At 43.7% G+C, this 72,089-nt stretch overlaps 1 pseudogene; it reads right to left on the bottom strand.

Annotated features, from left to right (window-relative positions):
• Positions 1-52,784: 52,784 nt before the first annotated feature.
• Positions 52,785-58,738, bottom strand: LOC149743829 (malignant T-cell-amplified sequence 1-like; annotated as a pseudogene).
• Positions 58,739-72,089: the final 13,351 nt, after the last annotated feature.

Below are 72,089 nucleotides of genomic sequence, written 5' to 3' on the forward strand. Positions count from 1 at the left end.
GGTCCTGGTGGGTTTACCAGCACGCCCTGGTACCCCTCCGCCCGCAAGAGTGAGCGTGTTTATAGTACACGGTGTTCGTGCCCGACGTCGTCCTCCACGTGCTGGTGGTCGTACTTTCTCAATTTTTCCGAGTCATCCGAAGGTGCGGAACGACACGGATGTACTCGGACGGCGCTTGGCTTTCCCCGGCCTCTCCGCTGGATCCCGAACTTATTCACCAACTTTTTACGTCTCTCGCCGGAGTGCAGCCGGTCCGGATGGAGAAACGAGGAGGCACTGGGAGGGCCACAGCGGGCCTCCTCTTCCTCCTTCCCACGGGACCATGACGCCCGACCCACAGGCCGTCTGGCGGTGCGTGCTCGCTGACTTGGGGACCCGGCTCCGTCCAGGTGCCGTCGCGGCAGTGGAGCTGCTCCCCGGCGACCACCTTCGTTTCTCCAGGTTCCACGCGAAGCGGTCACGGGCCTCCGTAGATGGGATTCCCTTCAGGTCAGGCTGCATATACAATGTTCCCGTCACCTGTTCTCCTCGGCGCACCGCTTGTTTGTTGACAGCACACGCAGGTCCCCTCACCGCGGGGTACGACACGGAGTGTCGCGGGCGAGCGAGGAGGACGCTCCAGGCGGCGTCCGTCCCACTTGTGTCTCGGTGGTCGGAGCCCCTAACAAACGTTTGGGAAACGGGGTGCGGCCTGGGCCGTCCGCTGATTGCCCGGAGGAGCCCCGAGCCCGTGCGCAATCCTGGTTGGAAGCGGTTGTCTGAGGCTGCCCCACGGAATAAGCTCTCTCTCTGGATCCTAGGAACGGTCTCTGGACCCGCGGTGGCCCACACCGGACCGAGCAACGCGACGGAGGGCGGCCTGGGTCGACCCCAGGAGTTAGGGCGGCGGCTGTACGCCTGCGCCCTTGCACGACCCGGGTTCGTCCCGCTGAGATTCGCACCAGTGGAGCTTCACCTGGGGGCTCCTGTAGCAAGGTCGACCAGATGGCTTGGCAGCGATATTGGGGAGGAGAAACATATGCATTGGATTAATGTGTTTTTTTTCTTTCAGTGTAAGACTCACAGTAGACTCACCACAATGTGGGCATTCATGAAATAAGAAATCCTGAGATTTTGGTAATGAAAATTACCATTGTTTTTGTTACTCAACTCTAGTGTAATTATTACCACTGTTTGCAGTTAATTTTGAAAACACTGACTAAAGATTCTTTATCCCAAGTGTATTTGAAGATGTTGAAAGAGGGTTTCCAGAATACAGAATTTTCTATATACGCCTGGGAGTCAGGGAACTCATCCCTCTAATCATGAAGTCCTGCCCCACTCCCTGCAGGAAGCAATCTGGAAAGCCAGACACAAATCTGTGCAGCAACAGACCCCAAGGGTCAGTGCTTGCTCAGTGACTGAAAACTTCCTCATTAGTCATTCTTTGCATTCAGAGCCGAATGTAGGAAAGCCAAATATGTTGCCCTAGGCAGTCATGCGGGCTTCCCCTCTTCTTGTCCGCCGCCTCCAGCTTCCTCACATCACAGCTTTCTTTTTTGCCACCAGAAAGCACTTCTGCGTGTGCTTGGGTCAGTGTAACGTGAGAGGCGGTGTCTGTGCCTCTCAGTCTGTAGTGCCGGCTCTGAACAAATAGTGTTTGTCTCGCTTGGGAGGTCTTTCCTCATGTCTACGGAGCTTAGTAGAGTGAGAATGAGAACCAACCAATAAACAAACAGCTCAGGATTATATGTGTTTTTGACGTTCTCTTATAAAAATCACATTTACTCATGATGATTTTTAAAGTGAGATAGATACACATATCATAAAATTCACCCTTTCATAAGTGTACAATTCAGTGATTTCGAGTTGACATAGAAAGTTGTACAACCATCATCAGTACTAACTGAGAACATTCCATCACCTCAGAAAGAAATCCAGACCTCATTATACAGTCACTTCCCCTCCCCACTCTTCCCCATTAGCCTTCAGCAACAGCCTGTGTGCTTTTTGTCTATGGATTTGCCTGTTCTGTATATTTCAAGTAATTGCAATTGCACAATTCTGGACATCTCTGTCTGGTTTCTCACACTTAGTGTCATGTTGTGGCGTCTCATCCATGTATTAGCCTGTGGTTCATTCATCTGTTTCACTTAAGAATTTGCCATTCTAGGGCTTCCCTGGTGGAGCAGTTGTTAAGAACCCGCCTGCCAATGCAGAGGACCCATGTTCGAGCCCTGGTTCGGGAAGATCCCACATGGTGCTGAGCGCCCGTGCACCACAATTACTGAGCCTGTACTCTAGAACCCACGAACCACAATTACTGAAGCCTGCAAGCCTAGAGTTCATGCTCTGGAACAAGAAAAGCCAACGCAATGAGAAGCCCAAGCACCACAATGAAGAGTAGCCCCTGCTCGCCACAACTAGAGAAAGCTCGCCCACAGCCACGAAGAGGCAACGCAGCCAAAAATAAATAAATAAATAAGAAATAAGAATTTGCCATTCTAGATAATTAAGATATACACACGTGCACAGACACTTTCTATCATTTTTTAAATGTGAAACATACAGAATATATAAATTCCATCATAACCATTTTATGCACACAGCTCCATGGTACTACGTCATATTTTCCTGCAGATTCTCAACTTGCTCCACCATCCTACAGCTTCCCCCAAGCCCCACGGACACGAGCACAGTCCTGTTGTATTTTCTCACAACCCCACAAATCACCCACCCCGACCAGGACTCCACAAATGGGTGCCTCGTGCTGGCAGCCAAAGAAGAGAAAACTTGTGCAGGGAGTGGGGTAGTGGTGGAAAATGGACAGAGAGACGGAAGGAGACAGAGGTGGCAAAAGCGTGATCCCCCAGAACCCACAGTCTCCCAATCAAGTACAGCCCACTTATCCTCAGAGTGGTGTGACGTACGATGATGGCATCCAGGGGGGCATACTGCCAGTGAGGCTCCACTCCCCAGTGTGCTCTGAGCCCTGGGCTCCCCAGGCTCCTGTGAGTCGGCTGATTCTGTCACAACCTTCAGCCCTCTGTGGATCACACGCTCAGACGGGGACTTTTGATTTCCCAGGAGACTGTGCACACTCAGGGTGTGCGGCCAGCTGCAAAAGGTCAGGACCAGCCAATAGCAAAGTCCTGTCCCCTGTATTTCAGTGCAGCCCTGACACCACCCGCCCTTCTCCTACTCACTCTTTCATTCCTCTATGAAAACATTCCACCACCATATTGCAAGCTGGGGTTACGGGGACAGCAGTGACAGGGGACAGCAAGAGTTGAGCATCTTACAGTGAGATGCCAGGAACTCATCCAGGCTCCACCTCAGCCAGCATAACTGTCAGATTTACTTAGAGTTAGGAACAGAGGCTCCAAAGGCACTATTGACTTGAAGTAGGCCATGCAGAAAGCTTAGAACTGAGGTCTGGTGGCCGGCAAATCTACCAAGGAGAAACAATGAACCCCAGGTAATCATAATCAGGTTGGTTACAGGCAAAGAGGGAGGAATGTGTCCTGGTGGGGGAGGGGTGAAAACTTCCTCTGTTTCCGCTTCCCCACTTCCCACTGCCCAGGGGCCCAGACACCGGGCCACGTCCTCCTCAACACCATGTGCTCCCATAATGTCTTCTCCTGGCTCAGGCACCACAGAAGGGCTCCTGACTTTAAGGTTCTCAATACTGAGAGGTACAGCCATGAAATGTCTTCAAAGTGTAAACAAATTGAAATGAAAGATAACAGACCTCCAGACTACTGAAGTGGCAGATGAGGTGAGGGTGAGATAAGGTCCCTTAGGCTCCTGGTCCTGGAATGAGGAAGGAGGAGGAGGAGGAAACTGACCTTCAGTGAACTTGACTTACACATGGCCTGTGTTTAATCCTTTCACTGTTCAGTCATTTAGCCATCACCACACATTTACGAGCTCCTCTCTGAGTCTCGTCCAGTGTCCTCAGAGTTCACAGGCTGGAGAGGTAATCAAAGCATGATCACAGCCTTGGGGTGCTGCACATGGGGCCAAAGGCAGCAAGAATGGGTGGCCATCAGCATGTCTTCATGGATGAGGCAACATCTGAGCTGGGTCTCCAAGGATGAGTTCTCCTCTCGCCAAAGTGGCACTGAGCAGGAAACACACAAGATGAATGAATAAGGGAATGAAGGAATAAATGGGCATGCCCTTAACACCACACAAGAATGGCAGCGCACCAAGATGGTGGCTTGGGAACACAGGTTGCACTGGGGGAAGAGTTGGGAGAGGCTGCAGCGTGATGCCTACCTCACTCCCTATATGGGCTTTGCTGCCACAGTGGCCTGTGCTCTACATGCTCAGGGTGACATGTCTGTCCTCTGGTCTGGGATCCCGTTGCTCTTTACCAGCAACGACCACATGTGGTGACACATGTGTATTTGTCTGCCACATGAAGGGCCTTTGCGAGGAGGGAAAGTTTGGGGTGCATCCCAGGATTGAAAAGAAAGAGAGGATGGTGGGGAGTCCTGCAGCAGTGGGATCATGGTGCAAGCTGCTGGGGTGGGGTGAGGCAACAGCCATTCCTGGAGCTTGGGGGACGCTTTAGTGGCTTTCTTAGCAAAGGGACTTCCAAGAAAAAAAAATATAACTTAGTTTCGGCTGCACTGACTTTGAGAAGCTTGGCAGACCTTTGGGCAGAGACCTCTGGAAGGAGCTGGACATAGAAGATGAAAGTGTGGGAGAGTGTCATGATCAGAACTCATGACCCAGACGAGATGGGAGGAGGTGGAGTGGAAGGACACTGAGGACACAGAGGAAGTTCATGAACTGGGGTCGTCAAGGTGGAGACGCCTCAAGTTAATTCCACAGCCTGCTAGCTCCTCACAGAGTGCTGGGCCCAGGGAGGCCACTCAATAGACATGCACTGAGTTGACCCAAAGTGACCAAAGTTTTCACGTTGAGTCACTGGAATAGAATATGCTGAATTCAACAGATTGGTGGTGAGGCTTTTATGTTAATGAGCTAAGAAAGTGAAACGAAGAATACAAATAGAAGCAAAATGCAGACTCAAGAGAAATCTAAGAATCCACACTAGTAACTAAGACTCTCAACATGCAGCCCACTGTGGCCTCAGGGCCTTTGCACTTGCTGATCTCTCAGCCTGGAACACTCTGCCCTCTCAATTGTTGCTCACTGAACACACTCAGAAATTTGCTCAACCTTCCTTCCTGACTATTTCTCTCCAAGATACATATCACCATTGGACGTTGTGTCCATTTTATTTTTTTCTATCTCCCCCACAAGTCTGTCGCCTGCATGAGAATGGGGACTCCCTCCTTTTTCATCACCCACTGCTACACCTCAGTGTCTGGAACAGGCCTGGAACTCAGTGGGAGACAGCTCGGTATCAGCGAGCTTATGCCAGATGGAGAATTAAGGGTTTAGAGGACACTCGGCTGCAGGTCTTGGTCTCTTGTTCTGCATGTATCTCACTATTATAATAAAGAGTCAACATCAGGCCCAGGGAAAGCAGCTGCTCGGACTTGGGGAAAATCCTATTTATAACCCGCACCTCCTGCGCTGAGTTCATACGGGTGGACGTCAGGTCCCAGGCTCTCACAGGCATCTCCCTTCCTCCGACCATCTCCTCGCATTTCCCTGAGAAACCCTGGCTCAGGACATCCACCAGTCCCTCCACTTGGTGGGGCCGGTGCTGAGCCATCAATATTTCCAGCTGACAAAGCGTTTTGTCTGTGCTGTGGAACATAGAAAACTCTCTCCTCCACCTTTGTCCCATCTGAGTCTCACCTTCCACTCGGGCACACCCGCACCCGGAGGGATTCTGAGTTTTTGTTCAGCAGGTGAGAACCCGCACATGGCAGGCGCTGAGGCTCCTCCAGCCATCACGGTGCACCCGAACCTCCATGACGAGTCCACAGGCTGTGTGAGCAGATGGGGTCCCCCCTGCGGACTTCCCCCGGGCTGGGCCTGTACCTTCTTCCTCCCCAAACCAGAACCAGAACCAGGAGACTGGTCGTGGCTCTGAGTGTGGAAGGGTAGGAGGGTACAAGAGGGTCCAGTACACTGTGATTCCGGTGAGGGTTACCAGCGGTGTAAGAGGGACAGCGGGGCGGCTTGGCCTGCTTGGTGGCCGGGATCTAAGACTGCTTACAAGCTGCAGCTGCACCTGCCAAAGATGTTGATGGTGACAAAGTGCTCCTGCCTGTGTAGATGCCAGAGCCACTCACACAGATCTCTCGGAACCAGTTCCAATAAACACCCGCGCTGATTGGCAACAGGGGAAGGGCTGACTGTGATCCAGGAAACTCCCCCTAACCTCCGGGGCACATTCTGACCGGGTCTCTGAAGATGCTTAAAAGTTCTGCTTTGGCTAAGAAGACACTGGAGGATTTGAATACTGGCTTCTAAGGTACATTTTTGGTAACGTAGAAAACTGTATTATTTCAAAATTTAAAGCCTACGTTATGATTTTAGAACCAGATTACTTAGATGACTACTAAAATGTATAGTGCAGGCATAGATGAAAATAAAGACTATGTTGTTATAAACGGTTTTAACATCAATTTGTATTTTCCTATATTTTATATTATAGTATAAAACTGGTGTTTCTCTCTCTCTCTCTCTCTTTCTCTCTTTCTCCCTCTCCTTCTCCCCAGGTTTAAGATGTGTTTCACCATGTGGTAGGTGCCATTTCTCCTGCACCATGTACATTTCATTGTGTAGGAGAAGTGACAACATTTGTTCACAAGAGTGTTAATGTGGAGCTGAGGCGCGCGCGGACTGGGGAACTGCAATGTGGTGAAAGAAGGAAGGCACTTGGCCAGGGTGGATTTGCCCTGGCCTCTGGGCTCCTGCTTTGCCCACACACTTGGGGTGCCCTGGTTCACTCTTGACCCAGTAACAGGGGTCAAAAGGAGCAGTGCAGGCAGCCCCAGCCAACACCTTCCATATACTTCTCTCCATTTACATCATGGGCATGGCTTTCTCTCAAAGATCTTCAAAGTTCTGGGCTCTTCTGATTTATTTCGTCTTCATGAGTCTTCTTGCCAGTGATGTCACTAATTAATTAGCCTATACATTACCAAGTTTAACATATATTATTGGAATATAAATATTATTATAGTATTGCTATACTTTATATTATTTATATATTATGTTTATATAGTTGTAATAAAGTAAATTAATAAATATAGATCAGTTAATATAATAATATGAATATATATTTCATCTGAGAGTCAAGCCTTTGCCTACTGAGTGCTCAGCTTTGCCCACTGAGACACACTGCCTGTAAAAATGAAGACTTGAGGGCAAAGTGAAATGTGTGGGGGAGGAGGGCAGAGAAGACCCAACCTGCAATCACAGTGAAGCCTCCACAACCGAATCCCTCAAGTGAAGCACGAAGTGAGTTCTCAACACCAGCATGAACCACACAGTTTTAGTGAGGGGAGTGCATGCCAAACTGCTCTCCCACCCCGTGCTCCCCGTTTGGAGTGGGGGTGAGGAAGCTTCCTCCAGGCATTTCTTCTCTTTCCCTACTCTCAGTTTCCTCCCCTCCAGATGGTCGGATGTGCAGGACAGCTAAGGGCACTTCTGACTTTCCCCGAGTGTGGGTGCTGGCACTGACTGGAGGTTGTTAATCGTTTCTCACTTAAGTACAGGCAGTGAGTTGGTTTAAGTCATAGCCTGCAAAAAAATCAATTAGCAGGACTAAATGAGTATATAATTTGGGTGCGCATATTCCCATACACTCAATCTTCTATATGTTTACAATGAGAGGTTTCTAATTTTTACTCAGATTTTCAAACATTGGAGATTGGGAAATTTAGTAGTTGCCATTTGGTTTCAAGACGGCAGACTGAAAAAGGACTAAATGTAAACAAACATGCAAAATAACATAATTTGGTCAAAGCTGTCCAAGTGCTTTATAAATGTTAGTGTATAATCTTCCAGACCAATGAGAAACGCCAGAAGAAATTCAAATAGAGACCTCATTTTGTTAAGCGAAGTGGTGATGGTAAGAGGTGAGGTGAGGAAGCTGGCCCAGCGTGAGTGGTGGGACCAGGCAGTTCAGATGTTATGGAGGCAGCTGTGGCGGCCGCACTGCCGCATCCACCCCGGGCTGGTCTTTCAGCGCCCAGACGGGCAAATGATGTAGGTAAACTCAGGGTAGGGTGATCAGCTGATCACTGGCCACTTCTTTAGCATCACACATGAGCAGAACACTGAGAGCTGGAAGGTGTACGAATTAGAGCCTGTGTCACTCAGACTGGAGGTCCGGGTGGATCATGGTGGCTGGAGGAGCCCCAGCGTCTGCCGCATGTGGGTTTTCACCTGCTGGTCCTCCACTGCACTCAGGCTGGCCAAGTTTGCCGTCTGCCTTATCCTGCTTCCTCCTTGCCTGCCACAAAGGCTGACATTTAATACACAGTCCTGCTTGTCCAGATCCATCCTAACCTCTGCCTTCAGAGAAACTAACTTGTGATGGGTGGGAGTGGGAGAGACAATGTGAGAGGGATTTGGGATGCAACAAGAACGCCCACTTGGGCCAGGAGGAGAACCCATAGTGCCCAGCCTGGGTGGCAGTCCAGGTGCTGGAAGCTCACAATGATGGGACAGCTCCAGCTACTGTTCTCAATGATACCCCGAGCACAGGGCCCCCGCAAGTCTCAAGGTTTTCACGATGAAAATTAACTCATATATATGAGTGAGTTGCACTAAGACTTTTCAGTGAGGGAGCCAGAGGATTAATAGAAAGACCACACTGGGGTTTACTGATACAGAGTCAGACACCTTCTAAACAGGCTCTTGAAATAAGAGGAGATGACCTCCATGAAGCTACTTCAGTTCTGCCACGTTTCAAGGATCAGGGGTCAGTAACACATGATGAAAATATAATTTCTATGCTCAGTTACTGAACTCTTGAAAATATAAATTCTGAGTTTTCTCCATGCTATAGAGGAGGTGTTTTCAAAAGGCGTCTCCTCAGCATGCCCCCCAAAGTTCAATGCAGCACTATTGACAATAGCCAGGTCATGGAAGCAAACTAAATGCCCATCGACAGATGAATGAATAAAGAAGGTGTGGTACATATATACAATGGAATATTACTCAGCCATAAAAAGGAACGAAATTGGGTCATTTGTAGATATGTGGATGGATCTAGAAACTGTCATACAGAATGAAGTAAGCCAGAAAGAGAAAAACAAATATTGTACATTAATGCATATATGTGCAATCTAGAAAAATGGTACAGATGAACCAGTTTGGAAGGCAGAAATAGAGACATAGATGTAAGAAAATATGTATGGACACCAAGGGGGAAAGCGGGATTGGGGAGAGGGTGGTGGGATGAACTGGGAGATTGGGATTGACATATATATATACTTATATGTATAAAATACGTAACAAAGAAGAACCTGCTGTATATATAAAAAAAAAGTGTCTCCTCAGATATGGGCTTCATGTGAACATGTGCAAAGCAGAGATTGTTCCTGTGCCAACAAATTCTTGAGAGCACAGGGAGAGTGGCCAAAATCAGTGACATAATAAAACAGTTCTATAAAGTAAGAGTAAAAGAAATCAACTCTATGTAGCAGTGTCCCACCCTCTCAGTTTATGTGGTTGTATTCAAGAAAAAAATAAAATCTGCTTCTACAATAGTTATTGAAAGTCAAACCTTGGATTTTAACAGGCTGTAAAAAAATTTTTGGAGCCGGATTTTGTTTTCTAAAATGTTATTTTGCTTTCATGTTTGCCTGGAAGAACTTCACCAGTGGCTATGTCTGGGAGGGTATGAATTTACCAGCACGTTCTGGAGTGAGGATCCTCTTCCTTCTCAGAGCACTTGAACTGGCCATTATGATGCGTGAACCCAGAGGGGCCAAAACAAGCCTCAGAGAAACGTTTTGTTTAAAATAACAGCAAGAGCAAGCCTTCCTAGAAATACTGTTCTGTGTAGTAGAATTTTCCCCAGGTCACAGAGGCTGAGCCACATGGGGCGCATCTCAAAGTATGATGCATCCAGGGCTGGGGTGTGGGAGCTGCCTTCAGGCCTGGGCCCAACCTCTCAGGAACCCGGTGACCAAAGTCAATGTATTGTAAAACCTACAATGAAAACGCACAAGCCCCCAAATGTGCACAACATAACGTTTTCAATGCCAGCCTCAGTTTCCTGTGAATTATTTGTGAACAGATTTAAAAGCTGTGTTGGGGATGGCAGCAAAGAAAAAAGAGGATATTGGCCATAAAATTTTTTCTAAAAGACATGTAATCAAACTAAATAAAAAATCTCTCCAATATTTGGGAGAACATTTACTAATTTACAGGCATTGTCCTAAAGTTAGAAAATCCCTTACAGTTTGGGGATTGTTTGGGAAGACGAAGCAACAAGGGTCTGAAGCTTTAAAAGCCAGTTCGGGGCCCATGTCAGCTGAGGTTGTCCTGCCCGTGAGCGTCTGTAACAGGACTGAGCGGGGAAGGGGTCAGTTTCAGGGGCACGTTTACTGGCTGACTTTGTTCTCTCCCCTCATCCCTGCTGAGCCACAGCCCCTGTCACCCCTTCATGGTGTCAGTTAGAAGATGCCTCTTTCTTGTGGGAGGGGAGGCTCCTTATTCTCAGACACAGAGCAGCAGCCACTGGTCCTACGTCTGCAAAAGCCCCATGTTAGGAACTCACTTGTAATACTGTGTTTTATCATTAATGTGCTGGATATTTTGATTTAATTCATCTGAAAACTGGTTATCACCGCAAAAATTTTATTTTTAGCCGCGCTGCATGGCTTTTGGGATCCCAACCAGGGGTAGAACCCAGTCACCACAGTGAAAGCCCGGAATCCTAACCCTTAGGCCACCAGGGAACGCCCATCACCACCAAGTTTAATAACAGAATTAGGTGCACCAGATACAGCCTAAAGTTTAACCTAAATTTTTCAGTCAAGTTTTTACCTGAAAGTTGTAAGGAATTTGAAACAAGACTAGACTGTGTAAAGGCACCACAAAAAATGCTTTGTGACTGGGCTTTATTAACTTTAAATAAAATTTATACACAAAAAATTAGACACAATTATTTACATAGTGATCAGCATAATAAGTGAGGGATAGTAATAAAATATGAACCTGGATATGCTTACAACAGAGTTACCTGATTCTGGAAAGCTTTTTGGCACTGTTATTATACAGCAATGGAAAAACCAAAAGAAAAAATAAAAAGGAAATGGTGGTAATTCAAAGTCTTACTGTTACGTGAGAACAGCAAGTTGCAAAGAAACAGGAAGTATTTATTTAACAGAACTGAGAATGAATCTACGTTATTTGTGTGTAAATGTAGATTTGAAAAAAGATATTTAAAGGTTGGGGAAATTATACAAATAAACATCACACACCTTGACAGGGATGAAAGGGAAATGTGTTTGGTTATTTTGGGGGGTTTTTTGGGCCCTGCAACATGGCTATACTCTGGGGTCTTACTCCCCCAGCGCCCTTGGCAGTGAAAGCACGAGTCCTAACCACGGGACCACAAGGGAATTATTTCCCTAAAGTAGGGTAAATTTGAACTAGAATGTGCACTGCTTGTATTAAAACACAACAACAGTAACTGTGCATGTGGTGTTATAAAACTAGCTTGTCGTAAATCCTAGCCAATGCATTTCGGAATCAAGCAACAGGTAGGTTTATTCTGTGGATGAGAATGGATCTTTATGTAAGGATTAAAAAGAGAACACACACGAAGCACAATTAATGAAACCCTGGCGGAACACTGTTTTCTTCTCTAGTCACTAGAACATTTCTTGAGCACTTGCTGGGCTTAAGTCAGCCTGGAAATCAGTTAGTTGCCCAAGGCAAGTCAGAATTTATGTCAGACTCATAGAAAAGACGGATGAGTTTATTAGTTCGGCTACTACGGTCTGTCAGTGGAAGAAAAGGTACATTTTAGTCTCAAAACTCTTTTGGGCCTGTTCTGTCAGGGATAGCTACATGAAAAACAAACAACCCAAAGCAAAATTAAAAAGCACCGTTTTAGCATACGTGGTGGCTTCTGCCAATTTAGAGATTTCTCTTTTTCTGCCATGTGTCCAATGCCATATAAAATAAAGGAGGCCGAGTGGGCAGCAGGCAAAGCCCCCGCGGTGCTGAGCAGCCGGGCATCCGTGCTGGCAGCAGCAGCTCAGGGCGCCCTGGGCTTCGGTCCTGACCAAGAGTGAGAGAGCCAAGGAGCATTTCTGCTCTGGGTGCCTAAAGGCATTTTATTCCTGGATAATCTGGATATACAGAAAGCAAGGGATGGCCTTATATTGTATTCTAAATCACCGACAATTTTAAATAATTTGCAAATTTCTTATTTTTTGCAACCAGAGATTTGGCATTCTGGGGACAGAGTATAAATATAACTACATAACTCAGTGTAAATAGAGTATAATTAGAAAGACATGTGAGTCTAACTTACCTTGATATCCTAGATACTCTCGCTCTCAGTAGACAAGGTTCAGACTATATACACTGGGCATTTCTACAGATTGAACAGCAAGTGGCAAGTTTAGTCCATTAAAAAAAACAAAAATCAAAAAAACAAATCCTTCAGTTTCCTACTGTTTTATGTGTTTTGTTTTTAAGCAACTGGCCACACTTGCCACGGAAGCATAAATATTTTTATGCATTAGTGCATTAAGTACAAGCACATTAGCTTGGAGGGATAGTTTTTGAAGAGCACAAAGCCATCTAAAATCATGTCTATGAAATATTTACAATTTACCACAGAAACAGGCTCTGCCATCTAAAAATATACTTGGGACCAGCCCTGAAATTTTTCTCCTGTGATCCTGTTCAGACAGACAGACTTGATAAGTTCGGTTTTCTTATGTAGAAAAAGAAACTAAAAGAGAAACAAACAAAAGACTTAAACTAGCAGCTCACAAGTGGGAAACAAACTACTATTTATTAAAATATTTGGTAACACTCATAGTGCAGGCTCGAATGCTCTCAATTCGATGTACTTCACACAATGTTTTTACACCTTTTCAACGACCGGTCTCCCCCAATCCTCGAAAGCTTACTTTTATTCGGTAGAGTTAACAATTAATATGTGTTGAAATTACTGTAGCTGTGTGTCCTGGTACAATTCACAAGAATAACTAAAGACAAGAAATGTTGATAAAATATTCTGGAGAGGCTGCACCCAGAGCATTTAATCTTATATGAAGAAAAGGCTGTGCACAAACACATTTTATACGTGCTTTCAGGGAGGCCACAGGCTCCCTGGGCTCCCTAATCCCCTCAGATTAAGAGCTCCTTGGCTGGGAGGTAACAGAAGACTAAGGCATCCCTACTTACCTCCCCATTCAGGCCTCTGGTCCTATCACAGCCACACTGGTGGGAAGGAAGTTGGACGTTCGGGCACACACTGTCCCAGCTGCACGGCGATCAGACACGTTGTAAGGAGTGTCATCATAGGGAAGAACGAATTTCATTCCACAGTGGATGTTTTGTTACTTTAACCTCTGTGTTCTATTGCCTTCGCTTTGAGTTAAGAATGTTGCCTCTAGCCTGAAATAGGCAGCATAGCTCATTCTCAAGGCTCTAACCCTTAAGGGGATAACACTTTTCATCCATCTAGAGATAAAAGTTGCAGAACAGACAACATTTCTTTGTTGGAGGTTTACAGGAACACCGTGACACCTTCGTGGACAAAGGATTTTCCTGCGCCAAGAAGTTTGCAACAACCAAACTCGACCCCCTCACCTGGACTTTCAAAATGCTTCACTGAAAGCCTTTGGGGACTATGGACTTTTGTTGGGCACAAGCCACCCATCTCCTTGTGTGGCCCTGCAATACACATTTCTCTGCTCCAACCTCTGACATTCCACTTTGCTTGGCCTCACTGGGCATCGAGCACAGGAACTTGTGTCCAGTAACAGGAGCAGACATGTCACACCGCACCTCTGCTTCATACGTTCTGCTGGGCTTTGTGCGATGGCTCAGAAGGAGATTTAGACAAAACACAAAGAACAGCACCAGCTCACTTCACCAATCCACATGGCAATAAACGCCAATATTTACTGATCTTTTGGTATTCCAAACAGTGCTGCCATGCATAACCTTGGCCTATTATTTTTCACTGCTAGAAAATTTATAGAATAAGTTTCCAAGGGATGTGTAACCTGGACTTTCTCTAACTGAAAAAACAGTTGATAAGATGTTACTATGTAAAGATGGTGTGTAGCTGAATCCTTCTGAGGAAACTAGCAATGAGACTTCTGCTTTCTTTAAACTGTAACCTATCAGACCTCTTCTCCACCTGTGTTTAAAAATATTCTCCAATCTGTTCTACCTTCAGAAAACCTCCATAATCCACTCTTCTTCTGAGCACTGCCCTTTATTCTCACCCAATCACAGCCTGACCTGGTACATACCTCCTGTCTCTACCTTACCCTCTGCCCATCATTGCTTACCTCACTCCATTAGAGCTGGACTCCACATGCCAGATAACCTCCGGTGTATAGAGAAATGGATCATGGATGATTCTGAACCATGGAGCCTGGGAGCCGAGGAGAGATGAGGCATCCACAGGGGTTGTAGCTGAGGAGAAGAGGGAGAGGAATGAGATTTCATGCATGGTAATTATTCACGGGAAGATACTACAGAGCCCAGTTTCGGGGTCAGGGGAAGTCAGGTTGCAGGTAAGTCCTTGGGAGCTGGTGCCCAGTAATGACGGCTGAACTGGGAGGCAGGGGCTCCAAAAGGAAGAGAGAAGGGGGAGGTTGCTGGGAGTGGCGGGCAGAGCACACACCGGACCACGATGCATCAGAGAAGCAGGAAGGCATAATAAGCATCCCAAAGGAAGGACAGAATGTCATGGCAATGAGCATGTGACTGTAGTGACATGTGTCACAGAAGGGTGGAAAAGAATGGAAAAGAGGTAACAGGAAGGGAGATTAGATGTCATTGATAAACTCAGACAGGTGTTTCACCACAGGCCAAGGGCAGAAGACAGAGCATAGGATACACTGAAGGATGCATAAAAATCAATAAATACAAAACATACCTGTTCAAATCGAGAATTTGTTGAAATGCTCTTTCACAGAATTTAGAAGCAAAATTGCAGGTGAGAGGACATTGATGCTGAGGTGATGGATGAAAAGAAAGATTCCCCCGCCTTAAAAGGGATCCCGCCAGGAACATGATGTGCAGAGGCAAGCAAGGAGCTCACATGACACTGGTGAAATGATGGGACAGGGGACACATGTGTCAGGTGGAGACACTGGGCCTTCTCTGGAGGAGGCGGTTCTTGCAGACGCCACATGCCCGTGAGCTGAGAACGTCAAGTGGGAGATAGCTGACGCAGTAAGAGTTACTTCAGCTGAATTGCGTTTGTAAGTGGTGCAGATAAAGCACAATACGAATGATCCTGGCAACAGGGCAAGGAGTGTGCAGCTCTGCGCGGCTGCCTACCACCAGACACAGCCTGCTGGCTTACAATGAGCCCCTTTACCCCTGAACTCTTCTTACTTTTCCGCCTTTTCTTTCTTTGTTTTAAAGCTACACGTTCCTTAAACTGTCCAAGCAATTTCCTGATGACTGTCTTATACAGAAGTAGGAATTCTAAGGTCTGGTTCCCTTGTAGCCTTTGCAGGTGACCTTCAGAAAGATGAACTTTTTCTTTGAGACAATGGTCCTGCAAATTTATAAATGAATTCATTTTCGCTCGTGCTGAGCAAGACTGCTGATCTTGGCCTTCAGTCTCCTGTGTTAGAAATTGGCTCACTGATGTCACGAAAGCCCCTGCTGATTTCACACCCTGTGATCTTGCTGGTGCCTCGCTTACTGCATCCAGCCCAATAAGATTTCTGGACTCTTTATCTTCCACCTGTGTGGGCCCAGGACATCTAATGTGCACTAGGAACATAGAGGACCGTTCACAGCAGCAGCAAATCTCAGACCACAGACTCCCAGCCTGAGCCAGGCCCTGACTCGGCCCATCCTTCCCCTGCCCATCCACCCCATCATGTATGCCCCTCACTCAGGACAATGGAGCCACAGTGTTTGCTCACCATCCGGTTTGGACCCATCTCCAACTTTCTGACCTTGCTCTTCCCTCTGCCTAGGATGCCCTTGCCCTAGACCTTCAAAGGGCTGGTGGCTTTTGCTCACCTGGATGGAGGCTCAGATGTTATCTCCTCAGAAAAGCCTCAGGGCCCCCGTCGTCTAACACTGGACACTCCCCAGCCCGTTGCACATTAAAGTTTTCTTCTCCCCTCACATCTTAAATGCCATGTGAAATGAAGGAGGCTGAATCAGCAGCAGAGAGCGCCCCGCTCTGGTGAGACTGGCCTGCTGTCCCCGCAGCAGAGGCCCAGGTGCTCTGGGCGTCAGTCATTGCCACATTTGTTGTCTTGATAGAGCTCTTCAAAATTGTTTTTCTTAGAATTTCATTTACAGGAGTCTGTGTACTACACCCAGCAACGTGAGAGCAGGGTCCCTTGTGTCTCGTTCATAATGTGTCCCCAGTGTGTACAATTCTCAGGAAATGTGCTGAAGAATGAATACAAGGGACCTTAAGGTCCCATTCGTCCAGGCCTCTCAGTGACGGAGGAGTTAAGTGAGCTGCTATACTCTCTCAGCTGGTCACCTCAGGCCAATCCAGAAATGCTCACTGCACATTTCAGAACAGAAACAACTGCTAATGACTACACAAAAACATGAGTGCTGAGATCCAGGAAAAAATATTGTCTACAATATCAACTGTGGGAAAGTGTATTACAAATAGACAGCAGAAACGTGTAGATGGTGAAGTATCTTGAGAACTGTTGAATGCAAACTTTGGTAAAAAGCGACAAGAAATAAAGCATCCCCAGTTCAGTGGATCAGTGCTTGAACATATGTAAGATGATTGCAGACATGGTACGTTCTTTAACACCATACACAAAAATAAACTAAAAATGGATTAAAGACCTAAATGTAAGAGCGTGTGTTTTCAAAACAATGGAACCTTGTGCTCAATAAGAATGGGCCAGTTTTCCTTCAATACAGTCATTATTGATCAGTTAGTGACTTTCTGTCTTTATGAAGTTGTAAATATACTTAGAAACACTAGGGTTAATCAGGAACTAACTTTGAAAGGTAACTAAAAAGTAGAACACAAATGATGTTAACTGTTATATTAGTGTTCAAATATGTATGCACATGTCAAGAATCAACGGTCACTAGAATAAACACACGATTTGTGATTAAACTCTGATTCTTCGATTAATTCTATTGCTGTTAAATTTTATTTAATATTTTCCTCATAACTGAAAAGAGAATTAATTTAATCTTAACAAGAGTGCTATTCCTGAAGAACTGTGTGTACCTGGACAGGAACATTCCAAGAATTAAGAGGTAGGCATAAGTTCATCACTTACTTTAGACTTTGTAGCTAAGGGTTTGCTTTGTTTTCTTTTGTTTTTCCACCAAAAACCGGTCGATATCTCCATGACTATGTATGAAGGTGGAAGACGATTGCAGACATGGTACGAGTCCCACTTTCAGAATGTGTTCAAACACCAGGGGCGTGTACAATCATTCACAGAGAGACAACACCCAGCCCCCCACATCCATGTATATGTCTACCCTCCAGAGGTTTCTGACAAGTGTTCATATATTGTACAATTATGTTTGCAACTAGTCTACAATGATAATTTGCACTTGATAAATTAAAATTCATGTTTAATACATTGTCAATTATAGGACTCCGAAAGATTATATATTTTCAGAATGATTGCATTATTACCAATGTTTTACAGAATTCTGAACCCTTGGAAAGCTATTCTGCAAGACGCAAGGAGAGGAAAGCTAGATTTCCTTTCCTAAGAGCAAGTTTTGCTCTTAAATACATTGTAAAATAACTACTTTTAAATTTGTTTGAATTTTAAATTATGTTTTTGAAAATCAGTGTCTTTTATAAGAATAGAACATTTTCTTTACAAGCCTCTTAAAATTCCATTTACCAACTATTTTATTTGAGATTTAATGTGTTTCCATTTTAAATGATATTAGGCAAAATAATAACTATTTTGATTATTTTATTGGGGTCCTAATTTTATTCTAATTTAATTTTAGATAATTCAAAACAATTCACAATAACTCGTTATTACCAGATAAATCAGCATTTCCCGGAATGTATTATAGGCTGTATACACTATTGATAAATTTCAATTAAAATGTACTTATAAATACAAACTGTCTTTATCTATGTGTTCTCATTATGCAGGAATGCATTTTAAGAAAGAAACGGTGCACCAGATGCAAGAGTATACCAGGAAGTTGCATGAAAATGCTTTGTATTTAATGACAAAAAATAGTATGATTCTAATTTGTTATTTTGCTTTTATAAAATTTTCATAAGCATATGTAAATTATATAGTAATTGTTTCATCAATGTGACCATTTTTGTAGCTTTCTTTCCTCTGAGTGTAAATGGATCTTATTAAATCCTGACAGTTTTCTATCAATAAATTATTATTATTTTTTGATTTTCATGTTCAATAAACTTTGGCAAACGCTGCTACAGTTAAAAGAGATTCTCTAAACCAAAGGTCAAACTAGCTTCATGGTTTACTCTGCCCCAATCGTAGGGTTGGAAATGCTTGGCAGTTTCTGCAGTTGATGCTAATTCAGATGGGACCTGTATTCCAGTTATGATAATTTGTGGTGATTTCTTGGATGAAAGAAGTCACCACATGAATTCCCTTCTCAGCCTAATGATAACTGCACATTTCATGGCTAGGTTTATTATGAGATATCTGAGAGTAATGTCATCAGTTTTACAGCTACCCAAGGTTTATTTCAAGGGGCAAAATTCACCAAAAGTTTACGTGCTTATTAAGTATAACCCTCAGCATATAGTGGTAAGAAAATACTACTTTTCTAGAGGAGGAGCTGGCAGATTTTCTAAAGGGCCAAAGAGTGAATATCTTAAACTTTGCCCTATGACTTCTGCTTTATCCATCAAGTCTGCCATTGTAGCAGGAAAGCAGCCACAGATAAAAGGTAAACAAAGGAGCTGTGCTCCGATGAAACATTATTTATAGACACTAAAATGCGAATGTCATATAATTCGTGTATGTTGCAAAACATTTAAATATTTTTTCAACATTTTAAAATATGAAAATAATTTTTAGCTTGCAGGTTCTACAGCACAGGTTGGGGGCAGAATTTGACCCATGGGTTGTAGGATGCTATAGCCTGATCTATAGAGCCACAGTGGAAGGGACGCTTCTTAGAGATGAGCATTCTAAAACAAACAGATTGCACAAGAGATGTGCATAACCTATGCTCTACTAAGTCCTAAAACATGTTCTGCAGTTTCACTTGGAGTCCTGCAAGTAAGGCTCCAGTTTCTCTGACAGCTAATGACCCAGGGGAGTCGAACAGCCATGTTCTGCTCCCAGCACCTAAAGGGTTTGGGGCTATGAGCTGACCTGGCTGCTCACAGACAATGCCTACAGATGAATCTGGTAATGTTAACTCAACCGACATCTTATATTGGCAGAGAACAGAAGGCCTTCTGCAAAATATTTTTAAAGAATAATTTTTGCCCAGGATGGGAAATCTGGGCTCTTTCACACCAGAGATGAAGGATTAAAGAAGGGGCCTGCTTGGGCACGTGTAGTTGGCTCCTGCCTTGTTGTCCAGTGCCAGCCCAGGGCGCCGGACAGACAGCACAGGGGCCCAGTGCGTCCCGCTCCAGTTCTCTGGCCCCAACCTGGAAGCCAGCAGAGTGAGAAGTGTAATCACACCTGGCCCCCAACCAGCCCAGAGCCCAGGGCGGCGCCTCTGGCTGCTCCAGCAGGCAAAGAGCTAGCTGGGAGCAGAGAAAGGGGGTGGGGCCAGATGGCAGGAAACCATACATCTTGTAAACAACGGGGGTCTGTAGGCAGACAAAGAAAAGCAGGAACTTCTGGGCGGACAGAAAACGATACATTTCCGGATGACAAGTGTCCTGGAGGCAAGGGAAGGTGGGAAAACGGGAATCTCAGGCCTCTAAATGTAACCTTTTGCTCATTATGCCCTCATTACAATAAAATTAGCCTTGGAGATGAGAAGTTCCCATCATGCACTGGGGCGGGGACACTTCCCACTAAGGCTAAATAAGGAGGAGACTCCCTCTTCCCCTCAGAATTGTGGAGCTGGGCTGAAAATCAGGAAGTGCGACCCCCAAGCCCCACCCTCCCCAATGAATACTCTGTCCCTTCATTTTCACGTCCCGTGTAAGCAGCCTGTCCAAGCGGCTCAGCGCCGCTGCTCACCCCGTCGGCCCACTGTGCCCCAGAAGTCCTCGCTGTGCCTTTTCCTTCTCCCTGTTGTCTCTGAATTCTTCCTGCGACAAGATGAGAACCTCCTTTCTGGTGAGGAGGCGGCTGTGGATCCACCGGCTCTTCCTGCAGCTTGGCCGGCGGGTCTCGGATGAGACCCTCGGTGCCCGTGACCTTAATGCTCCGCTCCCCGGGCTTCTGGGCGGGGCAAGCGCTTCAGGTACAAGGAGCTCCGCTTCAGGGGCCCAGCTCGGAGCTGGAGGGGCGGTGGGAAAGGAGGGCCCGCCAACCTGTCCTGAGCCGCTCAGAGGCCTCCGCCCACAGAGAAGGCGGCAGAGGTGGGGAGACGGCGGGCGGCACCGCGCTCCTCGCAGAAGGCCTTCCGGCCCCCGGCTCGTCCCCCACGGGACCAGAACATCCCCGGCTTCCTGCACTCGGGCCGCTGCTGAGCTGGGCGCCTCTTTCCCCCGCTGGCCACGCGCTCCCACGTGGGCCACCGCCTCCGCGCCTCGGGAACTCAGAGCCCTGAGATGGGCCAGAGGAGACAGGGGCTCAGAGGCCGCTGTCTCAGCAGCTCGTCCTTCCCCGAGAGGGGCCTCTTCAGGGGCAGGTGTCCGTCCAGGAGCTGATGGGACTCGGCACCAGGAGTGAGGTGCTGTCCTCCCACGTCCTGCAGAGTGAATCCAAGTCCCCATAAAACAGAGTTCCCTCACTGAGTTTACAGATGATCTCTCTATCCAAAACTTTTTTCCTTTTCTTTGTCACCTCTGACCTCAATCCTGTGCTAACTGAACACTCATCAAGCAGAGTCAGGTGACTACACTTCTGTTGTGAACATCATCAGTGTACCAGTTGCTGTTGTCGATGTCATCGTTCACTCCAAATTCAGGTTGTTTCTCCAGGGCAAGGTGAGCTCAAAGACCCCTGAGCCGGGGAACACCTGGCCTGAGTATCATAAACCAGAGACAGCCTGACTTCTGAAGTTATGATGAACAAATATCACATATAGTATGGGATTAACAGTTACACAATTCTGTTCATAAAAAAGGTAACTAACCAGGATTTACTGCATAGCACAGGAAACTATATGCAATATCTTTTAGTAACCTATAATGGAAAATAATATATATATATATGTATATACATATATAACTGAATCACTTTGGTATACACCAGAAAGTAACACAATATTGTATCAATAAGTCAATTATACTTCGATTTGTTAAAAAAAGGAAAAAAAAGAGTCACAGACATGTCAAATGATGATGATTAATGGCAGCCTCTTTTTTCTTCCCTTTAAAAAAGCCGCTAACTCAAAGGCCAAATTGGAGTGTATCTGCGGCTTGTCTCCCGCTCTCTTGCTTTGAGATCTGTAAATAAACCCTTATTTTGATTAAAACACCTGCTGTCACAGTTGGGCTTTCTGCACCTCAGTCACATGAGCCCTTGCTCCATAAGAAGAGGACCTCAGGTTGGCAGTTCCAGAGCTTGGAGTGTCATCGATGGAGATAGTCTCTGAAGGGTGCAGGTCAGGGGACCTCCCAACTCATAGTCATATCCCCAGGGTCTCCATGATGCTTGAGCTGCTGTCCCCACCCCCAGCAGGGGCGACGCAGTGGGCTTCGGAGCGCCTGGGAGGAGCAGAGAGCTGTCAAGGCCCTCCTTGCTGGGCCCAGAGCATGTCACTGTGCCCTGCCCTTGTAGCAGCCTCTGTGCACTAAATGAAAGTGGGCTTTAGTATCTGTAACTCATATTTTAGCTGTTCATTATATTCTGAAATGTTATAAAGAAACTCTTTAATTCTGTTGTCAATATAAATATTCTCTAAATCAATCTATACTAGGAATAGAAAATAATTTTATTTGAACCAAACTGAGGTCAATAGCTGAGGAGAGATACATTCTAGAAGGACCTGAAATGTGTTCAGCCAGACTACAAGATTGGGGAGGCTTATAAAGGCAAAAACCTCAAAATGACATAAGTTGATTGTCAAGAATTATATATATATATGTATTTTGATGTGATTGCAAATGGATTTGTTTCTTTCATTTCGCTTTCTGACCTTTCATTGTTAGTGTATAGAAATGCAACAGATCTCCATGTTTCAATTTTGTATCCTGCAACTTTACAGAAATCATTGATGTGCTCTAGTAGTTTTCTTGTAGCATCTTTAGGATTTTCTAGGAATAAACCTACCTAAGGAGACAAAAGTCCTGTACTCCAAAAACTATAAGACAGTGATGAAAGAAATCGAAGGTGACACAAACAGATGGAAAGATATACCGTGTTCTTGGATTGGAAGAATCAACATTGTTAAAATGACTATACTACTCAAGGCAATCTACAGCTTCAATACACTCCCTATCAAGTTATTGGTGACATCTTTCACAGAACTAGAACAAAATATCTTAAAATTTATATGGAAATAGTAAAGACCCTGAATAGTGAAAGCAGTCTTGAGAAAGATAAACAGAGCTCGAGGAATCAGGCTCCTTGACTTCACTCTATACTACAAAGCTACAGTGATCAAAACAGTATGGTGCTGGCACAAAAACAGAAATATAGTTCAATGGAACTGGATAGAAAGCCCAGAAATAAACCCACCCACTTATGGTCAATTAATCTATGACAAAGGAGGCAAGACTATATGATGAAGGAAAACAGTGTCTTCAATAAACTGGTGCTTGGAGAACTGAATAGATACATGTAAAAAATTATGAAATTAGAACGTTCTTTAACACCATACACAAAAATAAACTAAAAATGGATTAAAGACCTAAATGTAAGACTGGATGCTATTAAAACTCTTAGAGGAAAATATAGACAGAACACTCTTTGACATAAATCAAAACAATATCTTTTACTACCCATCTCCTAGTGTAATGGAAATAAAAACAAAAATAAACAAAAGGGAACTAATTAAACAGAAAAGCTTTTGCACAACAAATAAAACCATAAACAAAATGAAAAGAAAACCCACAGAATGGGAGAAAATATTTGCAAATGATGCAACTGACTAGGATTTAGCCTCCAAAATTTATAAACAGCTCATGCGACTCAATATCAAAAAAACAAACCATCCAATGAAAAGATGGGCAGAACACCTAAATAGACATTTCTCTAAAGAAGACATACAGATGGCAAAGAGACACATGAAAAGATGTTCAACATGGCTAATTATTAGCGAAATGTAAATCAAAACTGCAATGAGACATCACGTCATACCAGTCAGAATGGCCAGCATCAAAATATGTTCAAACAATAAATACTGGAGACTGTGTGAAGAAAAGGGAATCCTCCTACACTGTTGGTGGGAATGTAAATTGGTACAGCCAAAAAATGATACAAATAAGCTTATTTACAAAACAGAAACAGACTCACAAACTTAGAAAATGAACTTATGGTTACCAGAGGGAAGGGTTGGGGGGTATAGATTGGGAAGTTGGGTTAGACACATACACACTACTATATTTAAAAAGATCACCTACCAGGACCCACTGTATAGCACAGGGAACTCTGCCCAATATTCTGTAATAAGCTAAATGGGGAAAGAAATTCGAAAAAAACTAGATACATGAATATGTATAACAGAATCACTTTGCTATCCATCTGAAACTAATACAACATTTTTAATCCACTATAAGCCAATATAAAATAAATATTTAAGAAAACAATTATAATTAGAGCTGGCAAGAGGTAAGGGTGCCTATTAAGAAAGGATTGGTTGGTGTTTGAAATTGTTGCATGGTTACAAGGGGAGACCTGGAGACCTTAAAGTTGCACGTGGCAGCTGCCAGCAGATACTGTTTTGAGAATGGCTCTTGCTGTCCTTGAGTCTGATACTGTAACCTGGAAGAACAATCTGACTTCATATTAGATCTGTTTGTTTTTTTTGTTTGTTTGTTTGTTTACATTAGCCTATCTAACCTATTGTTTTTGCTTCAAGTTAAAAATGTTGCCTATAGCCTGAAATATACAGAATAGCCCATTCTCAATGCTCTGACCTTTAAGAGTGTAACACTTTCCCATTCATATAAAGATAAAGAGTTGCAGAACAGAGAGTAACATTTCTTTTGTTGGAGGTTTACAGGAACTTCGTGACCTGACCTTCGTGGAGAAAGGATTCCTGCGCCAACTACAAACCTCACCCCTCCTTAAGCTTGCCCTTACACATGCTTAACTGAAACCCTTCAGGGAGTTTGGGGTTTATTGAGCATGAGCCTCCCATTCTCCTTTAAATGTCTCTGCAATAAACCTTGGTCTCACTCTGCATCAGGCACATGAACTTGTGTTCGCTAACAATACAGGTCAGAAAACTCAAGTTTTCACTAATAAAAGAATGTGTTTGAAACATTGTCTATAGTGGCCACCCGGTCCATTTCAACAACCTAAACCATAGTTGCTCCATTTGATTTTTAAATGCATTTTTTTCTTTAATGGCTAATAGCAGATGTACAGTGCATGTTGTATAGGCTACAAACAGGCTGTTTGGGATAGCCTAAAGTTCAAGTCATGTATATGCCAGAATGACTTTCCCATACCTTAATATGTGAAAATTTCTTCCATCCGTGTAAAACAATTTTTTTTCAAGTTCTGCAGAAAGGGTAGTGTGGTCAACAGAATAATGGCTCCTCAAAAAGCCTATGGCCTAATACCCAAACATACAAATATATTACCCCACACGGCTAAAGGAACTTGTGTGGGTGTGATTAAATTAATAATCTTGACTTGGGGAGGCTCTTCTGGATAAGTTTTGTGGGTGCAAAGCAAACACAAAGGTCTTCAGCTGTGAAAGAGGAAGGACAGAGAGTCACAGCCAGAAAAGTTGTGAGGACTGGGGTAGAGGTGGGAGTGATGTGATTGCCGGTGGGGTCAGAAAATGAGGAAATCATGTGTCCTCTAGAAGCTGGTGAAGGCAAGGAACAGACCCTGCAACAGATCATCCAGAAGGAACAGGCCTGCTGAGACTTTAAAGCTAGCACAGTCAGATCCATTTTGGATTTCTGACCTCCAGAACGGTAAGAGAAGGAACTTTTGATAATTTGTTACATCAACATCAGAAAACTAATACAGGTATTTAAGTGTATCTTTTTATTTTTATAAATTTATTTATTTATTTTTGGTTGTACCGGGCCTTCGTTGCTGCGTGTGGGCTTCTCATTGCAGTGACTTCTCTTGTTACGGAGCACGGGTTATAGGCGCATGGGCTTCAGTAGTTGTGGCGCGCAGGCTTTGTTGCTCTGTGGCATGTGGGATCTTCTCAGACCAGGGCTCAAACTCATGTCCCCTTCATTAGCAGGTGGATTCTTAACCACTGGGCTGGGGATGCCATGATGAGGAGGCCGTGCATGAGGAGCTGGGGCAACTTGGGGAGGACTTGATGAGGAGCCTTTGGTAATTTGGTATTTGTTTTGTTTTAATATTTTCTGGCATGTGTCTAATGCATTCAGTTTACTTTGGAATGTTGATCTCTAAAAAGTGTCGGTTCCACTGTGGCTCTATAGATCAGGCCATGGCATCCTGCATCCCGTGGGCCAAATTGTGCCCCAGCCTGTGTTGGTAGGACCTGCAACTTAAGAATGGTTTTTATAATTTTAAATATTAAGATATTTTTTTTAAAAATTGTGAGACGTGAGAATTATATGACCGTCAAATTTCTGTGTCTATTAATAAATAAAGTTTTATTGGAGCACAGCCATGCTCATTCATTTACCTTTTATCTGCGGCTGCTTTCCTGCTACAATAGCAGAGTTGAGTAGATGCAACAAAGGTCATGTGACAAAGCCTAAAAGATTTACTATCTGCCCTTTAGAACATTGTGCCAGACCTGGGTTAGGAAAGTAGTATTTTTAAACACTACATGTTGGAGTTTTACCTAAAGAGTAAGTAAACGTAGGAAACTTTGCCATGTGAAATCAACCTTTTTTTGATAAATATAAAACTGGTAACATTACTCTCAGTAATCTGGGTTAGAATGAACACTAAGACACAAAAGGGACAAGTTTTACTGCTCTGGGGGAGGGAATCCACCTGCTGCCTTCTTTCTAAGAAAAAAATCACAATTTCCTGTTACTGAAATGCAGCTCCCATCTGGATGAGTTTGAACTATAAAAACTACCAGGTATTTTCTGAATATCAAAACGGGGCATCATAAAGCATAAAACTATTTAGTTTGAACTTTGGTTTGGAGACATCTCTTTTGACTGTGACAGTGTTTGCCAGAGTTCATTGAATATGTAAACTTTTTTAAAGAATAGGGGGAGGATTCAAGATGGCAGTGTGGGAAGATGCGGAGTTAGTGTCTCCCCACAGCTAGGGCGCCTTCCGGCCGCTGGTGGGGAACTGTGACCACCAAGGAGACGGGAGGAACCCCAGAGTGAACTGGTAGGACATACGGGGACTGAAGGGGGAGAACAAGTGAAAGCCAGACAAGACCAGCGCCTCTGAGGCTGGGGAGATCAGAAGAGGCAATTGGAAGGGACTCTCTGGGAAGAGTAGGAGAGGAGTGGAAGGCGATCGTCTGACCCTCTTGGGCCAGAGAGCTTCATGAGCTCCTAAGCCTCTTCCCTGCTTCCAAAGACCCATCCAGGCCGGATGGGCCCTGGGGTCATAGGAGGGAGGCCATGGTGACTAAGAGAGTTAGGCAGGAGGAGCCCTACCAGACAAGGCGAAGTGAGGAGAGGAGGGCGTTTGCTCTACCCGCTTGAGCCCAGGAAGCCTGATGGGCTCCCAGGTGAGGTCCCCTACCCTCTATCAAGTTTGGGCCCCTTCTGTTCCTTGAGCCTAAGCCCCACCCCCCACACAGCACTCAGAGCCCTTCCAGCTCTGTGGGTTCTGAGCATTGGCGCCACCCACCGCCCAAACTTCACCATTGCTTAGCTCCCACTCTCCACAGCCAAGTCCTCCCCCTCCACCCCGCCCATTTTCTATCTTTTCCCCCCTCCTCTTTTTTACTATTGTGGTACTGTGGTACATTCCAGTTGTTGATTCATCTATATATTTATTTTTATATGTTTTCTAACATATCTGTTACTTTCCTAGTTTAATTTTATTTTTTATTTTGTTATAGTTCTTTTCTCTCTCTTTTTTCTTTTTTGCTGCTCCACATGGCTTGCAGGATCTCGGTTCTCAGGCATGGGTATGGGAGGAAACTTCTTGCAGTGGGAGATCCAAGTCCAAAGCACTGGACTAACAGAGAACCTCAGACCCCAGAGAATATTCATCAGAGTGAGGTCTCATAGAGTTCCTCATCTCAGCAGCAAGACCCAGCTCTAGCCTGGAGCCTACAGACCCCAGGGATGGAAGCCTCAGGTCAAACAACCAGTATAACAGGAACACAATCCAAATCGTAAAAAAAAAATGACACAACAAAATACTCTGTCATAGTTGAAGGAAGAAGGTAAAAACCTGCAAGACCAAATAAATGAAGAGGAAATAGGCAACCTACCTGAAAAATAATTAAGAGTAATGATAGTAAAGATGATCCAGAATACTGGAAATAGAATGGAAACACGGATTGAGAAAATACAAAAAATATTTAACAAAGATCTAGAAGAACTAAAGAACAAACAAACAGAGATGAGCAACAAAATAACAGAAATAAAAAATACACTAGAAGGAATCAATAACAGAATAACAGAGTCAGAAGAAAGAATAAGTGAGGTGGAAGACAAAATGTTGGAAATAACTGCTCAGGAGCAGATTAAAGAAAATAGAGTAAAAAGACTTGAAGACAATCTCAGAGACCTCTGCGACATCACTAATTCACCAACATTCGAATAATAGGAGTCCCAGAAGAAGAAGAGAAAAAGACAGTGCCTGAGGAAATATTTGAAGAGATTGTAGTGGAAAAGTTCCCTCACATGAGAAGGGAAATAGTCAACCAAGTGCAGGAAGCAGAGACAGTTCCATACAGGATAAACCCAAGGAAAAACACACCAAGACACATATTAAACTAACCAAAATTAAATTCAAAGAAAAAATATTAAAAGCAGCAAGGGAAAAACAAAAGTAACATACAAAGGAATCCCCATAACGATATCAGCTGATTTTTCAGTGGAAACTCGGCAGGTCAGAAGGGAGTGCCAGGTTATACTTAAAGTGATGAAAGAGAAAAACCTACAACCAAGATTACTCTACCCAGCAAGGATCTCATTCAGATTCGATGGAGAAGTCAAAAACTTTTCAGACAAATAAAAGCTAACGGAATTCAGCACCACCAAACCAGCTTTACAAGAAATGCTAAAGAAATTTCTCTAAGCTGGAAACACAAGAGAAGAAAAAGACCTACAAAAACAAACTCAAAACAATTAAGAAAATGGTAATAGGAACATACATATCAATAATAACTTTGAATGTAAATGGATTAAATGCCCCAACCAAAAGACACAGACTGGATGAATGGATACACAAAAAAGACCCATATATATGCTGTCTACAAGAGATCGATTTCAGACCTAGGGACACATACAGACTGAAAGTGAAGGGATGGAAAATGATATTCCATGCAAATGGAAATTAAAAAAAACCTGGAGTAGCAATACTTGTATCAGATAAAATAGACTTTAAAATAAAGACTATTACAAGAGATAAGGAGGGACACCATACAATGATCAAAGGAATAATCCAAGAAGAATATATAACAATTATAAATGTTTATGCACCCCAAATAGGAGCACCTCAATACATAAAGCAAATGCTAACAACCATGAAAGGAGAAATCGACAGTAACAAAATAATAGTAGGGCCCTGTAGCACCGCACTTACGCCAATGGTCAGATCTTCCAAACAGAAGATAAATAACGAAACACAAGCTTTAAATGATACAATAGACCAGATAGATCTAATTCATATTTATAGAACACGCCACCCAAAAGTGGCAGAATACACTTTCTTCTCAAGTGCACACAGAACATTCTCCAGGATACATCCCATCTTGGGTCACAAATCAAGCCTCGGAAAATTTACAAAAATTGAAATCATATCAAGAATCTTTTCTGACCACAATGCTATGAGATTGGAATTCAATTAAAAGAAAAAAAACTGTAAGAAACACACATACATGGAGGCTAAATAGCGCGTTACAAAATAACCAAGAGATCACTGAAAAAATCAAACAAGAAATTTTAAACTACGTAGAAAAAAATGACAATGAAAACACGCTGATGAAAAACCAATGGGACACAGCAAAATCAGTTCTATGAGGGAAATTTATAGCTATTGAATTTCACCTCAAGAAACCAGGAAAATCTGAAATAAGCAAGCTAACCGTACACTTAAAACAGCTAGAGAAAAAAGAACAAGGAAAACCCAAAATCAGTAGAAGGAAAGAAATCAAATATATCAAAGCAGAAATAAATGAAATAGAAATGAAGAAAACAGTAGCAAAGATCAATAAAACTAATAGCTGGTTCTTAGAGAAGATAAAGAAAATTGATAAACCCTTAGCCAGACTCATCAAGAAAAAAAGGGAGAGGACACAAATCAATAAAATTAGAAATGAAAAAGGAGAAATCACAACTGACCCTGCAGAAATACAAAGGATTCGGCTTACCTGGTGGCTCAGTGATTGAGAATCTGCCTGCCAATGCAGGGGACAGGGGTTCGAGCCCTGGTCTGGGAAGATCCCACATGCCACAGAGCAACTGGGCCCGTGAGCCACAGCTACTGAGCCTGCACGTCTGGAGCCTGTCTCCACAACAAGAGACGCTGGGACAGTGAGAGGCCCACGAACAGCGATGAAGAGTGGCCCCTGCTCACCGCAACTAGAGAAAGCCCTCACACAGAAATGAAGACCCAACACAGCCAAAATAAATAAATAAATAAATAAATAAATTTATTTTTTAAAAAAAGAAAAAAAAGAAATAGAAAGGATTATAACAGACTACTACAAAAAATTATATGCCAATAACACGGAAAACCGTGAAGAAATGGACAAATTCCTGTAAAGGTACAGTTTTCGAAGACTGAACCAGGAAGAATTAGAAAATATAAACAGATGTATCACAGGTAATGAAATAGAAACTATAATTTAAAATCTTCCAACAAACAAATGTCCAGGACGAGCTAGCTTCACAGGCGAATTCTATCAAACATTTAGAAAAGAGCTAACACCGATCATTCTCAAACTGTTCCAAAAAAATTGCAGAGGGAGAAACACACCCAAATTCGTACTATGAAGCCACCATCACCCTGATACCAAACAAAACAGGAAAAGATATCACAAAGAAAGAAGACTACAGGGCAATATCACTGATGATCATAGATGCAAAAATCCTCAACAAACTACTATCAAACAGAATCCAACAGCACAATAAAAGGATCAGACACCACGATCAAGTGGGATTTGTCCCAGGGATGCAAGGATTCTTCAATATACGCAAATCAATCAATGTGATACACCACCTTAACAAATTAAGGAATAAAAACCACATGATCATCTCAATTGATGCAGAAAAAGCTTTTGACGAAATTCAACACCGATTTATGATAAAAACTCTCCAGAAAATGAGCATCGAGGGAACCTACCTCAACATAATAAAGGCCATCTATGACAAACCCACCACAATCCTCATACTCAGTGGTGAAAAACTGAAAACATTTCCACTAGAATCAGGAACAAGACAAAGATGTACACTCTCGCCACTCTTATTCAACATACTTTCGGAAGTCCTAGCCACGGCAATCAGAGAAGTAAAAGAAATAAAAGTAATCCAAATTGGAAAAGAAGAAGTAAAATTGTCACTATTTGCCTATGACATGATACTATACATAGAAAATCCTAAAGATGTCACCAGAAAACTTTTAGAACAAATCATTGTATTTGGTAAGGTTGCAGGATACAAAATTAATGTACAGAAATCACTGGCATTCCTATACACCAGCAATGAAAAATCAGAAAGAGTAATTAAGGAAACACTCCCATTTACCATTGCAACAAAAAGAATAAATTACCTAGGAATGAACCTGCCTAAGAAGGTGAAAGACTTGTACTCAGAAAACTATAAAACACTGATGAAAGAAATCAAAATGACATAAGCAGATGGAGAAATATACCATATTCTTGGATTGGAAGAATAAATATTGTGAAAATGACTATACTACGCAAAGCAATGTACAGATTCAATGCAATCCCTATCAAAGTACCAATGGCATCCTTAACAGAATTAGAACAAAATATCTTGCAATACGTATGGAAACACAAAAGACCCCGAATAGCCAAAGTAATCTTGAGAAAGAAAAACGCAGCTGGGGGAATCATGCTCCCTGACCTCAAACTATACCACAAGCTACAATAATCGAGACATTATGGTACTTGCACAAAATCAGAAATATAGATCCATGGTACAGGATGCTACATGTACCCACACACATATGGGCACCTAATTTACGACAAAAGAGGCAAGAACATACAATAGGGAAAAGACAGCCTCTTCAATAATTGGTGCTGGGGAAACTGGACAGCTAGATGTACAATAAAGAAATTAGAACACTCCCTAACAACATACAAAAAATAAACTCCAAATGGTTAAAGACTTAAATGTAAGACCAGACAGTACAAAAGTTTTAGAGGAAAACACACTTTGACATAAACCACCGCAAGATCTGTTTTGCCCCACCTCCTAGAGTAACAGAAATAAAAACAAAAATAAACAAATGGGACTAAATTAAACTTAAAACTTTTGCACAGCAAAGGAAACCATACACAAGACAAAAAGACAATCCTCAGAATGGGAGAAAATATTTGCAAATGAAGCAACAGACAAAGGATTAATCTCCAAAATATACAAACAGCTCATGGAGCTCAATATCAAAACAACAAACAATGCAATTTAAAAATGAGTGGGGTCTTCCCTGGTGGCGCAGTGGTTGAGAAGTCCGCCTGCCAATGCAGGGGACGTGGGTTCGTGCCCCGGTCCGGGAATGTCACACATGCCGCAGAGCGGCTAGGCCCGTGAGCCATGGCTGCTGAGCCTGCGCGTCCAGAGCCTGTGCTCTGTAACGGGAGAGGCCACAACAGTGAGAGGCCCGCGTACTGCAAAAAAAAAAAAAATGGGTGGAAGACCTAAATAGTCATTTCAACAAGGAAGACATACAGATGGCCAAGAGGCACATGAAAAGATGTTCAACATCTCTAATTATTAGATAAATGCAAATCAAAACTACAATGAGGTGTCACCTCACGCCAATCAGAATGGCCATTATCAAAAAAGCTAGAAACAATAAGTTCTGGAAAGGGTGTGGTGAAAAGGGAACTCTCCCACACTGTTGGTGGGAATGTAAATGGATACAACCACTATGGAAAACAGTATGGAGGCTCCTTAAAAAAATAAAAAGAGAACTACCATATGACCCAGCAGTCCCACTACTGGACATATACCCTGAGAAAACCATAATTCAAAAAGAGACATGTACCACAATGTTCAATGAAGAGCTATTTACAATAGCCAGGATATGGAAGTAACCTAAATGTCCATCGACAGATGAATGGATACGGCAGATGTGGCACATATATACAATGGAATATTACTCAGCCATGAAGAGAAACGGAATTGAGTTATTTGTAGTGAGGTGGATTGACATAGAGTCTGTCATAGAGACTGAAGTAAGTCAGAAAAAGCAAAAAAAATACCGTATGCTAATGCATATATAGGGAATCTAAAAAAAACCAAAAAATGTACTGATGAACCTAGTTGCGGGGCAGGAATAAAGAAGTAGACATAGAGAATGGACTTGATGACATGGGGTGGGAGGGCGAAGCTGGGGTGAAGTGAGCGTAGCATCGACGTATTTACATTACCGAATGTAAAACAGTTGGCTGGTGGGATGCAGCAACATAGCACACGGAGATCGGCTCGATGATTTGTGATGACCTAGAGGGGAGGGAAAGGGAGGGTGGGAGGGTGCCTCAAGAGGGACGGGAAAGGGGGATATGTGTATGCATACGGCTGATTCTCTTTGTTGTGCAACAGAAACTAACACAGTAATGTGAAGTAAGTATACCCTAATAAAGATGTATTTTTAAAAAGATATGACTTTAAGAGTGATCACAGATTTAATTTTCCAGGTATAATGAAAAAAACAGTAGTGAAATTGGACTAAGGATGACGATAGCAACCGACTTCATTTTTATTTTAGCTGCACATTGCACAAGAAATCTTATGCCTGTGCACCACTGATTTTTAAAAGACAAAGTTCTTTCATTATAGGATTTTTATTTATTTATTTTTTTTTTCTTTGCGGTACGCGGGCCTCTCACTGTTGTGGTCTCTCCTGTTGCGGAGCACAGGCTCCGGACGCGCAGGCTCAGCGGCCATGGCTCACGGTCCCAGCCGCTCCGCAGCATGTGGGATCTTCCCGGACCGGGGCACGAACCCGTGTCCCCTGCATCGGCAGGTGGACTCTCAACCACTGCGCCACCAGGGAAGCCCTCTTTTTTTTTAAATAAATAAATTTATTTATTTTCAGAAAAAGAATAATTTATTGATAGAAAAATATCAGGATTTAATGAGTTCTAATTTACACTTGGGAGTGAAGAAAACTCTAAAAATGGTCACATTGATGAAATAATGAATACATAATTTAAAATGCTTCTGAAAACTTAACAAAAATAACCGACGTCTACAACTACATAATCTTTGGTTATTAAATACAAAAGTATTTTCATGCAACTTCCAGAGATTATTGCATTTGGTATGACATTTCTTTCTTAAAAGTGCATTCTTGCATAATAATTACACAAAGAAAATACATTTTGATTTTTTCTCATGTACTTGTAAATATATTTCATTTCAAATTTATCAATAATGTATATAGCTTATAGCACATTTCAGGAAATGTATATATGACAATATTGTGTTACTTGGGGTATTTTAGATTCTCTAAAATTAAGTTAAGAGAAAACTAGGAGCCTAAAATAATGATTAAAATAGAGAACCTCTTGTACAGTATTCTTGAAAATGGTGCCCCATGGATGTTCAAATAAAATGGCAGATAAATGGAATTTTAAGGGACAGGTGCAGCAGATTTTCTATTCTAATAAAAACCATTATTGATTTTCAAAAGTTTACTTTCGAACCCAAATAATTAATTTTAAAAATACTTATTTCATGATACAGTAAAGAGGAAATCTGGCTCTTAGGAAAAGAAATCTAGCTTTACTCTTCCTAAATCTTGCAGAGCAATTTTACAAAAGTTCAGAATTTTAGACAGGGTTTAGTAACCCAGGCTTTCTTAAAACACACAGCCTAATCAGGGATCTGGAATTGACAATGTCTTAAATGTCAACTTTATTTTATAAAGTGCCAAATTTTCTTTGTAAGCTAGTAGCAAAATTTTGGAATTATACAATGTGTAAACCCTTATTTACATTTAATTTTTAATATCAGAAGTTTTATTTTGCAGGAGAATTTAATTTACTGTGTTAAGAAGTAGAAGTCTATGAAGGTAAGGACATAGTATTATTTACCTTTCAATCCTCATAACAGTTCACATTCTGAAATATTGGAGGTTCTCAGAAAATAGTCGTTAATAAATGAAAATTTGATTAAGGACTGAATATGGTGATTTAGATGATCTTTCTCCTGAATGACACATTTATGTGGTTTATTCCAGAGTCATATTTTCCCGTAGGATCAGATGGATGCTATGTTTTCTACGTGTCCTTTCATGGTTTCAGTTTTACAGTCCACGCAGCCCAAGTCCCCGCAAAATCCCTAAGTGCTCCTAGGAGCAGGGACCCGCCCGAGCGCTGTGAGCCGCTAGTTCGCCCGCCCCGCCGGGAATCGCGTGGGGAGCGCTTCTCAGCGGCAGCCCCCCAGCGACCTCTTCCCAATACCACGCCCTCTTTCTGTCGCCGGGGTCGCTTCCCGCGGTACTGATACAGGAGCTAGCTCCGAGGCGAACGCCCCGGGACGAACTCGGGCGTTTGGACGGCCTGCGCTGTACCCTCGCCGCCCGGCAATCAGGATCCATGTCTCGTACTTTCCCGCCGCTTGTCGGGCGCCAAGTGGCGCCCGCTTGGAGACTGTCCCTTCCATCCGGAGCTTCAGTGACCTTCGCGAGGGCTGAGGCTCAGCCGCCGGGCCCGAGGCAGAGTTCCGGGAGGTCGGCGAGGCTGGCGGCGACTGTTCCAGTGGCGCCGGGGCGTGGGAGGTTCGTGTTGCCGCCGGAAATTGGCCGAGCAGGTTTATAGCTTCTAAGGCTGGCGCAGAGCTCTGTAGGGTGTTGGGCATACGGGATGGGTCAAGCAGCACGCCGTGGTGCCCCTTGGGGCGAGGGGACAGCCCGGGCTGTTGTGTGTGACCAGGAGAGGTTGTCCGTGTCCTGCGACTTCCTCCGTGTGTCCCGGTGGTCGTGTTTTCTCATATTTTCCAACTCGCCTGGAGGTTGGGAACAACACGGATGTACACAGACATCGCCCAGTTTTCAACGGCTGCCAACGTGTATCCCGATCGCCCTAACACCCAAATGTTTACGTTTCTCCCCGTAGTGGGGATTGACTCGGGTGGCCGAAACGAGGAGGCCCTGAGAGGGCAACTCCGGGCCTCCCCGTCCTCCTTTCCACAGAGTCGCGATGCCCCGTCCCTGAGGCCGCCCGGCGGTGCATCCTCACCGCCTCGGGACCCGGCTTCGTCCCAGTGCCATCGCGGCGGTGAGGCTGCTCCCCGCGGCCACTTTCATTTCTCCAGTCCCCAAGCGAAGCGACCACGGGGCTCCGCACACCAGATTTCCCGCAGGTCGAGCTGCGTCTACGCGGGAAGCGCCCAGCCTTCCCTTTTCTATTTGCCCCGTGTCGAGAAATGGGACAGATGGTGGACTGGGTCGAGACGGGGTTTCAAGGTGGCGGCGGTGCGCTTTCGTCGGTGTGCGACACGGATCCGTCTGTGTGAGGTTCGCACCAGTGACGTTTCACCAGGTGGCTGCTGAGGCGAGGTCGACCAGATGTTCCGACAGCCATACAGGAACTGAAAAAAGACAACGTAATGATTCTTTTCTGTTACGAGCTACATTCACTATAATGTGGGCATTAGCTAAATGAGAAATCCTTAGATTTATAGTAATGAAAATTACCATTGTCGGTGTTACTCAAAATTACAGTAATTATTACCATTGTTTGCAGTTAATTTTGAAAACAGTGATTCAAGTTTCTGTATGCACAGAGTAGGTGACTGAAGATGATGAAAGAGGGGTTTTGGAATGCAGGATTTTCTGAATCTTCCTGGAAGTCGGGGAACCTCACTCCAGCCACAAGGCCCTGCGCCACACCCTGCAGCAAACAACATGGAAAACGAGACCTCAACCTCGGCAGCAATAGGCCTCAAGGGTCAGTGTTTAGTCAGTGACTCACAGCTTCCTCATTTTTCATCTTTTCCATTTAGAACCAAATGGGGGAAAGACAAATATCAATATGTTCCCCTAAGCACTCATATGGGACGCCCATCCTCCTGTCAGTCCGCCTCCAGCTTCCCTACTTCACCAGCTGTGAGCAGGACATGCCTCCCTTGTTTTCCCCCAGAAGACATCCCCATCCCTATGCCTGCCCTGAGTCTCAGCCGAATGTGACTGGTGGTGGCTGACTCCTGTGCTCTCTAGACGAGTTCTGAGTAAATAGTGCTTGTTCTCATTTTGGGAGTGGGGGGTCTTTGTTCATGTGTACAGAGCTTAGAGTGGGAACCAAATCAAGCAATGAGGTTAATGTGTTTCCAATTATTTTCAAAAACGTATTATTTATTAATCACCGGTTTTTAAGTTGAGATAGAAATCATATACCATAAAATGCCTTTTGAACACTCTACAGTTTAGTGATTTATTGTCTGTTTACAAAGTTGTGCAACCATCATCACTATCTGATCCAGAATATTTTATCTCCCTACAAAGACACAGGACCCCTTAAAGAGTCACTTGCTATTTCCCTGCCCCACAGCCGTAGGGAACTAAATGTATCCTTTTCATCCCTGTGGACTTGCTTTTTCTGTATATTTGAAGTACATGGATTTATACAACTGTGGCCTTTATGTCTGGCTTCTTATACAGTGTCATGTATTTGAGGCTCATCCATGTTTTATCGTGTGATTAATTCCTCTCTTTGGCCCAGAACTTTCCTTTGTAAGTCCTTAAGATACACACACAGAAAATTCCCTGGTGGTCCAGTGGTTAGGACTCCACCACCCTCTCTCTTTCAAAGACCCGGGTTCGATCCCTGATGGGGGAATTAAAATCCTACAAGCTGCGCAGTGCGGCAAAAAGAAAAATTATATATATATATATATATATACACACACACACACGTGCTACCATTTTTTAAATGTGGAAAATAGAGTACCAAAATTGCTATTATAACCATTTTATGCAGGCAGTTCCAGGGCCCCAAATTGCCCCACCAACCCAGAGCTGCCAGCAAGCTCAGAGGACACCAGCCCAGCCATGTTGCCCTTTCTCAGAACTCTGCACACACCCTTTCCAAGACTCCACCAATTTGTGCCACCACCCAGCGGCCAAAGAGGTGACCACCTGTGCAAGGGGAGGGGGGCTGCAGTGGCAAAGGGAGAGAGAGATGAAAGGAGACACAAGTGGCAAAGCCTACAGCACCGGGCATCCCAGTCGGTCTCACCACCAAGTACTAACCAGGCTCAACCCTGCTCAGCTTCTGAGCTCAGAAGCTGGCAGTTGACTTCATGGTGATGCGGACCTGGATGATGGCAGCCCAGACCAAGGACCCAATGCCCCATGCTGTGCAGCCCTGCCATGCCACCTCCACTCCCCAGCCCATGTCAGAGCCCTGTGGCCCCAACCTCCTGTGGCAAACTGCTCCTGACACACCCTCAGCCATCTGGTGGCCAGGCCACCAGGCTGTGACTCTGAGTTCCCAGGAGATTGTTTTCAGTCAGGGTATGTGGCCAGTGCTACCAGGGCCTGAGCAGCTGGAAGTGACTGGAGGAAAGCCCAGTCTTCTGTAATTCAATGCTGCCCTGACACGGACTGGCAGCGTCTCCCTGATACCTTCATGGCTCCATCTGGCTATCCCACACACACAGCCGTGTGCCAGGCTGGGATGCCAGGGGCAGCACTAACCGGGTGGCAGCATCCCCCAGTGACCAACACCAGGCACCCGGCCTCCACCATCTCTGGACGCTCATGTACGCAGCCTCGTTATCACATTCTTTAATATTAAAAACAGGGGATCCAAGGCACTGAAGACTTGTCCTAGGTCAGGCAGAGAGCTTAGAACTGAAGTCTAGTGACCTCTAATGCTGTCCCCTAAGGCCGCGCCACCTGCCAGGAGACACGTCCACCTCCAGGTAATCACAATCAGGCTAGTTCCATACAAAGAGGGACAGGTGTGTCACGGTGGGGACGGGGTGGAAACTTCCTCCCTCTGCTTCTGTTTCCCTATTGCCGCTGCCCGGGGGGCCCAAGCCAATTCCTCCTCAATATCCTGTGTTCTTATATCGTCCTGTTTTGACTCAGACACCACAGGAGGATGCCTGCCCCTCAAGGTATAATTTTCTCAATTTTGATTAGTACAGCCATGAAATGTTTTCAAAGTATTAAAGTACACAAAAGATAAAAATCATCCAGGTCATTGAAGTTCTACATGAGGTGAGGATGAAATAAGAACCGTTGGGCTCCTAGTCCTGCAAGGAGGGAAAGAAGAGGAAGAAAGAATTAAACTTTGGTGAACTTACTCTACACATGGCCTGTGTTTAATCCTTTTATCTATTCAGTTACTTAGTCATCACAGTTTTTCAAGATCTTTCTCTCTCTGTCCCAGTGTGTTCACAGAGCTCACAGGCTGGAGAGTTTCTCAAAGAATGATCACACCACTGGGGGTGGTGGGGTCCCAGATGAGGCCAGAGGCAAGCAGGAGAAGGGGTGTTGATCAAGAAGGGCTTCGTGGAGAAGGTGACATCTGAAGAGGCTCTTCAAGGATGAGTTCTCATGTAGGCAAAGACTGGCATTGAGCAGGACCCAAGTACAAGATCAATAAATGAGTGCTTAGATACACTAATGCATGCCATTCCCCTAACACAGACCAGGAGGCCTGGCCCACTGAGGGTTTGCAAAGCTTGGAAAGAGGGAACACTGGGGGATCAGTGGGGAGGGGCTACAGTGTGATGCCTGCCTCACTCACTTTATGGGTGTCTTGACACCACGATGCCCTGTGTTCTGCCTTCTCAGGGAGCCCTCGTCTGTCCTCTGCTCTGGGACACTGCCCGTCATTCCCAGCAACAACTGCCTGTGTGGTCTCAGTGATCCTATGTGTAATTGTGCTCATCTCAAAGGGACTTATTGACGAGGGAGAGGGTGGTGGGCAGCTCAAGATAGAAAGGTGGAAGGAAAGTATGACAGGGAGTCCTGCATCAATGGGATCATGGGGTGGGGTGCAAGGGAGTGGGGGAGGGGGCAGAGGTCGTGTCTTAGAGCTTAAGGGTGGGGCCAAAAAGGGGTTCTCTCACTGATAGGGATTCCACAAGAGGAGAAAAGGGATGAACTCAGTTTTGGACCTAGGACTTTGAGAAGCCTGTGGGAATTTCGGTCGGGGATGACAGGTGAGCTACATATAGGAAATGAAGGTGTGGCAGAGGGGCAGGATCAGAGCTTTGACCCAGATGAGATGGGGAGGAAGTGGAGAGGAAGGGGCCTGAGGACACTGAGGAAGTTTGTTAAGTGCAGTCATCATGGGGGTTCAGTCCACAGCCTGCTAGCTGCTAACAGAATGCTGGGTCCAAATTCATGTGTTTCCATTTTGAAACTCTGGAGTAGAATTTGCTGATCACTGGAATTGAATTTACCAGATTGGTGTGATCAAACTCAAGCTAATGAGCTAGGAAAATGAAATCAAGGCTTACAAATAAAAGCAAAACAGACTGAGCACAAGACAAGTATTCCAGCTAAAAGCTAAGTCTCTCAAACATGTAGCCCATGGTGACTTCAGGGCCTTTGCACTTGCTATTCTCTCAGCCTAGAACACTGTGTCCTCTACATGTTTGCTCCGTAAACTTCTTCAGGAATTTTCAAAAGCTTACTTTCCTTTTCTTTATGGTACATATCACCTCCTGATATTGTGTACCTCTATTTCTTAATCTGTTTTCCCCATGAGTCTGTCACCTGCATGTGAATTGGGATCTCCCTCCACCTGTTTCACCCACTGCTGTCGTGTGGTGTCTGGGCCAGGTCAGCACACAGTAGGGCCTCAGTGAATGTGTGCCATGTACTGGGTGAGTTAGCACTGAATGTATAGCGGGGATAGCTGCGGGTCATAGAGAATTGCCCTTGATTGAGAATGAAGTGTTCAGAAGGACAATCTGCTCAAGGTCTTCGTATCTTGTTCTTCTGGAAATTTCCCATTGTTATTGTAGAGATGCAAAATTAGACCCAGGGAAAGCCGCTGCTGTCCTGATTTGGGGACAACCCTAGATATGCTATGCTGCTACTTCCCAGAGCTGAGGTCACATGGGTGGGTGTCATGTCCAAGTGTCTCAGGGGCATTTCACCTCCTCCCAATCTCTCCTCCCATTGATGTAAGAAACGCCGTGTTCAGTACGCCTGTGACCAATACCTTTCAATTGATGGAGGCTGGGCTGAGGTAGCAGGATTTCCAACCTGAAAGTCCTCATTCCCCTCTTTAAAAAGCCCTTTCCTCCAACCTGAGTCCATCCAAACAGCACCCATTCCTCACATTCTGCATCTCCAAGAGAGTTTCTGCATCTTCATTCAGCAAATGAGCCCCCACTAGGTGTTAGGGGTTAGGGCTCATCCAGGGACCCAAACCTCATGTGACGAGTAAATGGTCCACGTGCGTGGATAGAGACCTGTGGGCGTCTTCTGGGACTGCTAGGAGCCTCCTATCTTTCTGTGCCTTCAGATTATGAGTACTGCAAAGCTGAGCCCTGATTGTGCTAACTCCTACCCACCCGTCCCCTCACTCTGAATGTCACAGAGATGCTCTCGTGCATTAGACAAAGCTCAGATCCTGCTTAGCCTCGCAAGGCCCTTAGGAATACAGTGCTAAGGAAACAGCCATCTTGTCCCTGGATGGTCCCTACCGGCACCATTCCCCTCTGCTTGCTATTGTCCAATGACCAAAAAAAGTTGTTTTATGTGTTTTGCCCAGTTTCTCAGTGTTTATATTGAGGATATGTCCCACAGTATTTCCTCCTTCAGGGAAGGTTCTGGAATTATTTCTTTCATGCGCTTCACCTTCTGGACTCCGAGAGTGCAGCAAGACTGCATTGGGCCCTGACATCTGTTGCCCAGTTGTAGCATTCATCACAGAATCTTGGTGGTGGTTTATCTAAAAAGGCAGCCACCTTCAATTCCTTCCTTCCTTATACAAAACAAGACACACCACCCCGAGGAGACAAGCGATCTGTTTCCCCAAACTCCTACATCTGGCCTGGCCTGTGACTGCTTTGACCCATAGAGAATTGCAGAGGTGACTTCGGAACACTCCGGTACCGGCCTTATAAGAGATCTGGCCACTGTCCCTTTCTTTACTCAGACTGCTGCTCATACACTGTGGTCCCTGGAAACACAGACTGTGCTGCGAGGAAACCAAGCCATGTGCGGAGGTCACGTGCACACTCTGGCCCCCAGCACAGGTGACCCCCAGCCAGCCCTGTGAGGGGCCTGCTGGAGCCTCTCTGTGACACTGCCCCATCTGCCCTCCAACGGCAACAGCACAAGGAGCTCTAAGCAAGAAGCATGCAATTAAGCACAGACAGCTCACAGAACTAGCAGTGATAATAATAAATTATATTTCAAACCACTAAGTTTTGTAATAGTTTGTTACATAGCAGTAATAAACCCGACTATTTCTAGGACAATCTCTTGAAGCAAAATATAACCTGAAAATCAAATATAAGTTCCATTAAAAAAAAAGTAAAATAAAATTCTACTGAGTAAAATTTTAAAATCACTGGCTTTATTTGAAGATTTATGAATCAGGCAGGATCCAATTTAGCAGATAGAAAGAAGCTCTGAGGAGTTGCACAAAATGAAAGACGCTTATAGGCAGAAGGGAGCTGAAACAAGGAAGCTGTTCTGGGCAAAGCTTCGTGTGGGTTATTGCAAGGTTTCTTTGCATTAGTGGATGGCAGCGGTCTCCCAGGCAGATGGCTTAGCTAGTGCTGATCACAGGATTCCTGACCCTCTGGATTACGGTTGCACTTCTGGAGGAGCCGAAACTGCATTTAAGTCGCAGTTTGATGACATTGTTCTTACTAAGCAACTCCTTTGGGGCTGTTGTCTTGATTTTAACTGTCCCCTGAGGGCAGCAACAAGGTTTATCATTGTTGGGTCCTTGTGTTAAGCACAGTGAGTGGCATATTCATTCGTCAAAATGCTGATCCAGCATCTGCTGTGTGCCAGGCCTGTGCTGGGGGAAGGGATTCCCAGTGCCGAGAAGACAGAGACTCTCCCAACAAGGAAATCACAAAAAGGTGCGTTCCGGGCTATGATACCAGCTGCTCATTCAGTGCTCATGGAGTCTCTACCTCGGGCTCCACACTGATCTGGGCTGTAGGTCACACAGAGAATAAAACCTACAAAAACAAGAACAATTTAAAAAGAAACAACCCTGCTGCTGCTCCCATGGAGCTCACGCTGCAGAGGGGGACAGACAGTAAGCAGAACAGGGTGTAGAAGTGTTGGTGCTGTGCAGGGAAGAGCAGGCCTCAGGGGAAGCAGGAGAGCAGGGCGGGGGAGGGGCTGGGGTGGCAGGGAGAGGGGACAGCGGTGGCAGAGGAGCTCGTAGGCCTGGGACCCCGTGAGGAGAGTTCCTCCGGGTGAGGCAGCCACAGTGGGTGCTGACAGGGCCGGCCCTGGGTGCTGCGCAGCAATGAGGTGGGTGATGACTGGGACACATGGGCGGGGGAGGCTGACACTGCAGATGCACAGGCAGGGGACGTGTCTCTGAGGACGGGACGTTTAAGCTGCTCCCTAGTGTGGACCAAGATTCTATGTTCTGTAAACCTGACGCTTTAACATCTCCTCACAGGCACATGCTGGGCTCGCCTTATTCTAGACAAGCCAGTGCCAAGCCCGGGTCCCCTTGCCTCGGCCCCTGGGTCCCTACTCTCCCGCCTCCCTGGATTCAGAACTGCTCCCAGGCCTGCTTTTTAAATACAAACCGATCCATCCAGAGCCCTCACCATCCACCTCCTCTGTGGCTCTCACACTGGGGGCCACTGTCTCCCTTCTCTCAACACCCAGACACCAGGGACAGCCCCTGATATCCTACAGGCTACTCAGTCCTGAATCTACTCGCCATCCTCACTGTTCCTTCCTGGGGAATCACAGAAATAGCACTTGTCACGAATTCCCCTCCCTCCCTCTGCCTGCTGACCAATGTGCGGCCTGTCCCCTCCTCTTGGGAGCTGCAAGTAACCAGACATCTTTTCAGTGACAGTCGTCTAGTGATCCGTTGGCCTTACTTTACCTCATATTCCCTATTAATAAACTATATTTTAAACCAGTCCCGAAAGAAAAGACACTCTGTACATAATTAAGCATGAACAAATAAAGAACAAATGAACTATGGAACTTTTTACAATGTTCTCAATAACTTTAATATTTTATTTTATATTAGGCTGTCTTTTCAACATAAAATTGTGGGTCCATAGGCTGGAGAGTACATGAGAAGTTACATGGACAAGACCAGACACCTGGGAAGTGCCATACACCTGCATTTGAATAGGGAGCTCAGGCCAACGCTTGAGTTGAGTTCTGCTTTGTGCGTGGATGATGCAATTGCAATTTTTTGGTTTTCCAAATTAAGCTCTTAAATGTATTGGTTTAGCAGGGGAGTTAGTTCTAAACTCATCTTTCCAGCAACATTCAAGTGACAACAGACGTAAGATGGTCTGTGCCCTGAGTTATTTATTTAGAATCTGCACGTATCATCAGGGAAACAGCACAGCACATTTCAAAACAAGCTATGTGTTTAGGAGAGAGCCGGGGTTCACGCTGTGGTGGAAAGAACAAGACCGTATCCCCGGAAAATATTAGCTCTAGATTCCTTGTGTTGGGATCATCCATCTTCACCCATTAGATTTCCAGATAAGCACCGGGAAAGGATACTGGATTGTTGCTGAGCTTGGCTCTCCCCCCACCCATGAAACGGAGAGCTGAAAGTATCAGACAGCTGTAGTCCTTGGAGAATCCTGACCCATGGCAAGTGCAGAGAGGAGCCCCTTCCAGGATTCCTGTATTGGTTAGAGTTCAGTTGCTGCAACACACCGCCCCCCCCCCCCACGTAATTATGCCAAATAGAAGTTTGCATCTCTCTCACATTCTGATCTGGAGGCAGGCAGTCCTGTGCTGCTCTCGCAAGGCTACTTCAGGAAGCTTCTCTGTCATCCCTGTTGCTCTGTCATCCTAGGGGATTTGGCCTCCTCCGGGGTGGACGTGGGGCAGGATGGAGCTACAGTTTCAGTGTGAAGTAGGACAGAGGGAGAAGGGGAAAGTAAGGCCTGCCTGTCCTATGTAGGAAATATCCTAGAAGTTGCACAAATTTCTTTCCTTCCATCTTGGAGGGAGAGCTTAGTCTCACAAACAACCCAGCTGCACAGGAGGCTGGGAACATCTGTAGTCTCGGGCAGCCCTGCACTTAGTTAAATATCGAATGTTCAGTTGCTCTAAGAGAGAAGTGGGCCAGGGTGTTGGGGGCCAAATTGTTGTCTCTGCCCCCCGCCCCCACAGGTTTCAATGTTTCTCTCATCACCCACCCCTTCCCTAACAGAGTTCGAGTTTTATGAGTGTTTTTCCAGACAAATCACATTAAATCATAGTTCAGGACCCTGCTGAAAATCATCAGCCTGTGGGTGCTTTTCATTAGACTCACTGGCAAATTGCTGGTGGAACTCCGTTACTAACATTGTCTCTGGCTAGGGGAGGCGACAGGGCAGGGTAGTGGCAGAACAATAGTAAAGTACAAAGTGGGAGCAACAGGGTGACAGGCAGAGGCTTCAAACCCCAGGAGGAAAATAAACACAGACACACTCCTGTATTCAACCCTCAAAATAATTTTGTAGGGAAGAAACAGCTACAATTAACTAAAATCATATCTAAACACTTAAAATTATCCTCCTTAGAATTTCTCTTAGAATTTTCATTAGTCAGAATCTCCATAAACACTTGATCCAGATGTGAAAGTAACTTTTTTTTTTTGTATATCTAACTAGCAAGGTGTCAGAAAAAATGCAAATGTAAATGTGGTGAGGATGCAGTGAGACCAGCACTCCTAGATGCTGGATTGGAAAAATGTAGATGGTACCACTTTATTCTGGAGCATCATTTGGTAATATGCATTAAAAATTGTAAAATATTTATGGTGTTTGAGCTAGTAATTCTACTTCTGGTAATTCATATAAAGAAAATAATCAGAGATGCTGACAAATATTTAGGTACAAATGTTTACCAAATAACTGGAAAGATATTCCATGTTCATAGATTGGAAGAATTAATGTTGGCAACATTTCCATTCTCCCCAAGGCAATCTACACACAGATTTAATGTAATAAAAATAATTAATGTAACGTATCAAATTTCCTATGACATTATTCACAAAAATAGAAAAAACAATCTTAAGATTTGTGTGGAACCACAGAGGACTCTGAAGAGCTAAAGCAATCCTGAGAAAGAAGAACAAAGTTGGAGGAATCACACTTCTTGCTTTCAAATTACAATGCAAAGCTATAGTCATCAAAACAGTATAATACTTGCATCAACATAGACACACAGAGCAAAGGAACAGAATGGAGAGCTCTAAAATAAATCCCTGCATGTACAGTCAACAAATGTCTGACAACAGGGCCAAGAATATTCAATGGAGAAAGGATAGTCCCTTCAATAAATTGTGTTTGAAAAACTGGCAGCCACATGCAAATGTATAAAACTGGATGTGCATGTTGTCCCACTTATAAAAATCAACTGAAAGTGCATTAAAGAAACATTTAACATCTGGAACCATAAAACTCCTACAAGAATGTATAGAGGACTGGCTCCTTCACACCAGTCTTTGCAATGGTTTTTTTGTTTTTTTTTTGATTTGACACCAAAAACAAAGAAAACAAAAGCCAAAATAAATAGGTGGGAGTACATAAAATTAAAAGGTTTCTACACTGCAAGGGAAACCATCAACAAAGTGAAAAGGCACACTATGTAATGGGAGAAAGTATTTGCAAATATCTAATAAGGGGTTAATATGCCGATTGTATAAAACCCCACACAAGTCAATAGCAAAACAACAATAACAAAAATAATTTAATTAAAAAATGAGCAGAAGAACTGGATAGATATTTTCCCAAAGAAGACATGAAAATGGGCAACAATACATGAAAAGGTGTTCAACATCAGTAATCATCAGGGAAATAAAAATGAAAGCCACAGTGAGATATCACCTCACACCCGTTAGGACGGCTGCCCTCAAAAGCACAAAAGAGGGCTTCCCTGGTGGTGCAGTGGTTGAGAGTCCGCCTGCCGATGCAGGGGAGACGGGTTCGTGTCCCGGTCCGGGAAGATCCCACATGCCGCGGAGCAGCTGGGCACCTGAGCCATGGCCGCTGAGCCTGCGCCTCCGGAGCCTGTGCTCCGCAACAGGAGAGGCCACAACAGTGAGAGGCCTGCGTACCGCAAAAAAAAAAAAAAAAGCACAAAAGAATGAGTGTTAGCTAAGATGTGGAGAAAAGAAATCCTTGTGCACTTGTAGGTGGGATGTAAATTGGTGCAGCCACTCTGGAAAAGAGTATGAAGGTTTCTTGATTATACCACAATAAAGCTGAAGAAAATCTATTGTAAAATGAAAAACAACAACAAAAAAACCCAAAACCACAGGGCTTGTGGGGAAATGGGTTTAGGGCCCAATACTCAAAAACTGTCATTGGCACATTAAAAAATAAGGGCCTGCTAGGGACTGAATATTTCTGTCCCCTGAAAAGTACTATTTTGAAGACCAATTCCCAATGTGATGTTATTTGGAAGTTATGTGATGTTAGTTCAGGAAGTAATTGAGTCAGGAGAGTGGAGCTGTCATCAATGGGATTAGTGCCCTTATAAAAAGACACCCGAGAGCTTGCTTTCTCTGCTTTTCACCAAGAGAATACCTCTCCAAGAAACAGCTCTCACCAGACAAGTGCTGCCACCTTGATCTTGGACTCTCCAGCTTCCAGAACTGTGAGAAATAAATCTTTGTGTCAAAAGCACACAGTCTGTGGTATATTTGTTACAGCAACCCAAACTAAGACAAACCCTATTAAAAATGGTAGTGTAATTATATGTGCTAAATGGTTAAATATTTACCCACAACAAATATGGCACTTTATCTTGAAAAGGGCCTGCAGTTTGCTGGTTAATCTGGGTGGCAGAAGGGTTGCAGCTTGTAGGTGATTGTGAAGCAGTGAGAGAAGGGTGATTTGAAATTCCATAAAAAGCTGTAACGTCTGATGTGAGTGGAGTAGCTGTTTGAGGTGTGTGAAAGTGTGTGTTTTGTGTTTTTCCACCTGGCTATGTTCCTCTGGGTGCATTCAGTCGCCAACTGTTTCTCTGGACAAAATTACATGTGAACACAAGTGAGATTCAGAATATGTTCAAATTGTTCCCTGTATGTCAGGCATGTTAGAGCAATACTTATTGCAACTCTGACAATGTATTAATATCTTTCTCCAAGATGGCTATGAAACAGCATATATGACCTTTAATCTGGGGCTCCCTAAGGATCACGAACTGCAGTTGAAGGAATTGAAGAAACGGGATTTAAACAATTATTTTTAAATAATTAATGTAATACATTATGGAAAAAAGGAGTACTAAGGTTTAAAGCTTACTTTGGCTTCCATGTTCCGTTGAGTCATTTTCTCTTAATGAATTCAGTTCTCAGATTATGCAACCAAAAATCTTTAGGCTCTTGTATAGTTAAATATAGAATATTATAATATAATGCTAATGTAGTATGAGCTTCAATAGGTGAGGAGAACAACATTTTGAAATATGAAAATCCATAAAGCAGGGTTAGTATTTCCATAGGCACCATAGTCCGTGCTGTCTAACTTTAGATTTAGAAAAATAATGACCCTGACTATCTGAGATGGTTAAAGCCAGTTTTTCAACTTTTCTTGTGGTGGGGCCCCACACTGTCTTAACAACATCTTCAACTCACATTGATTAAACAACTCTAAACTAAATGCACTCCAAGAAGTATCAATAAATCTTTACCTAATTAAAAATAATATCCCAGAAATTTTCATCTATATTTTGGATGCTTCAGCGTTTTTAAATTTGTTTTTACCCTGATTATGTGAGTAACGTGTGGTCAAAATTTATAAAGTACCAAGAAAATAAGAATTATGCACATCTCTATCACAAAGAAAGAGCTAGTAAGAGTTTTATATATTTACACTCCTAATAAACTCACATGTAAATATTGTTGATTTCCCCCTCTCTCCATATATATATAATGTAATGTAATATATAATTTTTGGAGCAATGCATTGAAAGAATGCAAGATTGGGCATCTGATTTGCAGATGACACAACCCATCTTCCAGGCCTGCTCTAAGGATTTAAATTAGATTCCCAAAGTTAAGGGTTCAACATATGTAACACATAATGTAAGTAGTAGCTGCCATGATACATTTATTGACCTGTATTTAAGCATCTTCATAGACATTATGATAATGCCTGAATAATGTTATGTCAGGAACTTGGGCAATATAGTTTAACCATTTCCTTGCTAGTTAGAGTCTAGATTTAGGGCTCTTCACAATTTTTCCATCTTAAAAGTAAACTATTTGAATACCTTTTCTATGTACAAACACGTTGCCATATCATTTTCCCCCCGTTAGTAGTAGAATTCTAAGGATGGAATTACAAGAGTTTTATGATCACCTCTTTAAAAACTGCTTTCTAGAAATGTACCAATTTATGTATGTGGCTGTTCACCACTTTTGATTTAATTGTGCCATGTTTTGATAGTTTTCCTAAAGGTAGAAAAGATTGTATTATTTTTCACTTGTGAGATCAACGTTTTATGTTGGTATTTTTATTTAATCAAAGGAATTTTCTGTGCACATCATTCGTGTGTGTGTTTTACATCTGCTTTATTCTTTCTGTTTAAATCAATTTGTATTAACGTTTTAATATTTTAAAAATAATAGTTTATTTTTTAAAAAATAGTTTACTTTTAAAAAAGTAGTTTAAAAATATTAACTTATACAAATATTAACCTCTTGAAGTTTCCCATTTTTATGTAATTTTTCTTCTATCCTTTCTATGTTTGAGATTTTCCCATCTAGAAACCATATACATCTATATATTTTTTAAAAATAAAACCCTGTTTGAATTTATATCAAATTTATTTTTTATGTTTTGAGTGAAGATGTAAATACTTTTTAAAGAAAACTAACTACCCAGTTTTTCATCACCACTTATTGTATGGTCCATAATGGCTTCTATTGACTGTAATACTTTTATCATATAGGCTCTCATCCTAGAATCTACATTTTGGGTAACGCTAGTCTCAGCTACGAATTGGCACTTGCCATCTACCTCGACAAGGATTAAATCAGGTGCTGGTGCAGCTGCTGCAGCCGCTGACCTTCAACACCCCCTGAAAGGAGTTCCGGGTGGAGAGCAGAAATGAGGCACTCTGTGCTCGGGGGAAACTGGCAGGACAACTCTTCAGAGAGTTAGATACTTTCAGGAGAAGATTTTATGAGCCCAATTCTTGTATCCCCTCATATCTAGAAAAACACTAAGATCTTTCATGGTGAGGTCTGCTCTCAAGACTAGCAGCAACCTTCGCGAGACTAACAGAAACATTCTGCAAAAAATATATGTTCTCGATTGCATATACTCCCCATTCACCAAAATCACATATATACTGATCTTCCCCCCTGCCTCTTTGGAGTAGTTTCTCAGAGCTCTCTGAAATGCAGTCTCCTGGGCTATACTCCTCATTTTGCCCCCAATAAATCTTAACTTGCAACTCTCACGTTGTGCATTTTTTTTAAAGTCGACAGTAGTTTACCATTTTCTGTATTAGAACCACACTCTTAATTTAGCTTTATATATATAATTAGTAAGGCACATTTCACTCATTTTCTTCAAAAAAAAAATTCTAGCTTGACTTTCAACTAAACCTTAATCACTTTCTTAACAACATACGAGGATTTTGATTGGAAGTTTATTAGAATTAAAATCGAGAAAGGTAGATCTCTCTATAATATTTGGTGTTCTACAGAATCATGGTATTTTCTCTCTTTTTTTTGGTCTTTTAAAATGGTATTTTGTAAATTTGATTTTTTTTCTACTTATTCATTCTCTATATTCCTTTAAAATATGTTTATTTTAAATTTTAGTTGCTTTTTTATGAAAGAGATTTATACATATGTTTTCTATATCTTAAAAGTAGAAAGTCAGCTGTTTTGTGCACTCTTTATGATTCTTGTCCATTGAACTGTTACATTTTTAAGGATTTTCAGTGCCGTTTCATTAACTATTGGGAAATCTCATAATTTCTGAAAATGTCCTTTAGCATTCAACAATTCATATATTATTAATTAGTATTTTAATAAGATAGGATTTTTAAAATTGGGGTATAGTTGCTTTACAATGTTGTGTTAGTTTCTGCTGTACTGCAAAGTGAATCAGCTATATGTATGCATATATCCCCTCTTTTTTGGATTTCCTTTTCATTTAGGTCTCCACAGTGCATTGAGTAGAGTTCCCTGTGCTATACAGCAGGTTCTCATTAGTTATCTATTTTATACATAGTAGTGTATATATGTCAATCCCAATCTCCCAATTCATCCCACCTCCCTTTTCCCCCCTTGGTGTCCATACATCTGTTCTCTATGCCTGTGTCTCTACTTCTGCTTTGGAAATAGGTTCATCTGTACCATTTTTATAGATTCCACATATATCCGTTGATATACGATATTTGTTTTTCTCTTTCTAACTTACTTCACTCTGTATGACAGTCTCTAGGTACATCCACGTCTCTACAAATGACCCAATTTCATTCCTTTTACTGGCTGAATAATATTCCATTTATATATGTACTACATCTTCTTTATCCATTCATCTGTTGATGGAGACTTAGGTTGCTTCCATGCCCTTTCTATAGTAAATAGTGCTGCAATGAACATTGGGGTGCATGTGTCTTTTTGAATTATGGTTTTCTCAGGGTATACGCCCAGTAGTGGGATTTCTGGGTCATATGATAGTTATATTTTTAGACTTTTAAGGAAAGGCCATATTGTTATTCATAGTGCCTGTATCAATGTACATTCCCACCAACACGTAAAATTGGTGTGTGGTTTTGTTTTGCACCATTTATGTCTGATATCAGGGTTAAATTATTTTCACAAAATACAGATTTCCTCTATTCTTCTATTCTTGATTCTCTGAAACTATTTGTTACTTTTGTAGTCAGCTGTTTTTTGTTTTTTGTTTTTTACTTGTATAGCCCATACATGATTTTCAGAAGTAATTGTTGAAAAACTTTATTTTATGTGCTTTCTAGCTTATTTTTCTTTTGTTTTAGTTGTTTTGAATATTGCTCTTGAGAATTCATATTTTTCCAGAAAGTAGTCAATCTCTTGAATATTCTAATGTATTTGCAGTATATATATATATATATATATATATATATATATATATATATATATATATATATATATATCTGACCTGGGGTCTCACACAATGTCCCTAAATCCCTTGGAGTTTCCTGGGTGATAGAAGTGGGGCATTTTTCTATGTTTTTTAAAGTGTTAATTCAAATATTTTTTTCTGGTAGGAAACGATTACTTGCATATCACTTAGACCCTTTCAAGTCTCATTTTTAAGGTTTGTTAGTGCAGTTCTAGAGTATCCTTTATTCTAGGGCTTGTGATTAGTTCCACTTCTAATATGCACAATTTCTGGTTTCTTAATTGAATACCCCATGTATTCAAGGAGGTTTCTTCACTCTGGCTGGTGAGGATTCTCAGCCATACGTGAACTTTGGAAATTATTTAATGTAGAGTTCTCCAGTAATTGTTCTTTCTGCAGAAATTGTTCCTTCCCAGCCTTGTGAAATTTCACCTGTGTGTGCTGAGATTAGTACTCGACAGAGACTCAGAGGGATAATCAGGCAGTGGTGGAGTTTTCTCTCTGGGTAGCTCCTTCCTTTTGGATGCCCTGCCCCACAAATTATCACCCCCCGGACCTCCCAACTCACTGTGTTCTCTCCCTTGCTCTTCCCTTGGAGTCCCTGCCTCTCAGTTCACCTGTAATTTCTGGGCCACTGAAAGTACTTGCATCTAATTCTGTCTTCTCCTGCTCCTATGTAAAGTCTCAGTAGCACCTTCCCCTGAATGATGACCATGGATGAAACCTAAATCCTCTTCTCCTTCCCCAGCTACTTTAAACTCCCCTCTGGATGTCTCCTCTCACCCAGGCTCAGTGAGTCAGAATCATCCATGATCCATTTTTTCATACTCAACAAGATGTCTGGCCATGTTGAGTGTTTCTCCAGTGGAGTGGGTTGAGCAATGATGGACAAAGAGAGACGAGCAGGCAGCAGTTAGAGACCATGTCAGGCTGTGGTGGGCATGAGAATGAATGACACTGCTAAGAAGAGGAACAGATTATAGAGAAGTCACAAGGGTAGAAGAGGTTGGAAAATGTTTTCAAACACAGATCGGGGAGAAATCTGGTAGAGGAGAGGTTGAATTTATAATAAAATAAAGAGAAATGACCATTTCTATGTTCCTCAGAAAAACTCAGTACCTGCTATCTTACTGGTAACATCTTATCAAATGTTATTTCAGTTAGAAATACTTTAGGCTACAACTCCTTTAGAAACTATCCTATACAGATTTTAGCAGTAGAATAACAGGCCAAAGTTATGCATTGCAGCATTGTTTGTAATGTCAAAAGATGGTTGAATATTAGTGTTTATCCCAATATGGACTGGCAACATGCATTATAGTACATCATCCACTCAGTGGACTGCTTTGTAGGAAACAACGTCCTGATAGAAGTTTTTTTCCCCAGATATTTTTCAACTGAATATAAGGAAGATGTAATGAAACATTATACAACTATTTATGTACTAAAATGTGGAGTGAAGGAAAATATATATTCACATTTTCTTGTATACCCATAAAAAGACACTCTGGAATGATACCTGGAAAATCAACCACAGTGGCTGACTTTGAAGACAGGGGTCCTGGGCAAGGGCGGGTGGCAGAATACAACATAAAGTATTTAATATTTATAGGTTCTTGAACCTTCTACACATATTATCAACTTGTCATAAATGTGGACAGTAAATTCTTTTTAAACCTCTAAAGATTAAAAGTTATAGCACGATTTCTACCAACTGAATGAAAGTCCAATTTGTTTTTCCAGAAAGATTATCCGGCTTCCCGAAAATGTCTACTCATGAGAATTTTCTGGTGGCTTTTGCTTCTTTTCTTTCACTTTGGAAGCAGTTTTCTGATTCATAATCCTTTGTGTTCTTCCTTTCAAAGAACATCTACCGCTGCTAATTTTATGAGTTAAGCTTGATCTAATTTTCTTACCTTTTTCCCCATTTTTCCCTATGAAAAGGCTCTGTACATTCATTATCAGTTGAGACAATACTTAGATAATTCATAAGGCTAGGAGGACAATTATTTGCCTTAATACTTGAATTCTTTCTCTGCATCTGACATATTAACAATGCCAGTAAGATATTGTATAAAACCGTTGACTTTATTATAATAAGAAATATTAGTCAGGAGACCATATCTTAAGACTGATTGTAAAACCAGCAGCCATGTTAACAGTGAGGAGATGTGAGGGGATATTTCATGTGGAAGAGAGGAGAGCTCTCTTCAGAGGTTTAAAGGGTGTTTACAAGCATGTAGAGCTAGGCCCAGTGGATGGACCCTTTGGGAGTCACTCCCCAGGGATACATAGGAGAGAGTCCTGAGCATCTTGAGTGCTGCACAATGCGGTGGTCCGGAGTGGTGGCTGTGGACCCCTCTGTAGATCAGTGGAGAAGAAAGTTGCAGCCTTGTGTCTGTACAAGTCTGTACAAGGCGATCTGGCCTTCAGAAAAAGAAATTTGACTAAATCGCATATGGTCTCAGCTCTAATAATAAGATCTTGTCTTGAATCAATTTCTTTTTCCTCTCAAATTCTCAAACATGAGTAGTTATTCTGCATGAGACAATTCTCTTTTAATTCCATTGTTCAGTCTCAAATTTTGTAGCTTATTTTCAGTAAGTACCTGTCCATCTTTATTCTTTAGACAAGATAAGCAAGAGGGTCATTTTCTTATCAGACTTTAAAGGAAAACAAATACCTTTACATTTAGACTTTCTAAGGTTCTAAATGTATTTCATGTTCCCACAGTAGTATCTTCAATCCTGAGTTTGTGGCATTTTTACCCACTTCAGAGGTGACTCTGGGGAGTGAATTGGTGGTGGGACCTGACAGACCACTGGAATTTTGAACTCTTGGCAGTTAGGTCTCCGTTTATAGAAGTGTTGACAACCAATGGAACAATCAGCATACAGTCCAGGGTTACAGGGGTGACAGCCGCGAGAAGGCGACCTATGGATGACAGAAGAGATCGGCCTTCTGACAAGCAGTTGCATTTCATTGCGAGGCAAAGAGAAAGTGCCTGCAGATACAGAGTTGCCCTCAGCAGGGAGCAGGAAGTCTTCACCCACATAATTATCAACAAAACCGTCAGAAGTCAGTCATTCCCTGGGCTTATTTGTGCTTCCTGTTTCTGCACTCCCCTGTGCTTCGAGACTGCTCTGCTGAGTTGATGTTCTTCTCTGTGCTTTTTCTAAATCTCCTTCTGGGCCAGCAGGATGTAGGAAGCAGAGGTGCAGTGTGACGGATCTGCTTCGTTGAACACGTCTGACAGCCTTGCAGCTGGGACAGCACGTGTGCTGAGTGTCGACCTGCCTTCCCATGGGTGTGGCTGGGGTGGGACCAGAGGTCTCAATGGGGAGGGGAGGGTGGTAAGGGTGCGTTTGTTTTCTTTCACTCCCAGGTCAGGAGATCTTAATCTGAGGGGCTTAGGGAGCCCAGGGAGCCTGTGGCCTCCCTGAAGTCATGTATAAAATGTGTTTGTGCACAGGTTTTTATTCAAATAAAATTAAATGCCCTGGATTTATGCTTTCAGAATATTTTAGCACTGTTCCTAGTGTGTAGAGATCCTTGTGCACTGGAGTAGAACATAGCCGCAGTGATTTCAACACATTTCCACTGTGAACAGTACCTAGTAAAGTAAGTTTTCTGAGTCAAGAGCGAGTGGTGGCTGAAAAGGTTTAAAAACATTCTATGAAATGTCTAGAATCGGGAGTGTTTGATCTGCACTCTACTGGAAGATTTTAAGGTCTAATACTTTGTTTTCCACTTCTGAGCAGCTAGGTCAAGTCTTTTTGTTCCCCCAGACAAGAAAACCTAAATATATAAAGTCTATGTGTCTGGCCAGGGTCAAAGGACAAACTAGTTTAGGGATGGTCACAGGCAGACTTTTCTCATTACCAGAAATTAAAGTGGCAAAGAGTATTTATGACACAAACCCTAAACGCATTTCATTATTGGATAATCTCAATCTACAGAGAGGCAAAGTCTCTTCCTGTGGTTATTTGTAAATACTTCATGCAGATCTATTTAAATGGCTTTGTGCTCTTCTAGGATTATTCTCCCGTGACAATGGCCAGCACTTAATGCACTTATGCACAAAACTATTTAGGTTCCTGCTCAAGTGTGGTAAACTGGTTAACAACAAACCAAACCAGTGAACTGTTTTTTAAACTGGCTGATGGTGCCACCTACTGTCCAGTCTGTAGAAATGAGCTGGGACTGGAACCTGAGCCTTACCTACTGAGAGCCACAGAAACTAGGATATGAAGGGGAATTAGACTCAAGTCTAATTATACTTTCTAATTATACTCTATTTATAATGAGTTACATAAATAGTTATATTTATACTCTCTCCCCAACATTCCCAATCTCAGGTTACAGAAAATAAAACATCAGAAAATTATTTTAAATTGTGGCAGATGTAGGAAACAGTATCAGGCTATCATGTGCTTTCTGTAGATCCAGATTATCCAGTACCAAAATGCCTTTAGGGCTCTGCATCAAACATGCTCTTGGCCATTTCAACTCCTAGTGATGTCCGAAGCCCAGAGCCCCCTGAGTAGCGGCCCCTGCTGTGGACTCGACTGTATTTACTTTACACTGTGTTGAGCAGATGACAGAAAAAGAAAAAGCTCTAAAAAGGAGGAAGATTTCAGGTAAGCAAAAATAGTATTTTTAAATATTGATTTGGGTGTTTTGTTTTTAATGGACCAATCCATGATAGAACAGGCCCGGACGAGTTTTGAGAATAAAATATATATTTTCTTCCCCGGAGAGATACTGGCAGCCAAGTTAATTAAAACATGTGCTTTCCAGGAACCTGGCATAAATTCTCACTTAGTTTAGACAAATAACTGATTTCCAAGCTGGCTTAAACCCAACGAGTGCTCAAGGAATGTTCTAGTGACTACTGTACAGTGGGGGTTCCATTATTTGTGCTTCGAGCGTGTTCTGTCTTTAATCCTTAAATAAAAACCCATTCTCTTCCACGTAACTTAATATTTGACTTGACTCTGGGCTGTATGACAAGACATTTCTGTTATCACATGTAAAATTGTGCGTGTGTGTGCGTGTTTTTAAATACAAAGAGTGTACACTCTTGTTCAAGTTCATCCTGAGTTCCAAGTACACACAAAAAAACCCCTGAATACTTCAGAGTAAAAGTCCAATTTCTCGTTCACACGTATCAAGGTATCCATGGTTCATTTGTATATATTCTGACAACTTAAAAAAAAATCATTTTCAAATATACTTTTATTTACTCACAGATAATAAAGTTTCATTTTTACCTGTCTTAAATACTGCGTGTTGCCTTGCAGCTTGCTTTTGTCAGGTAACAGCATGACTTTGAGGCGTCACCATTTCCTGCTTTGGGGTTTTCCACTACTATTTGAGAACACTGCAGAAAGATTTCCACAGAACCACATAATACTGCTATAAGCATATCCAGGTTCATATTTCATTTCTATCTCTCACCTTCATGCTAATAACAATATGCATAATTAAACGTTTCTAAGTTTTCAGAGATGATTTTCTTTAAAGTGAATATAAAGCCCAGTCACCAAGCAGTTTCTGTGGTGTCTTGTCTTATTCTAGTTTCGTCTTGAATTCCTTAAAACTTTGAGGCGAAAACTTCGTTGTAAACTTTAGGTTAAACTGTAGGTTGTCTCTAGTGTAGCTAATTCCATTACTGACATCGGTGGTAATAACCCGTTTTCAGATTAATGCTACTAAAAATATCTAGCACATTAATGACAAAAACAAAGTTATTACAAGTCAGTTCATAACATGAGGCTTTGGAAGTCCGCAAGAGCCGGGAGTTGCCTGTCCGTGTGTAGGGGCTGAGGCATCTCATCGTCTCCCTTCTCCACCATGAAGAGCTGAGAGGGGCTCTGACTCCGCAGGGATGCCGAGAGGAAATCCCTCCAGCCAGTTCAGTGCCCCTACACTTGACTCTTCCATGCTCGGTCCTGTCCAGACGCTCACATGAGGGCACCTCAGGTGACACACTGAGAATTCAGTCCCATTTGTCTTCTCGCTGCCTCACCAGCACACTGGCTGGGTCATGAAGCTCTTTTGGGAGAGTTATAGCTTGATGGCCAGGAGAGGACACAGGGGCAGCTGGTCTGCACTGTTTCCGAGCAAGGTGGCAACAGCTGTTTGTTTGTTGGGTTCTCTTTTCTGCATGTGTAGGATTTATTCAGCATAATCACAGGGGCGTTGTAGTCATGCTGTCACACACACACACACACAGATATTGCTCCACATCCATGTGTAGCCCAAGTGCACTCCATCTGGGACTTGCTCATATGCGTTTACGTGCCACAGCCCACCTTTTATATAGTACATGTTTCAATGCCAGCTGCTGTGTGGACTTTCTCAGCACCTTCTGCAGACATCTTCACGACTGCAACACCCAGAGCAAGCTGTTTTACTTCTGCCTCAATTGCGACAATCCTATCGCTGCAGCGGAGCAAAGCTTAGCTCCTCGAGAAGCTAAGTGTAGACACGTGATAGCAACTCCTTTGAGTACAAATTTGATGGCTCCTTTATCCACCTGTTGGTGTGGAAAAAGGGTCTTTTTTATCTCTTTCTGTGTGGAATAACCTTGTGGTTGGATAAAAAGACCCTCTCTTTTTCTAAATAAAATAACTCTCCAGTCACTGTAAAGATTTCCTTCTGTTCATAGCATACCACTCTTTTAACTGGTTCCTTCTTAGGCACGATTGGATGAAGCCATGGTTCAATGCCTGGGAATGGTTCTACTTGTTCTTAATACCCATAATAGCAGGTTTTCCACTGGATGTAGCTGAACACATTTTCTTTTTAATCAAATTTCTTGAACATGTTGCAAGGTGAAGGGGTGATGATAGGGAAGGGCCGGGAATGGTGAAAAATAGACTTAGCAAGGATCCCGCAGACCCCCTACACCTGGAAGGCAAAAGGGACGGTGGCAGCTGGGGTCGTTACCCACAGGTGATGCATCTGGCTGCACTTTTCCAGCTCTGGGCAAATCTCACTCCTTCTGCTCCTTCAACTACTTCCTCCGGCTATTCATATGAGCACTGAGGCAATTTGGGGTGTTCTTTGGGGTTACCAATTTCTCCCTAGGGCTGGTAGCTGAAAGGGTGGAAGTTCAGCAGTAAGAAGGGACCAAGCACTCATTCTCGTTGCAAGAACAGGATGGAGGGACGGCACCTGGTCTACACAGGGACGGCTGGCCATTTCTGCAGGCTCACAGGGGTCAGAAGAGTGTGGGCTTCAACGCTCAGAGGCATCCTCCTGAATTCCACTACCAAGTTAGGGTCCCTCTAACGGCGCTAACATCCCACGGGCTAGCAGACCTCTGGTGAGTGGCTGACTAACCTCGTCTGGGATTTGGAGTCTGGCTACTTTCACTAATAAATTGTTGATGAAAATAATCAATAAACAATCTATAATAGGAATAGAAAAGCATTTGATTTGAGCCAAACTGTGGACTATAGCCTGGAAGACAACCCCTAAGATAGCTCTGATGAACTGTCCCAGGTAAGCATGGTTTTCAGCAAAGTTTTATATATTGTCAGAAGAAAGAACATTAAACAAGTCAGGGATACATTCCTTTAAGGTTTCAGGGAAAAAGCAAAAACAAAACAAACAAACAAAAAACAGATCAGCTCATACACAGAGAGTAGGCATGGCCTTGGCACCTGGGAAGTGAGGCTTATTATTGAAGGAGCTTCAGCATTGGCATCCCAGGAAGGGAGGCATTTCATCTTTATTTTTAACATGGACATTCTTTACTTCTGGTCAATGCACTCTTTTCTTTAATAATTAAAGCAGAAGAACAATGTATGTTTGATAGGCCACACGCAGGCTGTTCTAGTATGCATAACACTCAAGTTAACTCCTGTATAAGCCAGACGACGTCCCCATACATCAATACGTGAAAATATCTTTATCAAAATCCTGGGTCTGTGTGGGGGATTCAGCTTTTTCTGCTTTCTTTCTACCTGGAAGCTCCTCTTCTTGTGTCGATGGTGACTAGCAATTACTACCCTGTCACCTGTGAGAGTTTGCACACCTGGACCATCGCCTATTCCAGACACTATGGGTGCTCCACCTAGCCCGTGGAAGGGTCCTTGCTACTTCCAACTGTGGAGCAGTCTAGCTCCCAAATCCCTCTCATCACTGCTTTCCCTCCATCACAAGTCAGTTTTTCTGGAAGGGAATGTTAAGATGGATTTTGGCAAGCAGGGTGCAAATTAGGTGTCAACCTCTGTGACAGGGCAGAGAGGGAGCAGGATTGGCCAGATGGCATAGTTGAGCAGGTGTCCGGCCCCGAGGAAGCCTTGGCTCAGCCCATGGGGGCTCTGGAGCATATGTGGCCATCACAGGCCATCACAGGTGTTGTAAGTGTTGTAAGTGCACTTGACCATTGGGTGTGGCAGCCCTTAAATGGACCCATGTATGGGTGAGGCTGCCTGAGGGGATCTTGGCTGGAAGCTGCCTGTTGATGGCACTCCAGCAGCTGGGCAGTGAGTGTTTTCTGGGCCAGAGGTGTGGGTGGCACATCCGTGTGCACCCTGAGTGGTGCCCCATATTTTAGAGATGAGTAAGTGGGGAACATGTTAGAGATATTTGTCTTGTCACCTTCATCCTGCTGCACCACCTAGCATGCTACACTACCTGATTCTGGTGGTAAACAGTCATGATGATTAAATTTCTTTTACTTCATTTTGAATTATTACTGTAAAATAGATTGTTTCCTAATATTTACTACATATTCTGGTAGCAAATTCTCATTATTATCAGTAAAATTAATTTAGGATCATTGTGCGTTGTTACCCTGGAGGCTATTGAAATAATGAGGATTCTATTTTCTCACATTGTATAATCTAAGTAGATACACGCTGTTGATGCAGGCACACAGAGGGGCAGATCTGGGGGAATATATAAAACAAATGTGACATTAAACACACTTTCGGTAAAGGCATATTGGGGCCTTGGGCCAAATACCACTAAGGGATGGAAGACTTCGGGTCAGCTCTGCACAGAAGTATCCAAAAATAGCCTGAAGATACTACACAAGGAAAGCCTATTCTTTACTTTGTCATAATTCCATCACTGGGCAAGTCTTGGTGAGTCATTTGTGGTTGTTGTTTTTGTTGTTGTCGTTTTGGTTCTCCTTGCAATCTACTGGTGCCACTTGAGAAAAAATTTTCAGCTGGAGGAATTTTTCCTCAATCCCCCATCCCCAGAGGACTAGTGGATGTAACCGGAGACATTCTGGGTTGTCACGCCTGAGGAGATGCTAGTGGGTAGAGGCCAGGGGTGTTGCTCAACATCGCAGAACTCACAGGACAGCTCCCACAGCGAAAACTTATCCAGCTCAGAATGTCGTTAATCCCCAGGTTGAGAAATCTTGCCCTAGAGCAAGAGCAAAGGGCTTAAACATCACACAATGTGCATTCTGAAATTTTTGAGCAGAGTATTGGACTAAAACCTTTATACAAAAAGTGAATACACTTGTTGAGGTTAGTGCCACTGTGACAACACTTGTTGAAAGTCACCCCCACGTGATACTGTACCTCTCATGAGCTTTCACTGTAGTTGAGCTTTAACAGCCTGACACAAGTCTGGAACAACTTTGGTCTTTCTCACTTGGTCTCTGCAAAACTCTAGGAGGAGAAGCTAAAAGGGTCATATTATCAGGGGGAAAAGAACATGCAGATGAAAGAAGCTGTGAGAGCTTTAGCCCCCACCACAGGCAGTGAGGTCCCTGGAGCTCAGCTGCAGACACAAGCTGTGTGAATCAGCTTAGGAGTAGATGCTTATGCAGTTTAGCCTCCTTGTCCCCAATAAATGTTCACGCAATGCCTGCTACATGCTAGACATGGAAATGTCACAGCCCTGTCTCAAGTAGCACTGCTGTAAGTCTGGACACTCAGGACGTGGTATAGGTTCTCTGATAGACACCAGAAGCAGCCTCAGTTGAGGAGAGCACAGAACACAGACTAGCCACTGCAGAGGCTCTAATTTGTAAACCTTGCAGCTACAAGGGTCCCGCTCACGTGTGAAGCCAAAGAAGTCCCTGATGAATGGCTGATATCCTTACACTGAGCTTACCAAGAAAAGCTGCCCGTCTCGGGAGGCTGAGGGAGCAGCCCCTTGGAGGACGTGGTAGAGCTGCCGCCACAGCTGCCTGCATAAGATCTCAACTGCCTGGTCCCACCACCCACACTGGGCCAGCCTCCTCATCTCACCTTTCACTTCGTTCACCTTTTGGGCTGAACGAAAACATGTCTCTATTTGACTTTTCTCTGGCATTTCTCATTTGACTGGATGGTTAAACAATAACATTTTAAAAGCAGTCGGACAATTTTGAACATATTAGGTATTTTGCAGGTGTTTCTACCTTCAGTCCCTGTTTACCCTGCCATCTGGAATACAATGACAGCTAATAGATTTCCCAGTGACCAATCTTTGCAAATCTGAGTAGAAATTAGAAACCTCAAAAGCTGTAGTAAATTGAGTGTATGAGAATAGGCTCAATGAAGTTCTGAATATATTTAGTCACGCCAACCTTATCAGGGGAGTTTCTTTCTTATTGTATTTTTGGGGTATATCTTAAAACAACGCACAGCCTGTGCTTAGGTGGCAAGCCTTAGCAACCTACAATCGGTGCTACCATGCACAGCCGGGGAAAGTCAGAGGCACCTTTTGTTGTCCTGCACATCCGACCACCTGGCCAGGGAGACTAACAGCAGGGAAAGTCTCCAGTGACAGCAGGAACCCAGTTATCACAGCTCTGAAAGGAGGAAGATGGGGCAAGGACAGCTCGCTGGCTGCAGGGAAGGTACTTATGACTGGCTGTGGCCCCCAGCCAGGCTGATAGAAGGCCTGAGAGCCTCAAGGAAGGGAAAGAAAAGAGAGAGAGGATGGAAGAGAACAGTGGGGGATGGGTCAATTCACCTCCAAGTGGCAAAACACAAGTGTCACAGCAGAGACTGGGGAGGAGAGGGTGTCAGGTGGGAGGAGACGGAGAAGAAATACCTGGAGGATGCTTCCTCCCCTCTCCACTCCAGATGGGGCGCACGGGGCGGGCGACAGTGTTTGCATCCACTCCCCTCACTGAGAATGTGCGCTTCAAGCTGGTCTTGAGAACACACCTCATTCTTCACTGTGACTGCAGGTTGGGTCTTCTCTGCCCACCTCCCCCTCACATTTCACTTGGCCCTGAAGTCTTCATTTTTTCAGGCAAACAGTCTGGCTCAGTGGCAGAGCTGAGCACCTAGGAGGCAAATCCTGACTCACAGAGGTAATATATATTCATATTAATAGCTTGTTTATATTTATTTATTTAATTTATTTTAATAAAATAATACTATATAAGTATATGTACATATAATGTAAATAAAATGTTAAATATACTAATATTATTTTAATATAATAATATTTATTAATATATCAATAATATATGTTCATATTAATCATACATAGGCTGATTTAGTTAGTGACATCCTTGGCAAGAAGAAAAGCGAAGCCTATAGAAATCAGAAGAACTGAGGACTTTGAAGATCTTTGAGAGAACTCCATGCTCACGATGTAAATGGAGAGAAGTATGTGAAGGTCTCCTGGCCAGGGCTGCTCACAGAGCTTTTCTAGGCACCCTGTTTACTGGGTCAAGAGTGAATAAGGCGCCCCAGATGTCTGGATAAAAGCAGGAGCCTAGGGTCCAGGGGCCAGCCCCCCTGGACAATGCCTGTCCTTCTTTCACCACATTGCAGTGGCCCTGCCCGACCGTGCATCGTCTCCTCACTTACACTCCTGTGAACAAACATTACCACTTCCCCTACACAATGAAGTGTGCGTGTTGCAGAAGAATTGGCACCTACAAAATAGTGACAAAAATCTTAAAACTATGGAGAGAGGGAGAAGGAAAGGTAGATGGACAAATAGGTAAGCATGCCACAGTTGTAGACTATAATTTAAAATTTATGGGGCTTCCCTGGTGGCGCAGTGGTTGAGAGTCTGCCTGCCGATGCGGTGGACATGGGATCGTGCCCCGTTCCGGGAGGATCCCACATGCCGCGGAGCAGCTGGGCCCATGAGCCATGGCCGCTGAGCCTGCGCGTCCGGAGCCTGTGCTCCACAACGGGAGAGGCCACAACAGTGAGAGGCCCGCATACTGAAAAAAAAAAAAAAGAACTCTTCAGCTCTCAGCTTTTATTTTTACCAATGCCTTCATTAAATAATTTATCAGTCATCTAAGTACAGTAGATTCTAAATCATAAAATAGGATTTTAATTTTGAAGTACTGTAGTTTTCTACATTACCAGAATGTACCTTCAAATCATCCAATGGCTTCTTAACCAAAGCAGACATTTGTTGCATATTCAAAGACCCTGTCAGAATGTTCCCAGTAGGGTAGGGAGGAGTTTCCTGGAACATCGTCTGCCCTTCCCCTGTTGCCAGAAGTAAGAGTGTTTATTCGTTTTGAGAGAGCTTGGTGAACTGGTTCAGTTCCTACACATGCAGAAATTGCTTGTTGACCAACATTCTCCACTAGGTTCAGCCTCCACTTGAATGTGCCCTAAATCCTGAGCCACTAAGCAGGCCAAGAGCCTCGCTCTCCCATTACCCCCTCTGCTTCCACCCACCAGAGTCATGGGTCCAAAGGATGCAGAATAGACTGGACTCTCTAGGCCTCACATCTCCTCCTACCCTTCCCCACTCACAGGCCCAGAGAAACCAAGCTTCTTGCCCTGATTTAAGGAGGAAGGAGATACAGCAGCAGTGCCAGAAGAGGCACATGGGAGGGGCCCTTGCACTCCCAGAGGACCGTGGACTCGTCATGTATGTTTGGGTGGAACATGGTAGCCGGAAAAGACTCAGGACATGTCACCTATGGGACTTCACCTGCTGTACAGACTCAGAAACCGTCTGTGGGCTGTGCGAGCTGAGGAATGGTGGGGGCACTTGGATGGACTGGAAGTAGAAGGGAGGGTTTTCTCTGTTGCAAAGCACAGGCTGTGGTCTTTCTGGGCTGGAAATATTGACAGCTCAGCACCTAATGGAGGGTGTTGGTTGGAGGGGTCCTGGTAGTAGAGTTTCTTAGGGAGGTGAGAGGAGATTCTAGGAGGATGCAAAACATCTCCGAGAGCCTTGGACCACACACCCAGCCTTCTGACCCCAGCGGTGGCAGGTAGCATTTTCTTATATTTAAAGCTGTCCCAGGTCAGGACGGCCAATTTCCCAGGGCCTGAACAGTGAGGAATACAGGTGCATGTTGCTAAGGATGAGCAGTGTCCCTGAGGAGACGACACACGAGGGTTCCCGAGCAACCAGAACACAGGCTATTGAGTCAGCAAGACAGTCACGAAGCAGGTGAGGCAGACACCATGCTGGAACTCACAGCAATCTTTGCCCTTGAATAGGCCCCCACAGGAGGAGTGAAGTGTTGGAAGAGGGAAGGGAAGATGGAGGACTGTGCGTGGCAGGCACACAGGTGAGCGTGCATGGAACACATAGCACATCTTATTCCTTGGAAGGCTTTTATTGAGAAAATAAGGACAGGTACAGAGGCAGCCCTGAAATATGGATGGCCTAGGAAGTCATTTATTTTTTTCTTGTCAAGATTTACCTCTTCCAGGTGGAAAGAGAAAAAGAGAAAGAAAGGAAGGAAGGAAGGAAAGAATGACAAGAGATGTCCCTAAGTGTTCACTGGTTCTCCTCCATAGGGGCCTGGCAGGGACCTCAGCACAATATGCCCTCAGGAGACCAACACTGTACCTCATGGGGCTCCAGGGTGACTGCAGGTCGCAGGGCACTGCTTCCTTGTCCCAAGCACAACAACTTGCCTGGTTGCAGCTTCCGTCCTCGCTAGAGTCTCTCCATGTCCGGAGTTCGTTTTGCTACAATGAAGGACACTAATAGTGGGGTCATGGTCATGATGGATGACGTTGGTGTTTCCAAGGAAGGGCAGCATGGCTGGGCTTGTGTCCTCTGAGCCTACTGGCAGCTCCAGGTGAGTGGGGTAAGTTGGGGCCAGGCAGGGAAGCAGTACTTATTATTAGTCAACTGTAGACTTTAAATGGTTAAAGTGGAAAATATATTTTTTACAATAAAAAAACTCCAAAAACCCTGGTGGCATGTGAATGTACATAAAATCTTATGGCTTAAAAATAAAAATTCTTAGGCCAAATGAAGGAGTACATTACTGATACATTCTAAAACATGAGCCTGGAAAGCATGATATTCAGTATAAGAAGCCAGACATAAAGGGCACATATTGTATGATTCCAGTCACATGAAATATTGAGAATAGGCATATCTGTAGAGACAGAAAGCAGATTTGTGGTGACCACGGCCTGAGCATAGGTGGAATAGAAGAGACTAATGGGGATGAGGTTTCTTTTTGAGGTGATTAAATGTTCTGGTATTAGTGCCGATGGTTGCACAACTTTGTGAATAGATTATCAATCACTAAATTCTACACTTTTCAAAGGGTGAATTTTATGGTATGTGAACTATGTCTCAACTTAAAAAATGGTGATTAATAAATGTGATTTTTAAAATAACATGGGGAATATTATCATGAGTTTTATTTGCTTCCTGCCATCCTAAGCTCTGTAGAAATGGAAAAAGACACCCCGCCACACACACAAAATGAGAACAAGCACTATTTACTGAGAACTTGTCTATAGAGCACGGGAGTCAGCCACCACCACTCACATCAGGCTGAGACTCAGGGCACATAAGCGTGAGGACACTTTCTGGTGGCCAAAAAAGGAAGGCATGTGCTCCCCAGAGCTTGTGATGTGAGGAGGCTGGAGACAAGTTGATAGGAAGAGGGGCATCCTAAGTGATTACTTAAGGGAACATATTTGGCTTTCCCCGCATTTGGTTCTACATGGAAAGGACTGAAAATGACGAAGCTGTGAGTCACTGACCAAGTCCTGACCCTTGGGCCATATTGTTGCAGAGGTTGGAGTCTGATTTTCCAGATTGGCTGCTGCAGGGTGTGGGGCAGGGCCTTGTGGCTGGAGGGAGAGTTTCCCAGGCTTCCAGGTGGTTTTAGAAAATTCTGCATCCCAAAACCCTTCTTCATCATCTTCAATCAATCAGATGCCCTGTGGATAGAGAAATTTGAATCAATGTTTTTAAAATTAACTGCAAACAGACCTGTCAATGACTAACGTACAATATAATGACATAGTAAAAGGCAAACATTAATAGAAGATTCAAACAGAATTTTATAAATTCCTTCCAAGCAATGATTATACTCAATTAAAATCACACACTCATGAACTGCAGTATTTGGTAGTACATATCTGTGTGAAAAGAATTTTCAAATATGAAATATATAAACCATGCAAAATCTCCTTATAAGTCAGCACGAACAATTGAAATTTTGATAATAGGAATCTGTAATAAGCTAAACGGCATCCCCCTTGCCAAAGAATTCCATTTTTCTCATTAGCAGACTTGTATCACAAAAAAATGTACTAAATATATTTTAAATTTCATAGATAAACATTTTGTGAAAAGAACTGCAAACCGTAGTAATTATTACAGTAATGTGGATTTACTGTAAATCTTCGGATTTCTTATTTCACTAATGTTCACATTGTAGTGACTCTCACAACAAAAAGAGTTAAAATTCATTAAATATTTTTCTTGCCCCAATACCGAAATCTGGCCATCTGGTCGACCTTGCCGCTGCAGACGCCAAGTGACGTGCAACTGGTGTGAACCTCAACAGAAAGTATCCAGATCGCACAGGGACGAAGGCGCACCGCCACTCCCCTGACACCCGTCCTCGACCCAGGCCACCATCGGTCTCATTTCTCGCCCTGGGGTTCCTCCCCTGCGCCCGCTCGTCTTATAGGCCGTTTGCTGTCTGCAGAGCTTCTCCAGAGAAACTACCGACAACCGCGCCCTCCCAGGACCGCGGCCAGGCTCGTATTTCCTCCCGACCATCACGGATGTCCCGGGCCGGCCCTGTTTCACAAAGAGAAACGGCTACGACCTACGACCACGGAAGCCTAGGAAGAACTGCCGTCCCTCCAGGAGCGCCCTACACGCTTGCCCTCGACAGTCCGCTACAAGCCGGCCAGGAGGCACCGACGGATCGTGACACACGATGTACGAGGCTGTTCACGGACATCCTCTCCTGGTGACGCGTAACAGGACGTGAGGTCTCCGAGAGCCAAGGGGCACCAGGGAATGCTGGTCGACCGGCACAGACCTCCCCCAAAACTCGCGAGGGAGCTCAGCCCGGGCCCACCAACACACTTCTCTCCACATTCAATCTCTAGTGAGAGCAGGAGGCGCCCACCACTCCGCAGCACCGGCATGGTCGCCGCCAGCGTCGCCGGCCTCCCGGAGCTCTGGCCCGCGCCTGGAGGGCGAGTCACATCCCTCGCGAAGGTCGCCAAAGCTCAGGAGGAAAGGGACAATATAAAAGCGGCCGCCAGGTGGCTCCCGACAACGGGCTTGAACGTCAGCGCGATGGATTCTGATCGCTGGACGGCGAGGGATCAGCTCCGACCGCCCAAACGCTCGAGTTCGTCTCGGGCCGTCCACCTAGGAGCTACCGGCCCCCAGCAGCGGACGGGGCTGGGAAGATTTGGGCAGGAGGCTGCCGCGAAGGAGATGCGCTCCTCACGCTAATGTGGAGAATTCTGCAGTCAGGACCCTGACTCTGAAGACTTGCGTTCCCTTAGTGCCCAGCCTCTTACCTCCTTATCAGGAGACCTTAGCAATTCACTTGGTTGCTCCAATTATCTCTGCCCACCCTACACCTGTGCAGCTTTTCTCTCCATGAGCCTAGAGCTGCTTTCCCAAGGAAGACAGCCCCATGCCATTGCAGGTAGGAGCCAAGGAGACAACTGAACATTTGCACCTGGACCTATGAGAGAAATTTTATGTATCCAACGCAGGAAGATACAAGACTGAGAGGGCCTTATAACTTTAGCACCACATGAGCATAGCTTTCATGCAACAGTGACGAACACTCGGCAAGTACAGGGGTGTCCGGAAGAAGAAACACACACACACACGCACACACACAAGCACACACACACACACACACACACATCCACGGGTCTAATAGGAAAACTTACCAGGGCTGGCAATGGTGGGATCAGAAAGCCCATTTTTCCCACTTCTGGGCCTCCCTGGGCTAGAATCCCAGATCATTCAGGCAGATCCTGGTTGTTTTACTGATGGATCTGTGTGGGAGTGAGGTCTTGGAGCTCCCCAGACTGTCATTTGCTGTCCAGTGCTCTACACTTTGTTTTGTGTGCTATGCCCCTTCTCGTCCATACACAGTCATAATTAAGAAAAGAAGAATCTGCAGGCATTGAATTCAACTTTCTAATTTGAATGAAGGTTAAGAACAAAAAGGAACAGAGTTATGTGAATAATTTTGCTAAGGAACTTACGTTTATCTTTTTGAAGCTATCAAAATGTTTATGAGTAGTCTGTAAAAGGTTAATCTTTTTTAAATTAGAAAAAATAAATGATTCTTTATTACTGTCTCTCACCAAACCCCACTCACCTCGGCACCTATAACATAGGACTCACCTGATGAAACGTCTGCTCCCCACTGGCCTAGAGATTACTGTTCTGAGTCATTCTCTGTTCCCTGTGTTCACCGCATTCCTAAGTCCACTGCAGCCAGTAACATGATGAAGGAGGCCACTGAGCCCAAGGGATGACCTTTCAAAAAAGAGAAGGAAAAAACCTCTCCCGTCTTCTGTGAGGTCACAGCCTTAATGGAGGCTGGAACAAGTGAAAGTAAGTGTTCGGAAAGAGAGTGTTTTTACATTGGTCCCTGACCTGCCATATCCCTAACAGAGTGGTGAACATAACTGGCGTTAATATTTCCTGGGTGCACTTAGAAGATCCGGATCCAAAGTAGAAACCTGGCCATTTGGCAAAAGATGGATCAATACAGGAATCAAAGTAAGTTTTTTTCTCACCTGTTGTTTCATTATCAGGAACTCTGCCACTACCTGCCCTCCTCTGCATCCTTATGCAGGGACAATCCGGAAATCAAGCAGATAAATCTGAAGAAAGAGAAAGCAGCCATGAGAATCCAGTCTTTCAGAGTATTGCTAGATCCACCAGGCATGAATCCCCAACCACTCAGCTGGGAGTGACCCCTGCCACCTTACCCACAGGCATGCGCAGACAGAAAGAAAGCTTTTTCCTCCCATGGTTAAGAACAAGGCTGCATTGGCTACTCGGCATGTAGGGAGAATAAAATATCCCCATTTTGCAGAAAACAATGCAAGTTATGGGGTGTTATACTTTGATTCGAATTACAGTTCAGTTATTATTTTATTAATATTCAGTTCCTAGGATTAACACTAATTCCCATGTAACCCTTATCACGGTCTCCTGGAGAGTCCTGTCTCCACAGCAAGGACACCTCTCGCAAAATTCTTATTTAATAATTCTTGGTGAAAGACACCATCATTTGTTCTCCAACACCCATTACGGGCCTTTAGCACCCCTGTTGCACCCACCGCCACCCCGGATGCCCTTGCCCTTAGTCACCTTGGTTCCTCCCCATGTGGGAATCAGTAACATCAGAGCCTCAACCCTAGCTCTGCCCTCCATGTCCTTGGCCATGTGGCCAGGAGATTTTCTCTCAATTTAATGGAGGATGGAACAATCTGAGGACCCATGTCTTTTGACATTACATGTCAAACACTAACCTGGGCTTCAATGAAAAGGTAATTGATTAAACATAGCTCATGGATATAGTGTTTGAAACATAAAGAAGACCTAAAATTTAATCAGAAAGCTATGACCAATGAGGGGTTACCACATAGAAAATCTGTGTGAATTCAGAAAAGTAACATGACCTGTGAATGTAACTAACATGGGGAGATTTTCAATGAAGACCATCACCGAGGAAGCCGCCTAGAAGTCACATGTAGAGAAATGACTGAATGATTATTATGTGAGTAATTTTTAACAGCCTCTCTTTCCTTGTCAATAGCAGGGATTTCATGCTGGAGAAGAGCCCACTGAATGCAATGAATATGAGGACATGTCACATACAACAACCTTAACTCCACGTGTGTTACACTTTGAGCCCGAATGGGAGAGACTTCAGCCGTTATTCATCACTGAATTAACATAAGCTAATTATACTAGGAAACCATGCAGATATCAGAATGTGGAAGGTTTTTAGTCACCCTCCAACCTTAGACAACATGAGAGAGTGCACTCTGGAGTGACTCTTGCAAATGTCCTGAACGTGGGAAATACTTCAGCTGAAGCCTCGCATTTATACACCAACAGCTCACACTGGAGAATACGAACCTTATAAAGGTAATGCAGCCAGAGAGCTGACTTTTATTCACACCAATAAACTCACACGGGAGAGAAGCCCTATGTTTGGAATGACTGTGGAAGAGCTTTCAGTGACCATCCAACGCTTCAATAACATGAGCACATTCACACAGGAGGGAAACCACAAGGAATATCATTTATGTGAGAAAACACTTAGTCAAAGCCATAACCTTAGTCATGGGGGATAATTCACACTAATGAGAAAGCCTACAAATGCAATGAATGTGGAAAAGCCTTTAAACGCAGCTCTCACGCTTATACGCACTAGAAAACTCACAGGAGAGCCACCCTATGTCTGGAATCCATGTGGTGCAGCTCTGGTGGTAAACCAGAGCTCCCACTTTTATAAACACCAGAGAATTCATACCGAGTAGAAACCCGGTGTCTGTAATCAATGATATTGAGCCTTCTGCCAGAAATTATCCCTTTTAAACCACCAGGAAAGTCATGTGGAGAGAAACCCTGGCCCTGTAATCATGGTGGAAGAGCCTTCAGTTGGAGCTCCAGCCTCAGAATACACAGAGAACTCAGAGTAGGCTGCATCTCTGACACAGTAGAGAAGACATCCCAAGGTTTACTACGAGGAGAGCCCTCTAGAGGTAAACCATCTAATCACTGCTGTAGAAGAAATCCGATGAAATGAATGCTACAGTTCCATTAGTCATGGAGTCATTAGACATGAGAGGGTTCACACTGAAAAAATAGTCTCAGTGTAATGAAGGAAGGACATTCTTCAGTGATTCCTTATTCCTGACTGAAAAAGAAAGTACTCACACTGAGAAGATGCCAATTCTAAAGACAATGTGGAAAATCTTTCACTTGCTATTCATCAGAAAACTCATAC

Source organism: Delphinapterus leucas, unplaced genomic scaffold (genome assembly GCF_059928025.1).
Source record: "Delphinapterus leucas isolate spDelLeu-1000000601 "Yukka" unplaced genomic scaffold, BTC_Dleu_Yukka2 spDelLeu_asBTCV2_sq67, whole genome shotgun sequence".
Classification (NCBI taxonomy): Eukaryota; Metazoa; Chordata; class Mammalia; order Artiodactyla; family Monodontidae; genus Delphinapterus; species Delphinapterus leucas.